This window comes from Miscanthus floridulus, chromosome 11 (genome assembly GCF_019320115.1).
Source record: "Miscanthus floridulus cultivar M001 chromosome 11, ASM1932011v1, whole genome shotgun sequence".
NCBI lineage: Eukaryota > Viridiplantae > Streptophyta > Magnoliopsida > Poales > Poaceae > Miscanthus > Miscanthus floridulus.
This window is the reverse complement of record NC_089590.1, coordinates 10,721,173-10,782,120: the sequence shown is the minus strand read 5'-3', so window position 1 is coordinate 10,782,120 and position 60,948 is coordinate 10,721,173. Positions and strand designations below refer to the sequence as shown.

Below are 60,948 nucleotides of genomic sequence, written 5' to 3'. Positions count from 1 at the left end.
CTGGGACAAGACGAGGCAGAGACATGGGAATTCGTGAGTTGAACTTTGCTCGCTGGCTACGGAGACAGCAGAGGCAAGGAGACGTCCCGTCGATCAGTTCGTTTGAACTAAACCACTACAGCCAGCAGCTTGGCACAACATCGACGGTGCCGGTGCACGTAAGGCCAGGAGTGGACATGGCGTGGCAGTGGTTCGGCAGTTGCGCGCCAACACACACAGAGCATGAGAGGACAAGGCGAGGACAGGGGGAAAGAACCACGTGCTCCAAATAAAAATTTCGGACCAGACCACCAGCTTCGCAAGCAAGAGATGAGCAGTCGGTCAACTTGTACACTCTTGTGCAGAGACGACAGACAGGGACGGCTGAGGACGATCAGAGATAGAGCAAGCAAACAGCGTGAGGGTTCAGCCAACTTCATCGATGCAGGGACAACGAGGCGCGACGCGAGTAACTCGGGTGATCGATTCAGAGCAGGGAGAACGACACCGTCTGGGACGAGTGGCCAGCGGCACTCTCGTTTTCATTTCTATTTCATTTTAAGTTTTAACCCGATTAACTTGTTTAGGAAATTTTTCTTAGGCCTAAATCGCGGTGCTAAACAAGATCGTAACACTAAGGGTGTTACACAAATCCACTTGTATGAAATGATCTTGACATTTTGATCACAATGTTATGTGACTATTTAAGAACACTCTGGGCTTCAAGGAACTCTATAAGGAGCTTTAAGATACTATTTCAAACATCCAAGATATTTACAAAGCTCACAAACATAATAAAAGTTACACATGTATGATGTACAATACATGAAGAACAAACTGTGTATGAGAGTGCAGAAGGCACATATATGATTATTCAAATACGAGATGATGACGTTTTCTAACCCGAAGAATACTCTTGGTTGTTTTCTACTCAGTCGGGTAGGAAGGCTTCACGGCAAGGCCACACATTCCCCGTTTGTCAGAAATGTCCTTCTCCATCCTTAGGAATCCCTTCTCTCCCCATGTGGTGCCCCATGAATTCTTCAAAATCCAATACTTTGTGCCGTCACTCTCCACGCCATACCCGATAGCAGCGATCCCATGATCCAGCTTAGTGCCGCAGGAGCCAGTCATCACACCACCGGAATAAAGCATAAAAGTCCTGTCACTCGCATCAACGGCGACAGACACGGGTTGATTGGCCACGGCCTTCATGAGTGCAGCCTCGTTGTTTACTGGCACGTCCTCATGACCCTTGATGGTCGCGGCGCTCTTTGATCCGCCCTTGCACTTGCCATCTACTGCCTTGTATGGATAGCTGGACTATGGTGGCGAGGCCACCATTCTTGATGACGAACTCAAAGGCACTGTCCATCCAGCCACCCTCGCAACCCTCGTCCATGCTGTGGGTGTCACAGTCCACCGGTTCTTGCTCCGATAGTGAGATGAGGTTGCCGGTGCTCAGCTTCACAATGCCCTTCATGGCAGCTACGGCCGAGAACGCCCAGCAGCAACCTGCAATAATAATTGTTCGTGTCAGTCATTGTAGATGTCATCACAGGAGCTTAATCCCCATATATATATATATATATATATATATATATATATATATATATATATATATATAGGCTATTCAATAGCCGGCTATAAAATAAGTTATTCTGTAGCCACCTCCGTTTACTATAATTTTATATACTAATTTACCATAATGTCAATACATATTTACGATAGTTGGGTTACTATAACACATGGGAATATTTACCATAACGTTATAGTAAACCACTTAGTAAGGAGTTACTGTAAATCTCGTAAATTAACATAGTAATTATCATAACTCAAAGTGGCTACAGAATAAGTTATTCTGTAGCCAGCTACAGGATAGTAGTTCTATATATATAGAACTACTATCCTGTAGCTGGCTGCAGAATAACTTATTCTGTAGCCACTTTGAGTTACGATAATTACTATGTTAATTTATGAGATTATAGTAACTCCTTACTAAGTTGTTTAATATAATGTTATGGTAAATATCCCCATGTGTTATAGTAACCCAACTATCGTAAATATGTATTGACATTATAGTAAATTAGTATATAAAATTATGGTAAATAGAGGTGGCTACAGAATAACTTATTTTGTAGCCGGCTGCTGAATAGCCTCTCCCTATATATATATATATATATATATATATATATCATCTCGGAAACAATCAAGTCTTTCAAGTATGACCAGAAATGCACATTACCACATTGGCCTGGGTTCTTGATAGGTGTGACAGCCAGGGAAAAATTTATTGGCCAAAATTTTCCGATATTTCCGATATATCCTTTTTATCCATAGGTGCCGATAAGAAAATATCTATCTTTTTTGTATAAATTTTGTTTAAATTTATTTAAATTTACTTAAATTCAAATTAAGTTTTATTTGAATTTGGTCTAATATTTCCGATATATCTTATTTATCCTCTTTATCTGTGACCCCCGATAAATTTTAATTTCCGAAAATGAAAACCTTGGTGACAGCCACGGTTCTGGGAATTGACCGAATTGGGCCGAAATTCGGTGGGATTCATCCATTTCGGACAGGCCCGAGAAAAAATGGTACCGGACAAAATATTTCGGCCCAATTTGAATTTTCGGCCCAGCCCATGGTATCTAGCAGCCTGCATAAGCCCTCCATAGATATAAAAGCACAAACACAGAAGTGAAAACCCTGGAGTTTCGTTTTTCCTCCCTCCCATTCGTCTGGCTGGCGGCGGCTCGCCTAGCGCGTTGCGCGCGCGCGTGCCCGCAACCAGAAAGCGCGGCGACGGATCTCCCGTTCAGTACACTCCTTTCCCATCGTCTTCCCTTCCACTCCTCTCCTCTCCTCTCCTATCCTGAATACTCCCCAATCCCTAATCCCCAATCCTCCATTGTTGCTGTAGTGGTTCATTCGGTGGCGCCATGGAAAACAAATCACCAATCTACTGGTAGCAGCGGCATCAGCCAGATGAGGGCCAGGGGCAGTGCAAGCATTAGCCGTGGCCCGTGGTGATGCTGCAGATGGGCATGCAAGGGCTACAGCACCATGGTCGGCACTACTTGTGAAATTAAATTTGTGCTTGCTGCAGTCTCTGTTTGAAAACTATTGGAGTATTTATTGTTCTTAAGCCTTGATCGAAGTATATGTATTGTTTGATCGTTTTTAATTGATTTCTCTGCTGTTCTATTTTTTATCAAAAATTCGGACCAAATTTGTCAAAATTCGGGCAAATACGAAATGTTTGACTGGTCAACTTAACTGAAAACCGGTCCGAAATTTCTGAAATTTCCGAATTTCGTCAATTTCGGTGACCACCGAAATTTTTAGCGTTTTGAATCCCAAAACCTTGGTGACAGCTGCCTTGGTCCTCCAGTCCACAGTCGTTGGAAGCGCGCAGCGCGCTGACACTCAAGTTCTCGTACTTGAATCCAGTTGTTATTGGAACCTTTTCTGCTGAAATTGGTTTCAAACCATTGTTTGCTTTGAAGTCTTCAGTGCTCAGGTCGGCGAACTGGTTGACACCAAGCCAGAACTTGTTGTTCTTATTGGCGTTGAACGACTCAACGAATGCGACATTATCCTTGAACACCTCAAAGCGCCGCGCCTTCTCAGCTGCATCCTTATAAACACGGCCATACTCAGCCATCCACCTCTCATGCCTCTCGACCATGGCCGCATCGCTCAGCTCACGAGCTGCTAGGACAGAACTACATAAGCAGGCACAACCAAGGATGGCAAGGAGGAAAGCCTTGGAGCCGACCATGATCTACTCTGCTGCTGTTTCCAACTGGTTGCTGTTGCTTTTGTGTACTCTCTTTGCTATGGATGTGTGGAAATGAGGAGGGTGGTATGTCTTTATATAGCCCTCCTATTGCCGTAATGTGTATAACAGTGAAGGTGTGGATTTTTTTTAATGCTGCGAGTACATACATATGGACCGCAGCGTGCAGGTCAAGTTTGTTACTCATTATATATTCTTGTTCTTGCTGAATAAACGTATGGTATCTGCTGAGAGTGACCCACAATCAGCTAGAAATACAAATTGAAGTAATCCTAGAATGCTGTGTGGAATTGACAACACAGCGCCTAGTAACCTCCACATTAGTTAACTGAAGAATTAATATTCACGTCACAGAACGTACACCCGAATTACACACCGAACCAGCTCCTCCAACTTAGCAAATTTCTACGTCCAGGGGCGTACTCCGCCCAATGCCCTCCATTGCTGATCCAGCGGCAAGAAGCAAACGGCCAAAGATTTAAAAAGTGCCGGCGGACTGCACAGATTCGTTGGGTTAAGGCATGACGGAGGGAGAACTGCACAGACGGAGGGTGAAGGAGTGATCGCCGGGTTATTCCATCGATGGAGGGGACGATTCGTTGGGTTATTCAAGCGCACGAGTGACAAGCTGTCCTGCTCTTGTATTCTGTACCATGGAGACTGAAGAAGAGGCTAACCAAGTGAATCGCGATCTTAACAAGTGAGTAATATAACCCCTCTGTATTACTTGTTACTTGACATCAAATGGATTTTGTTGTTTCAATTCCATGCACAGCACTACAGCTACTCTTTGCTTATATATTCTGTTTGCCATGAGATCTAGAATTAGTATAAGAATTTTCACTGCAATTGCACGAGCTCATGTTATGTTTTCTGTTCTTGAGAAATGCTACCTGGTTTGGTACCTCACGTTGGCATGGAATTTGGAAATTTGAATGAAGCTTGGGCATTTTGGCTTTGCTACGGTGGACAACAAGGCTTTGAGGGTATACAAACAAAAGAACATCCAATGGCAAGATTACATCATGCAAATTTGTTTGTGCAAATGAGGGTCGTCGATTGCCAGACAAAAGACATCATCTAACAAAATGCCCTCAAGCCGAAACTAGAACAGATTGTCAAGTCAACATGAATCTGAAAATGGATCGAAAGAAGGGAATTCTACAAGTGTCTGCGCTGGTTTTGGAATACAATCATGCACTACACTTAAAGGTGTCACAAAGGAAAATTTTAGATTTACAAGCTTTTGAAATTGAAACAGCAGATGATGTAGGAATTGGGCCAAAAGCTGCCCATGAGTTGGCTACATCCTTCTTGAAGAAGGGGGTGATACTGACAAAAGACAATCGTGCTAAAAGGAATTGGAATGGTAGTAAGGCTTGTTGTTTTTGTAGCACACCTAGAACTTTCCAACACTATTTTTTGATTGCCATTATGCTAAATTTCTTTGGCGTGCTATGTTTGTTTTGTTTGGCATTAATCCTCCAAGGAACACGAACCATCTTTTCAATAGTTGGTCAAAGCTAGGAGGTTCCAATCATAATCATCTAATATTGACTGGGGCTGCGGCGTTTTGCCGGGCAATATGGATCACAAGAAACGATATGGTTTTTGATAAAGTTCACCCAAAAACTTTTTTGCAGGTTCTTTTTAGGGGGACACACTGGTTACGATTTTGGGCTCTGTTGCAGCGCTCGGATGATGACAAGGAACGGATTCTTGATGCTTGCAAGCTACTAGAATCGAGAGCCATGGAGTTCTTCGCATCACATGGATGGTCCTTCATTTATCGTCTTGAACTTTAGTTCTGAATCTGTAATAAGTTTTAATTATGGGTGTGGTACTGTAATAAGTTTGATGCTTCTTCTTCTTAGAAGAAGGCTGAGGCCAGAAAATTTCCATTATCTAAAAAAAGCTATACCCTCCGTGATCGCCAGAATTATTTGCGGACCAAGCGCCAACGAGAGATGGCATATGGACAAGCAGGAAGTATGCTTAAGTATTTTCAAGACAAAATTGCTGAGAATCCATCGTTCCGGTATGCATTGCAAATGGATTGTGAAGAACAAATAACAAACATATTCTGGGCTGATGCTAAAATGATAATGGATAATGCACATTTTGGTAATGTTGTTAGTTTTGACACTACTTTTGGAACAAACAAGGAGAGCTGACCTTTTGGTGTGTTTGTTGGATTCAATCACTTTAGATAACTGTAGTTTTTGGTGCTGCTCTCATGTATGATGAGACATTTGAATCCTTCAAGTGGTTGTTTGAGACCAAAGCTCATAATGGACAGCAGCCTAAAACTTTCTACACATATCAGGATGTAGCAATGGGAAAGGCAGTTGCAGAAGCATGGCATGGATTATGCACCTTCCACATCATGCAAAATGCTAAACATCTACATGAAGAGAAGGATAAAGAGAAGGAAAAGGTGAAGAAGAAAATAGAAAAAAAATGGAGAAGAATGGTGAGAAGAATGAAAGCTTAAGTATTCTATCAGATTTTAGCGACTGCATGTTCGAGTATGAAGACATGGTACAATTTGAACAAAAATTTAACCTCATGAGGCAAAAGGTAAGCAAGCAAATTTGGTTGGATAGTATATACAAATTGAAAGAAAATGAGAAGTACACAATTGAGCGTGAGTTTGAACAATGACTTGAAAATCCATTTCAAATCTGTCATCCAGTTCTTTAAGCATTTGATTAAAAGAAAAGTTACCTAAATTCTAAATTTGATTAAAGGAAAAGGTTACCTAAAATGGGTATGAGGAGACCACCACCTATGTCGTTGCAGGCTAGCAAGTTGTATGCTCCTATTATATTTGAAGCTTTTCAAGGTGAATATGAAAGATCCTTTGCAGCTTGGACCAAGGCGTTAAATGAAAATAATGCATATCTAGTAGGAGATTGTACATATGAGGAGTATAAATTTGTTGACGATCCTTTGAAGCAAATAGTTCTATGCAGCTGCAAGCAATTTGATAGAATTGGGATATTGTGTGGTCATTCTCTTAAGGTTCTTGATTTGATGAATATCAAGTCACTACCACCACAATATGTGTTAAAGCATTGGAGACAAGGAAAGCGTGGACTAGAACTGTACAAGACAATAAGGGAAGAAACATAATTGAAAATCCAAAGATAGATGTTACGCTTCGCTTAAGATATATGTTCCATAAATTTCTCAATTTGGCATATCAAGTAGCCAACTTTCCTCAATGTGTTGTGCCAGTGGACAGCACACTTGACATCCTTGGCAAGCAAAATTTCCATCTGTTCCGGATTTTAGAGAGGGGGGAAATTAAGGGGCAGCGGCGGTCATGCCTCCTAGCTCACATGCCCTCCTACCTAGCTTCAAATTCAGGTGTTAAGCTTCACCTTATCTGGTGGTCTTTTGACTCTAAAGCTAAAACTTTCTTGAGTTTAGCCTTAGTTCTCTTAAGTAATGCTTCTAGATCATCAACATAGTTTGTCATAAGGTCAAAACCGATCATACATTACCCTACATAAGATACAAAAGTAGACAAAACAAGGGTAAGCCTATTTGAGCATAGGTCAATGGTTATTTCGATCACATCAATAAGTATAAGTTTATCAATACTTCCTTTGCCTAGCTATCTTCGCCGGCCACGGCGCCAGAAATGCTTGTTAATATTTATTAACATGTCACTTATTTTAAGTAGCCACCTATGATATGCCTACATCTCCTAGCATTACTTGTACTAAGTTGTCATCCCTAATGATGGTGCCAGAGATGCTTATTGGTTTTACCTAGTATTACTACTAGAATAATACTAAGTAGTTCTTTATTATTTCATGTGACTAGAAAGAATATATAGAAATAAAAAGGAAATCCGCAAGCGCACCGATAATATACCATTGTAGCACTTCACCCGAGAGTATTCCAGGTATCGTTATTTATATTTTTACCACAGGGAAGGTCTAGCAAGGACATGTATTAATAACTTATACTATTAATGTAGAAGTAAACCACAACTAATATTCTACTCATAATATGGGTAAGTCATAGGATAAGATATATATATGATAAGTATTGATCAATGATAATGATAAATCACTCAGTGTACTTCTTTCTATGGCATTAGCATGGTCAGGTAGAATATTAGAGGAATAATTCCTAAGTCATTCTTAATTACAAGCCAAAGCATACATTGATTAGTGTAATTATACCTAGTAGTCATTGCTAAGTTCATCTTCGTATCTACACATAAGGGATATTACTAAGGAAGATTAAGAAAAGAGCTTGTCTTCCTTCGTAACCGCATCCTACGTGCACCTACATTCAGGGAGTGGACTACAAAGGACTCAACAGGAGTGTCACATCCGTGATCTACCACATGACCTAGAATATAGGGTGAATCCGCAGGTAAACAACGTATAAGCACTACGCTTACACAATGTCAACCACCCACCCATGGATCCTTAGACTGAGCGCTATACGAACTTACATGAACATAATGATAATCAAACTATACTAACCATATAATCAAAGTAGATGATGAACATTATAATGAAGAACATAAATGAGATGAATATTAATATTGTCAAAACAATTGTAGCAAGCATATAAAAGTAATGGAGTTACAAAAGAGAGGGGGTACAAAGATTATACCAAACCACACTCTTGACAAGATCGGGAATCCAAGCAAAGCCTGCTTGCCTCCCTCTAGACCTAGCCTAACTAGCTATGCCCTAGAATTGATGGAGCTTCGAGGATGATTAGGGTTTCTGTCTTCTCAAATGACTTCTCTATCTCTTGATGGGAGGGGGGTAGGGGTTGGTATATATAGGCCGGAGCATCTATCGTGAACCCTTGGATCAAACCGACTTAAAGGACGGCATCGATACAACCTAGGAGGCAATGGAGAACTGACATTCGAAGGAGGGGCTGCCATGTGGGCCTAGGGGGCCAGGCGCCCTACAGGTGGGGGCGACCGGCCCCACCTAGCAGCCTGATGAGGACTTGACACCATCGGATACGACCATTGTTTATAAGGTGAGCTCGTTCCTACATTTGCATAGTGATTTTTGGTACAATTCACTTGGTTCCACATGTACATGTTGTTATTTGAATGTAGGTACAAATATGTCTCAACGTGCAAGTTCATCAAAGTTGAATTTTTGGTTCATCGGCAGCTCGACAGTGCATCATTGGGAAGGCCATAACTCAGCCATCTGGAGTTTGATCGAGGTCAATGAGCACTTGATGGAAAGATTGTTTGATAAGATTTCAAATGGATCTAGTCTCATCTCAATATTACATCAGCAAGGCCTCCAAACCATCAAGATATTCTATCGCTGTTTCTGCTAGGAGCTACACTGTCGTTATGAGCTTGTTATTCATCCTTAGGACCCTGGCCCAAGTGGGAGCACACCCCAAGGACTTGGAGAACCCACCAAGAAAGTCCTTGGACGTCCTCCTCCTTGGCCACCACCTTAGGAGGCCAGCAAGGATGTCCAAGCCAAGCCGGAGGCCCAGTCCAACTTGAGTTCGAGTCCATCTCGGGCTCCAGGACCAGCGTGTGGTAAAACAGACGTCCAGGTCGCATACAAACTCCGTTTTTGATGATCCACATATAGATGGAAAGATAATTTTATAAGGAAACCAACGGAAGTGGTCCCACATCAAAATTCCATTAGAATCAATGAGAATCGTCAAAACAAGTTGATGTCCAGAATCTATTACGGCGCTGCGTCGTCATCTTTTGGGCCGTTGGGCCTTGTAACGTGTTGGGACACCTTTAGGACATGAAGAGGGATCCTTGGACGTCCCTTAGTCTATATAATCAGTAGCCACCACCTAAATTAGGTTTTGGGTTTTATTTTAGGTCAATCTGTCATTGAACTGTCGTCGTTATCGGTTTGCAAGACCCCAACTTCGAGTGCTTAATCATTCATCTGCAATTGTCACTTTAATTGAGTTGCTTTTTATCTTGTTCTTGCTTGTGTTCTTCGATTCGCAGCAGGGATTAGCCTTCTTGGCGAGGTCAACCGGATTGTGACACGGTTGATAACCAGAGGAGGCATGGTGCTAAGGTTGCAGGGTTCGGATCTTTGTGATCTGAAACCGGATCGGTGTGTCACTCTCCAAACAAATCATTGTTTATCTTGAACCTGACGGAAGATCGGGATCCACAGTCTCCATTAAGTGGTAATCAGAGCTTCAGGTATACCGTCAAGTTCGCATCTTACCCTTAGTTCGAGTGTTTTTGCTTTTATCCCATAGTCCAATGCCATATTTATTTCCTATCCTATAACTATCTACGCCATAGCCTTTGCATGATTCAGTTTCAGAGTCCGCTTTGTTGAGTTTGTGTCCTAGGTCAAAGTCTTGTTGTTGGTTTAGATTATGTTCTTTTCTAGTTTGTGTTGATACCTCCACCCGTTGCTATTCCGTATCACCATCGGTTTGCATCTTGTGTCCACTAAATCGCTGATTCGAGCAGCTTCCTTAAAACAGTCATAACTTTTGCATCCGAACTCGAAACGGGAAAAAATTTATATCTACGGAGAACGCCAGAAAATTTTAGATCTATTTCATCCAAGCTAAGCTGGGTTCGTAAAAATTAGATTTGCAAAATTTGATTAGGAAAATTGAGTTTCTAGGCCCACAAGTTTTGGTATGCTTTTTAGAGCACAGTTCTAATTTTCTATAGGCCACATCTTTTATTCAATTGAGCTCAAATTTTTTGTGGTTTATTCTTGTGTGCTCCTTGCTGAGAAAAAAAATATCAAAAGAGCAAAAGCAAGAAAAAAAATTGGACAAAAAAATAAAAGAAAAAAAATAGTAAAAGAGAATAGAAGATATCGAAAAGGAGCACATAAGGAACACTCAATAGCTCTATTGTTTCTGGTATCTGTTGCCTTGTTCATATCCGTTGCTACCTTTAATACTTGTTTCATTTCATCCTTATTTCCTCTCTTGTTTATCACAACTGGTGATAGAAACACGTATAGGCCAGCAACTAGGACAAGTGCTCTGGATATTTATTCAATATTGTTGTCTGTCACTGACTTGTGTGCCACATATATATATTTGTTCTTTTTCGTGCCTCCCAAGCTCCACATATACTTCAGATCGGTACAGAAAAAGGCCCTTGCAATCTTAGTGTCACACCCTCACAGGTATCACAAACCAGCCACCGGTTGTACCGTCCACTGCTTTGCGTTGGTAAGAACCTTATAAGAACTTGGTAAGACGTGTGAGAGTGTGATTCCACTTACCCATAAATAGTTGATAGGGGATTTATATTAATTTCTAACAATATCAAACAACGAGTTTCTGTTTAAGAGTGAATTGCAGGAAATCATGGACCAGAAGTTTGCAAGGATGGACCGAATAAAGAACAATGAGCCCACACATATAGACTATAATCATCAAGGTATAAAAGGTAAATTGACCATACCATCCTTTTCGGGTCATTATGATGCTGAAGGATACCTTAATTGGGAGATAATGGTAGAACAAAAGTTTAGTGCCCACCTTGTACCTGAGCAATATAGAGTTCGACAAGCTACTAGTGAGTTTAAGGACTTTGCCATTATTTGGTGGTATGGGCTAGTTGCAGAGGATGTTTTACCTGGTACATGGGAAGAACTTAAGATAGCTATGCATGATCGTTTTATTCCTCCTTCTTATAAACATGAATGGCATAACAAATTGCAGTGCTTAGAGCAGGGCAATATGTCTGTCCAAGAATATTATACAGAGTTTCAAAAGTGTGCAATACGTTGTGGGATAGTAGAGGACATGAAAGATACCATTGTTCATTTTTTTGGTGGTTTGAGGCATGAAATACAAGATATTGTTTTCCATATAGAATTTTATACTCTCAAACGTTTGTTCTAGCTTGCTATGCTTGCAGAAAAAAAATTGCAGGAATGTCAGCAAAAGAACCATACCAACATTGACGACAACCTCAACCAGATTTTAGCAAGGGTGGAGCAACCATTTGCAAAGGTTGAGACTGCGATAAAAAGGCGAGTGGTTACTTTTGCCACTACAACAACATCTTCACCACCACCACCTCCTACACATACTTTAGAGTCTGGTAAAACTTTAAACCATGCTAAAAATGCATAAACTAATAGAGATAGAGCTGCTAATGAAAGAAAAGAATTGGATGTTAAATCTGAATTGCCTTTGTCAAAAAATAATTATTCTAATAATGCTAGTGATAAAGAAGAGTTGTGTGAAAATACTTTTATTATACGTATGCCACAACTAGTGAATGAGTATGATGCTTTGGCTTTGGAACCAATTACTTATGCTGAACATAAAAATTTGCTTCCCATTGCTACCAAAAAAGATGAAAAGAAATTATTGTATTCTTCAAATACTTTGGGTTATATTGAGTTTAATACTTTATATGCTCTTAGTAGTTTAGAAGAGGAACTTAAATGTGTTGAATTGTCATGGTTGTCTACTTGTACATATCATTTTATTGGAAAATATAATTGTAAAGGAGAGTATATGGTGCATCGTGTCTATATTTGTTCAAATCTGAAATCTCCTTATATTGTGCAAAAGTATGATCAACCAAAGGATTGCAATTGCTATAATCTTGTCATGTTGAGTTCCCCTAGTTTTGTTATAAAGAAACATGTTAAATTTCAAGAAGGGGAGCAATGTTGGCTACTACCAACAACGTTTTCTTCAGCTAATCTCAAACCAAGGACGGTTTGTTGTCAAGAAGGGGAGGATGATGAGGACATGACACCATCGGATACGACCATTGTTTATAAGGTGAGCTCGTTCCTACATTTGCATAGTGATTTTTGGTACAATTCACTTGGTTTCACATGTACATGTCGTTATTTGAATGTAGGTACAAATATGTCTCAACGTGCAAGTTCATCAAAGTTGAATTTTTAGTTCATCGGCAGCTCGACAGTGCATCATTGGGAAGGCCATAACTCAGCCATCTGGAGTGTGATCGAGGTCAATGAGCACTTGATGGAAAGCTTGTTTGATAAGATTTCAAATGGATCTAGTCTCATCTCAATATTACATCAGCAAGGCCTCCAAACTATCAAGATATTCTGTCGCTGTTTCTGCTGGAAGCTACACTGTCGTTATGAGCTTGTTATTCATCCTTGGGACCCTGGCCTAAGTGGGAGCACACCCCAAGGACTTGGAGAACCCACCAAGAAAGTCCTTGGACGTCCTCCTCCTTGGCCACCACCTTAGGAGGCCAGCAAGGACGTCCAAGCCAAGCCGGAGGCCCAGTCCAACTTGAGTTCGAGTCCATCTCGGGCTCCAGGACCAGCGTGTGGTAAAACAGACGTCCAGGTCGCATACGAACTCCATTTTTGATGATCCACATATAGATGGAAAGATAATTTCATAAGGAAACCAATGGAAGTGGTACCACAGCAAAATTTCATCATAATCAATGAGAATCGTCGAAACAATTTGATGTCCAGAATCTGTCACGGCGCTACGTCGTCGTCTTTTGGGCCGTTGGGCCTTGTAACGTGTTGGGACACTTTTAGGACGTGATTAGGGATACTTGGACGTCCCTTAGGCTATATAATCAGTAGCCACCACCTAAATTAGGTTTTGGGTTTTGTTTTAGATCAATCTGTCATTGAATAGTCGCCGTTATCGGTTTGCAAGACCCCAACTTCGAGTGCTTAATCATTCATCTGCAATTGTCACTTTAATTAAGTTGCTTTTTATCTTGTTCTTGCTTGTGTTCTTCGATTCGCAGCAGGGATTAGCCTTCTTGACAAGGTCAACTGGATTGTGACATGGTTGATAACCAGATGAGACATGGTGCTAAGGTTGTAGGGTTCGGGTCTTTGTGATCTGAAACCGGATCGGTGTGTCGCTCTCCGAACAAATCGTTGTTTATCTTGAACCTGACGGAAGATCGGGATCCACAGTCTCCATTACAGCCACTCGGGCTCTGCCTCGGTGTGGAGTCCTCTCGAGTCTTCTAGAGTCTTCTGGTGTCCGTTTCATTGCGGATAAGTGCGATTAATTCTGACATGTAGGTCCACCTTAATGGTTTTCTAGATAAACCCTGTAGAAAATACAGATTCACCAAAACTCATGGAATTTGTTAGTTTAAACCCCTAGACTTTTGTTGGTGATTATATTTATACCCTTATGCATGTTATATTGACGGTTTATAATGGTTGTTAACTACCATCGACACTCATCCCGTGCCGTGTCGAGAACCACCCCTACGCATACCAGCCAACACTCTTGCGTCGTTACGGCTTGAAGACGCCTCGGTGGATTTACTATTTATAGGCACCAAGCACCCCAACCTAAGGAAAGAAGCAGGCGCACATCCTGAAAAATCATGAACCACTCCCCGAGAAAAACGCACGCGTCCCATCTAACTCCACACTAGGCCCATATACTCAAATCAATCAAAAGCCTAGCTCCGGTCGAGCACGATAGGGGCGTCGCTGGACCGGGGCCGCAAGCTAGGTACCCACGCGTGCCTCCCTCCCCAAGTTTTAACGTTTCTCCGACCCATCACACTGGGCCCGACCCTCGAGGGGCTGCTATTGGGGGGAGGTACCCCGACACCGCTCTTCCCCTAACCCATGACCTGGCGCTGGCTCAGCTAACCCGCCCTCGTCTTGGGTACCACCCCCGTGATGAGGGTGTCCTTCTTCGGTTTATTTCATCTGTGTGTTTAGGTGGCGCGCTCGAAGGTCAGCTTCACTGGAGGAGCATGGCGAGAAGGTCGTAGGACGATGACGATGGGCAGACCCTCGCCTAGAGCACACGAACGTTCAGCGCCCACCATGGAGGGGACCATCCTGACAACAGTAGTGGCCCCGTCAAGGCGATTGGGCCCAGGAGTGGTTGGCTGGAGAAAGGAGTTTACCGCCGTACCCTTGGTCATTGTATAGTGCTCACCCCCAGAGTCCTAGCCCTAATGTAATTCCACCACGTCCCTGGGTATGGTCTATAAATACCCGGGGCACTGGTGCAAGGAGGGGGTTTTTCTCAGCTACTTTCCCAGACAAATTAATAAGCATATAATCCGCATTTTCACACCGTCCCTCTCACCCTTGCTGCCTATCTCGTCCATCTCCCTGTGGGAAACCCTCGGCCCCTCCCCACGCATCTCAGCGAAGGCGAGTGGCTAGGAGTGACCATAGAAGTACTTCTCCCAAATCAAATTCACCCAAGGAATATCCAGCCTGTTATAGAATTTGTGAAAATGCTTTAAGAGCAAACTTTCATTTTGTATGCTTAAATTCAGAACCCCAAGCCACCACTGTCTTTTGGAAACCAGACTAACTTCTTCCAAGCAGCCTTTGGTGGAGCCTTATTATTAATATCAGAGCCCCTCCATAAACAATGTTTTCCTTGTAGCTCGGGAACTGATCGACGATGACACGACCATGATGGCGAGGCACGAGCAGTGGATGGTCCAGTAGGATGACACTAAGAAGGCATACCGGTTCCATGTGTTCAAGGCCAACGTCAAGTTCATCGAGTAGTTCAACGCCGCCGGGAGCCGCAAGTTCTGGCTTGCTGTGAACCAGTTTGCCGACCTTAGTAACGAAGAATTCAGAGCAACCTAGACCAACAAAGGATTCAACCAACATGTGGTGAAGGTGCCCACAGGATTCCACTACAAGAATGTTAGCACCCTTGCGCTTCTGGCAACTGTGGACTGGAGGATCAAGGGTGCAGTCACGCCCATCAAGAACCAAGGGTGAAAGTGTAATAGGAATTGGGGAATACGTGATGTATTAGTCAATAACCAATGTTGTGTACATATAGGCACAATGGGAAGCCGGGTACGGCAGGCCCGTGGGCCGAGGCACGTTTACAATCTAACAAAGGGCAGTGTGGTAAGTAAAATTAGCTAGGTGACCACACATGCACAATTCTCCTATGTGTGCATATATAATATGTTTTATTATTTATTACAGCACTGGATGATATCCATCTGATCAAAATGAATGAATGCAGGTTGCTGTTGGGCGTTCTCAGCTGTAGCTGCCACAGAGGGCATTGTAAAGATAAGCAGCGGGAAGCTCATCTCACTTTTGGAGCAGGAACTGGTGGATTGTGACGTTCATGGTGAGGACCAGGGCTGCAATGGTGGTGAGATGGACGACGCCTTCAAGTTCATCATCAAGAACGGTGGCCTTACCACCGAGTCTGACTACCCTAACACCGCGCAAGATGGCCAGTGCCAGTCAGGATCCAACAAGGGCCGCAACCATCAAGGGCTTTGAGGATTTACGTCAAAAAAGGGCTTTGAGGATGTGCCTGCCAACGATGAGGCTGCCCTCACGAAGGTGGTAGCCAGCCAGACAGTCTCGGTGGCTGTGGATGGCGGCGACATGACATTTCAGTTCTACTCCGGTGGTGTGATGACCGGATCTTGTGGCACTGACCTAGACCATGGCATTGCAGCTATTGGTTTTGCAAAGGAGAGTGATGGCACCAAGTATTGGCTGATGAAGAACTCGTGGGGCGCAACGTGGGGTGAGAATGGATTCCTGAGGATGGAGAAGGACATTTCTGACAAGAGGGGGATGTGTGGCCTTGCATTAATACATGTGGGTTCAATAAACGGATGGTGTCTGTATACTGTGTCATATGGATATGTTCTGTAAATGAATACCTTGTAATTGGTCCAGATGTGGAAAAATTGAGTAATAATTTGAAAGTACTTTTATGGCTTCAGAGTTCTAATATTATACCATGTTTCCCTTTCCATTTATGGGTGCAACATATATAACTGGTTATTTAGTTCGTGTAAACTGTCAGTAGATTGTTGCCATCTCTTGAACTACTGACTGGTGCTGGATTGTCAAGTATATTTTGAAGATGTTCTAGTTTGTCTATTGCATAGCTATTAGCTATAGGCTGATAGGTCCATTTTTTATATCGTTGGGTACGGTTCATACTATCATAAACTGTTTAATTTTGACCCAAGTGGCATATGAAAACCACTTAAAACCAACTCGGTGGTCAAAATAAATGGTTTTGAAAGTTGATGTGCCAACGTTAGACAAAAGTAAGAGCGAGGGGCCAAAAATGGATTTAATCAATTAATTTAGTTTTCTTTAGATATTCATGAAAATTTTTGTATATTTAATTTACTTAAAATATATCAGAATTTTATATATTAAAATATTTATCTACACATTATTGGATTTTTATATATTAGAATTTTTGTTTTGAATCCGAATATAAATTTATTTAAAATATAACCTAAATGTTTGAAATCCTCATGTTTTGAAATCTAAATTTTTTAATTATTCGAATGAATTTGGATGGAGAAATAAACAAAACCGAAGTCGTAGACCTCAATGAGATATACAACTTTGTAGCTGATGACCTTTCTATTTGAAATCATTCATGATTCAAAAATTCTGTTTGATGTTCTTATATTTTGAAATTCAAAAAATTCAAATTATTTAAACAACTCGGAAGAAGAAATTACACTACACCACAACACCAATATAGCGTCAAACATCTGATGCTAAAAGTGTATATTTACCAATGGGCAGTTAGACGATAAAAGTACGTGGTGTAGTATTACCACCACCGGGATCTGCAACTTAATAGTTGATGACTGTTTGAAGTTGTGTTATTTATAATATTTTAGTATAGATAAATATTTATCAATAAGTAAATCTAAATATATATATATATATAATTTTTTCATAAATATCTAAAAATCTAAAGTATTTTTTTTTCATAAATTAGACAATGATGAGAGTTGAGGGACCAAAAATGGGCTTAATCCTTGATTTTATTTCCTAGTTGCTGGAATTTTCTGGTCATCTGAGGGTAACAAAAGAAATAAACATACAAGATTTACATAAACAAAGGAGTCCAATAAAATACCGTATGCTCCTGACATTTCAAAGGTTACATGCACCAGTAGTAATCTATGTAAGCTAAGATCTATGATCTCCTGCTTGTCCTCAGTAGAGCACTTACTATCCAAAAAAAGAAAACATAATAATTAAATGACACACATCATGTGAGTTTACTTTTACAATGATTCCTGAGTGTTGAAACATTAAAATACCAACATCTTTGGCCTCCTTCGAAGTTACAGAAGTCGCAATGCAAAGACTAGTTATGCTCAGCAATATATAAATTCCATATCACTAGATGCTTATTGTTTGACGACATGATGGATATTTTGCAGCAAATTCAGCAATATTCTTGCCTTTTTTTTGTCACTAGCAATATCTTGCCTGAGTTTCCTCCTTTCTGCATTGTGCCTTGTCCATATTCTGCATCCACATAGCAAGCATTCATCCCAAATTCACCCTTGCTATCGCCGTCCATCACCTCAATCGGCTAGGCATGGCCGGCGTCATTGAAGCCGTCTGAAATGGCGGCGACGCGGAGGGGGCTGGGTGGGGGCGGCGCGGTGAGGAGGGCAACGTAGCGGGTGGTGACGAGCGTGGGGCGGAGGACATGGCACGCGAGGCGGCGGGCCAACTGGAGCAGCATCGGGCTGGTATGGCCCTGCATGGCCGTTCGGAACGGCAGGAGCAGCATGTGCTCGCAGTGGCTCTCGTTGGAGCTGGAGGCGGCGGAGGAGGAGGATGAGGAGGTGGTGCCGGCCCTCGGCGCGTGGTGGCTCCCCGTGGCCACTCATTGGCTCCATCTGTTCTCTTGAGTCTTCTTGTAGGCTTGCAGGAGGCGGCCGCTCATTCAAATGTTGAGGTAAACATCGTGATTTAAAAGGATTTAAGCTTCAAATTTCGTTTTCTGAATAATGATCTTGAGGGCACTACTGCAGACAAAGATTTCCCTATCAGTGCGAAACCGATAGGGAAATGCAAAATACCATACACCGGCAGCAAAACACCGGACAGAAGCAAAGCGACAGAATATAGATTTTACTATCGGTTTAGGTATTTTCTGTCGGGACACCAATTTCCTTGTCGGTACGGCGTCGACAGGGAAATTCCCGTGCGTCGACAGGAAAATTCACATTCACTAAGTCTATTGTCTATCCTTGACACAGTTTACCAACAGGTAAATATAAACCACCATAAAAAAAAACTTCAATATTCTAGGTTCATGTACCGCAAAAACGACAAAAAAAATTAGAAGCCATAGAACAATATCAAATTTAATTTGATCCATTTTTATAGCAAGAAAATTCACTTAACATGTCCCGGGACAGGCTATGTTAGACATATTGTCTCACATCACAGTGATGACATTCATTCTTTTCAAATGCAACTCAAAATTTTGATGATTTTGAAATGAATTCTGGAACTCTATATAAATATCACTACTGGAAAATACATTTTCACAGTCAGTCACTTGGGGTTAACAGTGGCGGTGTATCCCCTACAGCCCTGCCATGAAAATAAAAGATTTTCAGTGATGGGGCCGTGTGATCTGTACAAATAGAACACTAGAGGAGGGGCTGCTTATTATACCGGTTTGTACAAATGGAACTCTAGAGAGGAAGAGGGTGAACAATGCCCGTCTTTGAAAATTGATTAAAAAAAATCAAACCGGCAGGTGTCGAGGCCTGCCCTCAAATCCACTGACCCCGATGCCAAGTCTCGACTTGGACCACCACGGACCGAGACTTCAATCACAAATCAAAGACACCCACCCACACTGCTTTTGCCGCAAATCGTAGCCATTAGTCTGCCTATGTTGTCATCACCGTAGATCGAAAACCTTGGACCAGAGAGCGAGAAGACCGAGTGTGAGTCGAGAGAGAGAGAGGGGGGGGGGGAGCGAGAGAGAGAGAGAGCGAGAGAGAGAGAGAGAGAGAGAGAGAGAGAGAGAGAGAGAGAGAGAGAGAGAGAGAGGCCAGAGCTCACCCTGGAGACGTAGCTTCGACTTTGTCGAGGACCTTGGATCTGCAAGGAGAGTCAAAGACAACTTTGTATCAGTGAGGAGACTGAGAGAGAGTGAGGGAGAGACGGAGGAGATGGACATGGACATGGACAGAGGAGTGGGGGCAGTGCTCACTCAGATAGGGTGATGAGACACGAGCATAGCTGATGGTGAGGAACTCTAGGCAGGCCTGGCCATGCGTGGAGATCGAGGATGGGAGCCGTGGTGGAGAAGATTAGCGGCCTCTCACTACGTAAAAACGATTTTTAGCAACGGTTCAAATTTTTTTGTAGGGGCGGCAGGTGATGGAGTCGTCCCTACAGTGGCGTGCTCGGGTGCTCAGACACTAGCTGCCCCTACAAATGGAACAGCAGGGGCGGCTGGTGATACGAGCCGTCCCTACAAATGGGGTCTGATTTGTAGGGGCGGCTCAATCACCAGCCGCCCCTAGAGTTGCTATTTGTAGGGGCGGCTGGTGATTCAGCCGCCCCTAGAGTTGCTATTTGTAGGGACGGCTGGTGATTCGGCCGCCCCTACAAATACCCCGTATATATAGCTCCGATTTGTAGGGGCGGCTCAATCGCCAGCCGCCCCTACAAATGACCCACATATAAAACAGCTGCATCACCTTTGTCCTACTCGGGTCACTCACTCCAACCCATAAAACAAAGGTGGGGAGGCCTTGGATACCTCCCAAAAATTGCTCTACTAAGGGGGGAAGTTTTGGTCTCAAATCCTTTGGTGGAGAGGTTGTAGAAGGTAAGAAAATCCTATTCCACACTTTTTTTGAAGTTTTTATGGTTCAAGTATCGTGTCTATTTCACTTCTTTCCAAATCGGATATAATTCCTATTGATAACTAAGTAGTTGTAGTGTTTTTCATAAGATTTCCAAATTGTTAAAGAACAATATTTTTGGTTAGCTAGAACTCCAGATATGAATTTCTAAACTTCTTGTCAGGTTGTGCTCCTTTTGTGCAGTATACTTGCCAAGTTTCTGTAGGCTGACTTGTTCTTGAGGTTGCCATACATCTGTTGAGCATTTTCTCTATTTTGTGCCAGTTGTTAACTCTTTATGCTGTACATCATGATTTAACATGCACTCTTTCTGTTCTGGTAAAAGGGTTAAGGTTCCAAGGGGTTATTGTTGTGCTAGAAATTTTTGCTACTGTGTAGGCTAGATATGTTCATAGGTAGCTTAACCTTGTGGGCTTAGCCTTATTTCTTGTCATCTTGTGTTCTTCTTGTTAATGCTGTACACTCGGATTTAACTTATGAGATACAATTTTGTAGTTAAGATGTACCTTGCCATGGCAGCAAATCTGCTCTATTCTTTTTATTTTTTTATCCTTTTCTTTACTTTCCATGGTTGAGTGTCCAAGTTGTAGCCACATTCCTTTATCAAAAAATAACCAGTTTATGTACATGATTTTAATCATATTGATAGTCAAATTGTTTGTAGTTTGATGAAATGGATCTTAGGACGTCAAAGAAACAAGCAAGTGATCAATGTTTTGAGGCAATTTAGTTTATCCAGCAAGAAGTATAGCATATATAAATATTTTGTTAATATAAACTTAGGTTAAAACATATAAGTTCCATTTTACGTGTTAACTACTCTCTAACCCTGTTATTTTCGTTACTTACTCCACTTCATTTTTCCCAAATACCTATGTTTTCCAAGGATGACACTGTTTTTATCTTGTAATTCTTAATAAACTGGTGCTTATAGCTGATTATTTTGGATACAACTGTTTGTATATACTACTACTACTATACAGAACTACTACTACTACTCTACTCTACTGAACTACTACTACTCTACTTGCTACTGCTAGCTACTCCTACTCCTACTAGCTGCCTGCTACTCTACTCTCTTCCCTAGCTGCTGGCTGCTACTCTTAACTACTGGCTACTACACTTCTCTACCCCTCCTCTACTCTACTCCTCTACTATTACTCTATCTACTATTACTCCTCCTCTACTCTAATCCATTATTTACCACATCTAAGTTACCAGATTTTGATCTGTAGGGGTCTTCCAACCATGTGGTAGCAGTCAACTATTTTTTGGCTATTTTTCCTATCCTCTATATTTGGGAAGCAGCAACTGCTTTTTTTACACCTTTTTCTCTCTATGTTTGCTAAGCAGCTGTTGCTTTTTTTTTGCCAAATCTCCCCTCTCCTCTCCTCTGCTTTGTTTTGCTGATGATGAAATTGTCTAAGTCCATACATTATATGGAATATGAGCTGATGATCAAGAACTTGTGAGGAACTTGGCATCATTAGCAGCTGCCCCTACATTACCTTCTCTCTTCTCTGTTATGATGCCTTGATGATCCAAGTTCAAGATCCGATGATGATTGACATGTTTCTGACGCCTCTACTACTGCTACTTCTCGTTTTTTTATATATTGTTGTTTTATAGGACTACTTTGGTTTATAGACCTTTTTTATTTCTTATACCTTCTCGCGTACCTAAAGCACACTTTCTTGCATCTATTAGAACAAAGTGCGAAATAATATCGCGGACACCAGATAGTGCAGCCCGATGCCCTGAGCATGATGAGCAGCCAACCTATGAGGAGCAAGCACTAGAGGACCAGCTACTCAGGAGCAGTTCGATAACGAGGTAGAAAAGGATCTAGAAGTGATGCTTACTCAGGAGCTATGTGACGAGGAGGAAGGGGGAGCAGAAGGAATAGCAGGAGAGGCTGCTGAAGATGAAGAAGAAGAGGATGATGATGATGACTCAGAAGAGAGATATGTAAGTCCTGAGGATCCTTCCACATGTGAAGCCAAAAGGAGGCCAACAGAGGAAGATTTGGACATGGATTTTGACCCAAACGAGGAGGTAGGGAAAAAGCCTTAGCTTATAAATTTTGCTAAAGCTTTGGTTGTGTTACCTCTGCTAACACTTTGACCTGTCGTATATACAGGTCCCTCCTGAAACTCAGAAAAGATGATGTCGATGTCCACGACATCTCGCTAGACAAGACAGAGTAGAGGAAAGGAGAGCAGAGGCAATAGCCACAGAGACGGATCACGATGCCTCTGCTCCACAAACTCAAGACACAACCATGACTACCAAGCCTAAGAGGAAACAAGGGGATAGAAAAGGAAATATATATCCAAAAAGGTATGCTATGTGATAACGGAGGTCGGACCAGCAGGGGAGATCCTTAAGCTGAAGGAATGAAGAGGACGATTCTGTAATGCGATCTGGGCCCTAGTAAGAGATAAATTGAACCTAGAAATCCCTAACTAGAAAGAGGTACCAGAGAACAAAAAGAATAAACTATGGGATAGGCAGCTGAAGCTTAATTTTAGATTTCTAGAGGGTAAGCATGAACTGGTAAAAAAATGCTTTCAGGATGATGGGAGAGTCATTCTGACGTTGGAGGTCGGAGCTCAACATGAAGTATATCCAAAAGGAGTTAACTCCCTTCAACGAGTTCGGCAAAATAACTCCTAGTCAATGGGAGGAGCTCGTGGCTCAGAAGACTTCACCGAAGGCATTGGAGCTCAGTGCTCGTAAAACCAAGCTAACGAAGAGGAACAAACACCACCATCATCTAGGCCCCGGTGGCTACTATGCCAAGGAAGAGCAGTTTAAGAAGATGGACGAAGAGGCCGCAGCTGCTGGGAATATTGATGTGACGAATTTGAAGGTACGCTCAAGGAATTGGATATATGCGAGGAGTACAGAATCATCCGGTAGTAATCTTAAGTTTGATAAGCCGAAGATGTGCTTGCTCATTCAATCCTTCTAGAGAGAGGGACGAGCTTAGCCTTAGCTTGGGAAACAAGGAGCACACAGACCGCACCAGGGGCTAGGGAAATGGATGACCTAGAAGCAAGGATTAAAAAAGGACAGGCACATGTACAAGAAACATGGTAGAGACCTAGAGACTAGTCTTGAGCTCCAAGTGAAGGCTCTAGTTGCAAAGGCGCTGGAGAAGCAAGGACTGTCTACAGAGCCACGGATATTAGTGACACCGCCGGGAGAACTGGCATTAGTTGGCAGCCCTCCGAAAGTTCCTAGCAGCCAAGGTTCCACTATAGCCACAACCCCCGTCGATCACATATGGAAACCAACTAGTTGCACCTTGGTGTTTCTCAGTGGCCGGCAGAACACTATGATGGAGGTGGCAATAGGTGTGGCACATCCTCCCGGTGGCTTACACCACAATAATAAGATACCACGGACTACACTAGGGTCAAGGTGCATACAGTGAAGCCCAAGTTCATGTAGTGGAGGATAGACTACGCAACTCCCTAGGGGCTTGTGTTACTCGGAGACATTATGGGGCAGTTCATCCTCTGGCACAAACAGGACATTATATTGACTGCTTCTTTTCTGCCTCCCCCTCTCTCAAATTTGGAGCGAGTTGTTGAGGTCGGGGAGATATTTTCACCATCTCATGACCACCACATTCCTGAGATGCCACATTCTTCCCCGCCTCCTAGCGAGCATGTGCCTAATGAGATGCCACAACCTTCTCCAGCTCGTACCGAGCAAGTGCATGATGAGATGCCACAGTCTTCTCAACAAGCACAGCCGATACATGAACAAGTGCCTCCTGAAGAAGGTGATGCACAAGAAGATGAGGACGTGCCTGAATGGGAACTTTGAAAGAAGATTCCAATCAACATAAGGCCAGTTTATGTTCTGATCAAAGACGTCTCGTCGGTGTCCAAGTGGTATTCCCATGACCAGTTCAAGCCTGAGAACCAAGTTAAAAAAGTCCCATCATGGGGTTTTGAGGAGGCCGTCACTAGCAAACTCCACCAAATTGCAAAGCAGTATCCAAATGTTGATGCCATCGAATGGTCAAAGGATTGCCCAAAAATATATGAAAGAGGCAAGCCCTTCCTACCAAACTGGGACATCCAGCGCCTACCACTTGGAATGAGAAGGTTCCATGATTGGTACTTGCGTGTTCTCCCAACGAGCATAGATCTCATACAAGCATGCTTCCCCACCGGCACATTTGGAAGCCTAGCCGGGAAAATTGTCTTTGACTTTGATGACATGCACACATGCTTTCACCTGGGAGAAATGGAGATGAATCTAATTCGCACGTGGTGCCTGTAAGTCCTTCTCCTCCCGATATGATATGAATGTAATCTTTGAATTTTGTTGTAACTAACCCACGCCGTGATTTGTAGAATGCAAGTGCATATTGTCAAACAAATGCCAAGTGTGAAAGTCGGGTATCTAGACCCTCAAGCTATAGCCCAAACAAATTTTAATTACCCTAAATGGTGGACACTGGATGCCAAAGAGCTAGCTGCTGCAAAGACTCTTCAGGAGAAAGAGCGCATCCGTACGGCGAAACTAAGGGAAGAGTCCCTTAAGGTTGCGGCATACATTGCCCTAGCTTTCAAAAATCTCCAACAACACTCTACTATATGGCTACCATACAACTTCGAGTCGATATATTTTATTCGATGCAAAAGAGCTTATCTAGTTCTATGATTAAATCCATGCAGCAACCACTGGATTTGTATAGCCGTCGATGTCGGGAGGAGCATGGCATGGGTCTTTGATTCATTAGATAGGGACACGATGACATACAAAGACTTCATATCGATTCTCAAGACGTATACATATCGACAATCCTCATTAGCTTATATGTTTGTATACATACTTGTAACGTTCACTTTTGGATACTAACAAGTTGTATTTGCTAAAATAATTTGAAAAGGGCATTTAGGTTCTATGTCACTAATCATCATGGAAGACATGATCCAGCAAGGAAGGAAAAGCTGGCTATAAAAACCCTTTGTGCGGTAAGTGTAACTTACTTCTTCAGTACTCCGTTACATGGCTGTCAAAAGCATTACTTAACATTTTCATATACAAAACACACAGTGCCCCAAGCAGAAGCCTAGGAGTGTACATTATGGATACTATATATGTTCTATGATGAGTAACACCGGTGCCTACAGGAGACACCCCTTAAGGGTAAGTTTGAACCTTCACCCGTAGTATAAAAACTTCATACATGGTATGAAATACTAAACCGAAACTTGTTCTCTTGTAGTAGAGAGAAGAGAAAGGAATGAAAAGAGACCCATACAAGGATGACCAACTCTTAGAGCTCATCGGCGACCTTTGTAACTTCATATTGGACCAGATTGTACACATCGGAGGCGCCTACCATGACCGAGAGTCTAAGTTAGGTACAAATCCTCAGTACCAACACCTTCGTGAGACTGAAAGGCTAGCTCTAGGACGTTGATAACTATGTGTATGGAATTTATATATTTAATGATTGATTGTATATATTCTTGTGAATTGGACTTGTAATTGTAGTTTATATAATACTTTTGTGCTTGTAGTCGCGGTCGCGGGGCGTTCAGCAGTGCGAACGTGGTTTGGAACGTTGGTCACGGGGCGTTCGGCAATGCGAACGTGGGTCGCGGGGTGTTCGGCAACGCGAACGCAGTTCGGAACATTGGTCGCGGGGCGTTCGGCAATGCGAATGCAGTTCGGAACGTTGGTCGCGGGACGTTCGGCAACGCGATTTTGAATTGTAAATTTGAATTTTTTTTTTGGCGGGAAAACGTACTGTAGGGACGGTTCTAGATCGAACCGCCCCTACAAACAGGTATTTGTAGGGGCGGCTGGTACTACAGCCGCCCCTACAAATCGATTTGTAGGGGTGGCAGGAAACACCAGCCGCCCCTATAAATCGATTTGTAGGGGTGGCCTGGGAACCGCCCCTACAAAATGCATGATTTGTAGAGACGGTTCGGTAGGGGCGGCTGGCCAAACCGCCCCTACGAAGGCTTACCAGGCGCCCCTATAAATGCTTTTCGTAGTAGTGCCTGCTGAAGAAGACGATACTAGAAGTGGCAACTTTGGGAAAGTGTTTTGTGCGGAAGTCTAGGTTACAAGTAACATTTTTATGGATCTTGGGCCACTCTTTCATCACGTTTCTCATCTCTGAAAATTGGTTTTCCTAGATGGGCTTATTTATAGAGACGACCCCCTTAAGAAGCTTGCCTCTGAAAATCAAATTTTGGAGGCAGTTCTAAAACCATTCTCAAAGATTGCTGAACTAAAGTGCCTCCTCTGAAAATAAAAAAATACTATCTCCTAAAATTGTTTCTGTAGTAGCAATGCAAATGGATTTCTAACTATGGCTGAAAATCAATGCCTAACAGCCTATAGTGACATTCATCTATTTAATGAGCCTGCATATAAATATGAAATCACTAGTGTCAGTAACCATAACTGAAAATCGATTTCGATCCATCTGTAGAGATACTTTAAATTCTTGAGGCAGTCCATAACACTAGACACCCCCTAGAAATGGAAGACATTTCAAAAGGCCATCCAGAAACATTTTTAGGGGTGGTTTTTTGTCAACCATGGCTACAAAAAAGAAGATGCCTTTGAAAGTCTTTATGTATTAGTGAATTTTATGTCAAAAAGAATATATGTATGTGTTACTTGAATGTTTTATTTAAATGTTACAAATATTGAGAGCTACCAGGTTCAGATTGTATTGTACCCTCAGATTTTTTAGATTTTTAATGTAAATATGAAGTTTTAAGGATTTGCGTTTTCAAATTCAATAATGATCCTATTGATTCTCTTTTTGGTTAAAAGAAAAATAAAAAGAAAAGCACATCTCTAATATATACACTACAGCTGCTTGAAATCGAGATCAATTTTAGTAGCCGCTCTTCTTGCCCTATCAAAGCATTTGTGTTCGGATTAGTTGTGCTCTGCGACTTAGAATGACGCTTCAGAGAGGCAAGTTGGCCAGGTCGAGGAGACAAGCGTAGGAGTGGCCTCCTCCAGCCGCGAGCGGAGGAGGAAAGTGTTGGGCAGGAGGAGCAGAGGATGATAGCCACACAGGGACAGTCTGGCGAAATCGGGTTAGCACGGCAAGTGGAGTGGGGTCAAACACCGCAACCATGAGGTGCAAGGACAGAGGTCCACCGATGGTAAGCGATATCTCAGGTGAACTGTGTAAGACATATGTTAAAGAACAACATAAGAGCATCAATAGTTGTTTTGCTGATGCCCTTAACTCACACTTTTTGCTACCAATATTTATATAAAAGGGCTTTGAGGATGTGCCTGCCAACGATGAGGCTGCCCTCATGAAGGCGGTAGCCAGCCAGCCAGTCTCGGTGGCTGTGGCCGGCGGCCACATGACATTTCAGTTCTACTCCGGTGGTGTGATGACCGGATCTTGTGGCACTGACCTAGACCATGGCATTGCAGCTATTGGTTTTGGAAAGGAGAGTGATGGCACCAAGTATTGGCTGATGAAGAACTCGTGGGGCACAACGTGGGGTGAGAATGGATTCCTGAGGATGGAGAAGGACATTTCTGACAAGAGGGGGATGTGTGGCCTTGCCATGCAACCATCCTACCCTACTGCATAAGCCGAGCTTCAATTGCGTAATCACATCCCTACATTAATACATGTGGGTTCAATAAACGGATGGTGTCTGTATATTGTGTCATATGGATATGTTCTGTAAATGAATACCTTGTAATTGTTCCAGATGTGGAAAAATTGAGTAATAATTTGAAAGTACTTTATGGCTTCAGAGTTCTAATATTATACCATGTTTCCCTTTCCATTTATGGGTGAAACATATATAACTGGTTATTTAGTTCGTGTAAACTGTTAGTAGATTGTTGCCATCTCTTGAACTACTGACTGGTGCTGGATTGTTGCCATCTCTTGAAACTTTTTGTATATTTAATTTACTTAAAATATATCAGAATTTTATATATTAAAATATTTATCTACACATTATTGGATTTTTATATATTAGAATTTTTGTTTTGAATCCGAATCTAAATTTATTTAAAATATAACCTAAGTGTTTGAAATTCTCATATTTTGAAATCTAGATTTTTTAATTATTCGAATGAATTTGGATGGAGAAATAACTAAAACCGAAGTCGTAGACCTCAATGAGATATACAACTTTGTAGCTGATGACCTTTCTATTTGAAATCATTTATGATTCCAAAATTTTATTTTATGTTCTTATATTTTGAAATTCAAAAATTTCAAATTATTTAAACAACTCGGATGAAGAAATTACACTACACCACAACACCAATATAGCGTCAGACATCTGATGCTAAAAGTGTATATTTACCAATGGGCAGTCAGACGGTAAAAGTACATAGTGTAGTATTACCACCACTGGGATGTACAACTTAATAGTTGATGACTGTTTGAAGTTCTGTTATTTAAAATATTTTAATACATATAAATATTTATCAATAAGTAAATCTAAATATATATATATATTTATTTTTCATAAATATCTAAAAATCTAAAGTATTTTTTCATAAATTAGACAATGATGAGAGTTGAGGGACCAAAAATGGGCTTAATCCTTGATTTTATTTCCTAGTTGCTGGAACTTTCTGGTCATATGAGGATGACAAAAGAAATAAACATACATGATTTACATAAACAAAGGAGCCAAATAAAATACCGTATGCTCCTAACATTTCAAAGGTTACATGCACCAGTAGTAATCTATGTAAGCTAAGATCTATGATCTCCTGCTTGTCCTCAGTAGAGCACTTACTATCCAAAAAACAACATAACAATTAAATGACACACATCATGTGAGTTTACTGTTACAATGATTCCTGAGTGTTGAAACATTAAAATACCAACATCTTTGGCCTCCTTCGAAGTTACAGAAGTCGCAATGCAAAGACTTGTTATGCTCAGCAATATATAAATTCCATATCACTAGATGCTTATTGTTTGACGACATGATGGATATTTTGCAGCAAATTCAGCAATATTCTTGCCTTTTTTTTGTGACTAGCAATATCTTGCCTGAGTTTCCTCCTTTCTGCATTGTGCTTTGTCCATATTCTGCATCCACATAGCAAGCATTCATCCCAAATTCACCCTTGCTATCGCCGTCCATCACCTCAATCGGCTAGGCATGGCCGGCGTCATTGAAGCCGTCTGAAATGGCGGCGACGCGGAAGGGGCTGGGCGGGGGCGGCGCGGTGAGGAGGGCAACGTAGCGGGTGGTGACGAGCGTGGGGTAGAGGCCGTGGCACGCGAGGCGGTGGGCCAACTGGAGCAGCATGGGGCTGGTATGGCCCTGCATGGCCATTCGGAACGGCAGGAGCAGCATGTGCTCGCAGTGGCTCTCGTTGGAGATGGAGGCGGCGGAGGAGGATGAGGAGGAAGGCGAGGTGGTGGTGCCGGACCTCGGCGCGTGGTGGCTCTCCGTGGCCGCTCATTGGCTCCATCTGTTCTCTTGAGTCTTCTTGTAGGCTTGCAGCGAGTGTTTTTCTGTTGGTAGCATGAGGCGGCCGTTAAATAGGTCGGGCAGTGGAGTGGCGCGCAAGGTTCTTCGTCGTCCTGAATAAAGGTCAGAAATTGCGTGGTCTGAAAGCAAAGCTGCGTTGACTTGTGAACTGGGTGCACGTGCATCATGCCGGGCAACTGGGCCGTCGCTTCCTAGTTGCTTCCTATCCAGTCACTTATTTGGAACGAGCTTTCTAGCTGTGAGGTAATGTTTCCGACCATCTCTAGCTTTGAGGTAATATTTGAAACTGAAAGTCACAACTCACAAGGCCGAAGGTAGTCTGAATACTACGGTTTTCAAATTCAAATGTTGAGGTAAACATCGTGATTTAAAAGGATTCAAGCTTCAAATTTCGTTTTCTGAATAATGATCTTGAGGGCACTACTGCAGACAAAGATTTCCCTGTCGGTGCGAAACCGATAGGGAAATGTAAAATACCATACACCGACAGGAAAACATCGGACAGAAACAAAGCGACAGAATATAGATTTTACTATCGGTCGAGGTATTTTCTGCTGGGACACCAATTTCCTTGTCGGTACGGCATCGACAGGGAAATTCCCGTGCGTCGACAGGAAAATTCACATTCACCTGGTGTCGGGTTCATAAACCCGGGGTCCCTCGGGGACCGGCTTCAGCGCCAAGGCTCGGCCCAAGAGTCTAAAAACAACAGGGCAAAGGGGCGGTCTAGCAACCGACCGGAAGGCCAAGCCCAGAAAGAGCAACGCCCGCTCGTCAGCTACTTCGGCCCACCTATCCGACCGGAGCGCTCGATTCGGGCTTCAGCCGCCTCCAGACGGCCTCTCTGATTGGAAGGCCTGCCCCGAGCCCAACTTCTGACTCCGACCCCGCGTTCCTCCGACCGGGGGCTCGTAGGAACCCTGCTCGCCGCTCTTCTCCGACCGGCGCACTCAGAGCCGACTGGAGCCATCCGACCGGGGATGTCCGTTCGGTAGGAACCAGAAGACGTGCGGAGAAAGGCAAGGCAAGGCTCACAAGTCAAAACCACTGTACCAGGGACCATACCCTGCACGGAACAGTACTCTGCAGTCACCCTGACACAAATAGTATTGTAGGCGCCGACATCTCCCTCTACAGTATTGTAGGGGCCGCTAAAACTCCCATACGGTAAGGCCTCCGCGTGTCTCTGGACATCAATAGCGGTATGGGCACCAGGATTTACCATACCGGGTAAACATAGCGAGACTCCTCACATGACTCTAGGTACCGATGTCCACCATCCCTGAAAAAGGCAGCATGACCTCCCGTGTGCATCTGACATTCTACAGCGACAGAAACAATGTTGTAGGCGCCTACCACTATCTTGTACCCGCCGGTGTGGGCAACAAGGCTCGGTAGGCGTGGGCAACAAGGCTAGGTAGCATACGTAACCTCACCCTCTCACTTGTAAAGCCATCCCCTTCATCTATAAAAGGGAGTGTGCTTCCTCCAACAAAGAAGACCGATAGAAGGATCCAAGCCCAGTTCCTTTAGATTCATTTGTCCAATAGCTCACAACCATAGAACCGCCAGGTTTAGACCATAAGCACACGCTTGAACACTTAGCTCATAGCGGAGTCCCCGTTGCTCTCGGCCCTTCCGACCGGAGCCAACCGGGCCTCTTGTACACCCCATCTTTCTCCTTCTCGTTTGTAACCCCATAGCAAACTTCAAGCACCAGGGCTTGGGAATAAAGTCACCGACTGGACGTAGGGCACATTGCCTGAACCAGTATAAATCCTGTGTCATTGAGTGCTAGGCCACCTCCGATCACAACGTACAGCAAAACTACAAATATTCACTAGTTGGTCACTTTCTGTACTAACACCAGGTCTATTGTCTATCATTGACACATTTTACCAATAGGGAAATATAAACCATCCGTCCCTTGTTTATGGGTTTGTCGTCCATCCCTGTGGCCGGATACTCTAGTAGAGGGCTCCTGATAAAGACGGATCACCCTATACAGCGCTAGAGTAGTAGTCGATAGCGTAGACGTGGTATCTAGGCTAGAGGCTACCTTTGTTTGTCTCGTACTCCATGGTTGAGGGGTTGGCGGCAGGTGGTGATAGCGTTGTCCATCCCTTGTAATCCCCCATGTCCGGGTATGGTGTAGAGCTATAGGCCGGTATCGCTTTGCAGACTAGGCGTAAGCCGGTGCCCAAAGTGAGCAAGTAGAAGTAGAGGTTATCTATCCTTAGACTCTAAAACCATAGGAATCCTCTCTACCCTCTACCAACTCTACCCTTGTGTTGTCCTTGGATGAACTAGATAGAAGATTTACCTTCATTCCCTGTGAAAATATGATACCTTGAATACTTCCGGGTGAAGTGCTACAATGGTACTTCCGTGCGCTTGCGGATTATTTCTGTTTACGTTAAGAAATACCAACAAGCATTTCAAACGCCATTGCAAGGGAACGGTTGCTATTTTCTTTGAACCTAGTTCATCCTCATATCTGTATCTTTTCTTTTTATAAAAACAAAAAAAAATCTTTTACCTTCTTCACCATGAAGCCAACTTCAATTTCATACCCATCCGCTTCAAAGGGCAAGTTCCCTGAGCGACCACCAAAACCAAAGTTTTCATCTGGCTATGAACTCCACCCTAGTTTAATAGCCATGGTTTGGGCACAACCCTTCTCAGGGCATGATAATGAAAACCCCTGCCAGCACCTGCATGAGTTTGAGGAGATGTTGAAAGGATCTAACAATGCCTAGAGGGGGGGTGAATAGGCATATCTAAAAATTTACTGCAAATGCTAATTTCAAATCTGTCAGCCACTATCGGAAGTCCCGACGTTTGGGTCAGAACTCCCAACGTTGTCAGAAGTTCCAACGCAAACGTCAACAGTTCCGACGCCTACGTGAACTACAAAAGCAGTGCCAAATTTAACTTTGCGGATAAATAATCTTACAACCTCACTTCCTAGTGGTTTGGTGAAGATGTTGGGTCACTCCCTTGACGCCGTAATGCCTCCAAACCGTAGATCAAGTCCAAACCCTAAAATGGAGATTTTGGAGACATAGAGACAAACACATACAAGTAATCTCAAGTAATCTCAAGCAATCACAACAACAACAAGCACGCAGGACACAAGGATTTATCCTAAGGTTCGGCAACCCCACAAAGGAGCTCTTACGTCCTCGTTGTTGAGGTGACCACTAAGGTCGGAGTCTTTTCCACCTCCTTGCCTCTCTCAAAGCGACCACAAAGATCACTTGAGCTTTCCACTAAGAAATCAAAGGGTGATACAAACTTCCCAAGGCTCTTCCACAAGATGGAAGCTCTTGGGCAACGCCTAGCCGGCTAGGGGCAAAGCCCCAAGAGTAATAGACGCAAAATCAACCGGCTTGACGAAGAAATCAAGTGCTCAAGCTTTCCAAAGTGATGCTCTCACTTAATCCACTCTCCTTTCACTCAAACCCTAAGGGAATCGAAGATTAGATCAAAGGAAGAAGGAGAGGGGTGCTTTAGTTGCTTGGGAGTTGTTCAGCACAAAGTGAGTCAACTGTGAAATGGGTCCATAACGGTTAGAAGTGAAGGGAGCTGTATTTATACTCCAAGTGAAAATTCAACCGTTCAGATCTATGTCGGGAGTCCCAACGCCGATCCTGGGACTTCCGACGTTAGCAAAAAACACTGTTCACAATTGGTCAGAAGTCCACGGGTGAAAGTCAATGTCGGAACTCCTGGCAAACGTCAGGACTTCCGACGCACATAGTTCAACAAACAGTCCGCACCACTGATGCCGGGAGTCCCGGCTTGGGTCAAGTCAGTGTCGGAACTCCCAACAAACGTCGGGACTTCCGACGAGCACAGACAGCCAGCCAGTCAGAAGCATAGGTGCCGGGACTCCCGGCATAGGTTGGGACTTCTGACCGTTGGGAGTTCCAACTTACGTCGGGACTTCCGACACCGCCAGTCATAGAAAAAATATTCTATGTGCTCGTGAAGTGCTAGAGTGTCCCAATTTTTATTTAATTATTATGCTTGAGCACTCTATCTTCCTCAGACCAAATCACTTTGCATCTCTCTTTATAGTGTGGCGGATCCTAAACTTAAACTTAAAATCAAAATTAAAACCTTTGGAGAGCGTTTGAGTTCGTCCGCCTTTATAACTTCAAGAATTGAGGGATACTATTTCATCTTTATCAACTCTTTGATTCTTTCACGGGACTAATAGCTGCGACATATCTCATTTAGATCACATTAGTCCCTAATTTGGATGTCATCAATACACCAAAACCCACATAGGGGGCAAATGCACTTTCAATCTCCCCCTTTTTTGTAATTGATGACAACCAACTTAGGCTTTTATAAGAATAAAAGAATTTAAAGCTTTTGAACCCCAAAATTTATGGAGAGCTCCCCCTTGATGTATGCATGAATTTGAATTTCAATTGGAATCATGTATACATGCTTTGCATACACCAAGACAAAAGCTCCCCCTAAATTTTGCAATCCATGGGGTGCAATAAGTGTGTGTGAACAAATAAGTATCGGTGAAAAGAGATGCAATATGACATGTTATTTCACACAACAAGTAAAAAAATATGATGGCCAAGATTTCAAAGTAGAAACTTGAAGGAACACATGGCCATACAAAAAGCATCCATCATGACAAGTAGAGATAAGCACAAGCAAATAAGATAGATTAGAACATTACTTATCCTTCACACACATATAAATAGATAGTTGTCCATCACACGGTTGCCACCACACGACATAGTTCATACATGCTAAAGGTTTTAAAGTTCCGAAACCATAAGACCAACTAACTTGTTACAAGGGAAATCAAAGCCTAACACTCCCCATTTGTCAACAAGTGCCAAAAGGGGTAGGCCGCGTGAAAAAGCAGCTACTCATCATCGGAGTCATCATCCTCATTGTGGTCATCGTCGTCACCATCGCCATCGTCTTCATCATCATCCTCTCCTATGTATTCCTCGTCTTCCTCAGTCGCCTTCCCTTTGCCATGCGGGCGAGAAGTCGCATCATCTTCGTACGCCGCACAAGCCTCATCATACAAAGCCAACGGATCACGGGGAGGCACAAATAGTAGTGGAGGAGAAGATACAATGCCTGCTTGCTGTTCCAACCGATATAGCCTCTCTTGCATATCGTGCTCATGTTGAGCACTAGCACAACACTGTCCAAACATGTATGTCATTAGGAACTTGAACTTGTTGGGCTTCTTTCTAGAGGAGGATGAGGAGAGGGGCTCGGCACTAGAAGAGCGAGCAGCAGCAGTGGAAGCACCACGGCGAGAGCGAGAACCCGAGATACCTTTCCCTCTCGCTGTGGCTGCCTCAGCTTTTTCCTTTAATTCTCTTGCAGCAAGGATGGAGGTTTTGTTCGATATCTTGAGGAGCTTTTGCTGAGTGTCATAGGGAAAACAAATGCCAGATACTTGCTCAATGACATGCATAATGTATGGTGCATAGGCAAGATGCTTTACCGGATCCTCAGTAGCATCATGTATCTTGTTCCAAATATAGCGGCTGATGGAAAACTTCAGAAATTCATCGCCAAAGCGCTGAAGCACCTTCTGTGAATCATCACAAAGGTAGGTGGAGTCACCGACCTTTGGATACAAGACCTATCGCAAGATGTTGTTTAGAACATAATAGTAGGGCTTTAGAAACACTATCTGTCCATCAGCCCTGTGTCCATCAAGATACCTGTGTTGGTACTCCTCCATATCGAGATCCTCATACTCAGTCAACTCAGTAGCAATGCGGTCACTGTGACTCAAACCAAGAAGGCGAGAGAAAGTGATGAAGTCCACTTTATAATGCTTGCCTTCAGTTGTCCAATGAATAATGTCAACAACATCGGTGGGGTCTCTCTCATGATGATAAGAAGCATAAAATTGACAGATTAGCTCATTGTTCCAATGCTTCCTAAACTCTAATAGGTAAGACAGCCCCATTGAGTTGATATCCTAAACCATCTGCTCCAACTTGGGTTCCTTGTACTTGCCAAGAGAGTATGCATCAATGCACTTCATCTGCAGGACCGGTGGCTCCTTCTTCTTCAAGAACTTCCGATAAAGAATGAAATCATAAAAGTCATAATGAAAGGGATGCCAGAAACGATACTCAAGTCATAGGTCCTTCTCGTCCTCAGCATAAAGGTTCCTGTTCCAATTCTACCTAATGTCCTTAACCCAGTGACGATAATCCACTGGAAGAGGAGGAGTCCAACCACCAGTAGGATTGGGAGCCATGGTGGGCTCCCGCATGATCGGCAACACACCAGTGAATGGAACAAGCTGAGACACACCTGCTGGACTACGAGTCGGTGTGCGAATCGGTGGAGTAGCAATGGTGCATCCGGCATGATCAAGAGCATCCGGCATATCCCCAACAAAGGCCGGAGCAGGAGGCAGAACAGCAGCCGATGACCCTTGAACGCCACAGCCACGGGTAGCACGGGAACCACCAGCACCACCATGCGAATATGACGCCTTGGTGTGGCCAGGCGGCTTAGGAATAGCGGCATGATCTTGAGTCTTCTTGGAATGCTTTTCCCTATGATGCGAGGGACTGCCACCACCTTCCATGACTGCGAAGAACACCAAGTGGAACTGAGAAACAATACAAGGAAACACGAACGAGCATCAAGAAGTGAAGAAACAGGAATGGAGTGGTCACTCTAGGGTCGGGGGTCCCGACCAAGGTTGGGACTTCCGACAGCCGGAAGTCCCAACCCGATGTCGGGAGTTACGACGATCATAACCTCCGACGGCCTCCAGGACCTCCGACGCCCAAATTAACCATCCCATTCATGGGGCTTCAAATCATGACACACATCCCAACAAGGGAGATAGAGGAGTAGAGAGGAAGAAAGAATAGAGGCAAAACATAAGGTACATTGGATTTAGGGTTAGAACACCATGGTAGTACCTTGAAATGAGAACCGAAGAGATGAAGAGAAACAAATCGCAGTCGATGACAAACAAATCCACGGGCACAATCTCCACCACCAATTGGTTCTCCACCACACCAATCACAAGGTCACCACAATCCGAAGAAGAATGAGGGCACGGGCGGCACGAGGAGAGGCAGCCGATGGCACGAGGAGGAGGGAGGGCAGCGAGGAGAGGCAATGGTGGCGGCGTGAGGAGGAGGAGGTAGGGCGGCGGTGCAAGGAGAAGCGGATGGGGCAGCAAATAAGGGCGACGGGCCACAGAGAAGGGACCAGGCCTATTAAAAGGAAAACGGGCAACCGACCTAGCGCAAACAAAAACCGTAGATTTACGTCGGAACTCCCGGCGAACATCGGGACTTCCGGCGCAGGCCGAGACTTCCGGCTGTCGAGACTTCCGATGAACGTTGGGACTTCCGACGCAGGGAAATAGAAAAACACCTTAACCTGCACTCACTCTACCATGTGGGGCAAAAATATGATGGACACTAATATTTTCACAGGTGACTAGATTTCATTCATCCAATACAAAACAATAGTCACTCATGAAAATTACAAAATAGATTTTGAAAGTGGCACACAATGTTTTCATAATTCTTTTCTCCTAACTAGATCAAACAAAATGTGTGTGCAAGGGATCAAGCCATGTTATGAGAATCAATGATATTTAGTTCACTCCTCAAAGCACAAAATCTTGACTCATCTAGGGGCTTTGTGAAGATATCGGCTAATTGTTTTTCGGTGCTCACATGGTGAATGGCGATATCTCCTTTGGCTTCGTGGTCTCTCAAAAAATGATGCCAGATGTCTATGTGCTTTGTTTGAGAGTGGTTTACAGGGTTGTTTGCCAACTTAATGGCACTCTCGTTGTCACACAAAAGTGGAATCTTGGTTAACTCACATCCAAAGTCCTTTAGTGTTTGCTTCATCCAAAGTAGTTGGGCGCAACAAGTGCCGGCCGCCACATACTCGACTTCGGCGGTGGACAAAGCAACGGAATTTTGCTTTTTAGAGCTCCAAGATACCAAGGACCGACCAATAAATTGGCAAGTCCCGGTAGTACTCTTTCGGGTTACTTTGCAACTGGCATAATCCAAATCGGAATAGCCAAGTAACTCAAAAGTGGAGCCCCTAGGATACCACAAGCCAAGATTAGGAGTGCGCACTAAATACCTAAAAATTCTCTTAATGGCCATCAATTGACATTCTTTCGGATTAGCTTGAAATCTTGCACACATGCACACGCTAAGCATAATATCGGGCCTATATGCACAAAGGTAAAGGAGTGATCCAATCATGGAGCGATATACCTTTTGATCGACATCCTTTCCTCCTTGATCAAGATCAAGATGTCCATTGGTTGGCATGGGTGTCTTGATGGGTTCGGCCTTGTCCAAGTTAAACTTGTTCAACATGTCATTGGTGTACTTGGTTTGACTTATGAACGTGCCATCCTTGAGTTGCTTGATTTGAAATCCAAGAAAGAACTTCAACTCTCCCATCATGGACATCTCGAACCTATTTGTCACAATCCTACTAAATTCCTCACAAAAAGCCACATTAGTACTACCAAATATTATGTCATCGACATATATTTGGCAAACAAAGATATCATTATTGACTTTGCGAGTAAATAAAGTAGCATCGGCCTTCTCTATCTCAAAACCTTATTTGAGTAGGAAATCCTTTAAACAATCATACCAAGCTCTAGGGGCTTGTTTGAGCCCATAGAGCGCCTTGTCGAGCTTGTAGACGTGGTTTGGATACTTGGGGTCTTCAAAGCCCGGTGGTTGCTCTACATACACCAACTCGGATAGGGGGCCATTGAGAAATGCACTCTTCACGTCCATTTGATATAACTTGAAATCATAATGGGCGGCATAGGCAAGTAGAATGCGAATTGATTCTAGCCTAGCCACTGGTGCATAGGTCTCCCCAAAATCCAAGCCTTCAATTTGAGTGAATCCTTGAGCCACCAACCTTGCCTTGTTCCTTGTTACCATGCCATGCTCATCTTGCTTGTTGCAGAAAACCCACTTGGTTCTAATCACATTTTGCTTGGGTCTTTCCACCAAGGACCAGACTTCATTCCGAGTGAAGTTATTCAACTCCTCTTGCATGGCTATCATCTAATCTGGATCATCAAGTGCCTCTTCCACCCTATGAGGTTCCAAAGGAGAAACAAACGAGTAATATTCACAAAAACTTGCTAAACAGGAACGTGTAGTTACCCCTCATCGAATGCTCCCCAATATGTTATCAATGGGATGATCCCGTTGAATGGATTGATGCACTCTAGGATGCGGCACTTGAGTCGATCTTTGGATAGGGCCATCATCATCATCATCATGGTCATGATCGATTGGAAGATCACAATCATGAGCTTGTGGAGGGTTGACCTCACTACTTTCTTCATTGTTGAGTTGTGGTTGAGCTCACTCATTGTTGACACCATCTTCATGAGAATGACCTTGTGCTTCTTTTGATCTCCCATCTTGACTATCTCTTGTTGTGGAAGCTTCACCATGTTCATTTGATGAAACATGATGAATGGTTGGATCAAGATCATCATGCACAACATGGTCTTCATCTTCGTCTTCAATGGGCTTTGCTTCACCAATAGCAAGCTTCTTGATTGCTTCATGTGGGGCTTTCTCATTACCTACATTCTCAACATTGACTTGCTCTTTTTGAGAGCCGTCGGTTTCATCAAAAGTCACGTCTACCGTGATTTCAATCAAACCGGTGGTTTTATTGAAAACATGATATCCATGTTCGTTAGTACCATAACCAAGCATGAAACCTTCATCAACCTTTGGTGCAAACTTAGAACTTTTGGATTTCTTGTTAAGTATGAAACACTTGGATCCAAAAACTCTAAAGTAGTGCACCTTAGGCTTTTTACCGGTTAGAAGTTCGTAGGCGGTCTTTTCTCTTTTCTTGTGAAGATATAAGCGGTTGATGGCATGACATGCCATGTTGACCGCTTCCGCCCAATAGTTGGTTGGAGTCTTATACTCATCCAACATTGCTCTTGCGGCTTCTATGAGCGTTCGGTTCTTCCTCTCCACAATACCATTTTCTTATGGAGTGTATGGAACCGAAAACTCATGCTTGATTCCTTCTTCATCAAGAAACTCTTCAATGTTGGTGTTCTTGAACTCCGTCCCATTGTCACTTCTAACTCTCTTGATTTTGACATCAAACTCATTTTGGGCTCTTTTAGCAAACTTCTTGAAGATTCCTTGGACTTCACTCTTTTTACGCAAAAAGAATACCCAAGTGAAATGAGAATAATCATCAACAATTACAAAACCATATTTGTTACCACCAATGCTTATATAAGCGATGGGTCCAAATATGTCCATGTGAAGCAACTCCAATGGCCTTTCGGTTGTCACAACATTCTTGATGGGATGTTTAGCTCCAACTTGTTTTCTCGCTTGGCATGCGCTACAAATCCTATCTTTCTCAAAAGAAACATTTGTTAGCCAAGGATGTGTTCGCCTTTTTGAAGTTTGGCCAAGTTCCTCATCCCAACATGGGTAAGTCGGCGATGCCATAACCAACCCATGCTACATTTTGCTATTAAACAAGTCTCGGGATTTACTCTATTTGATGTGAAATCAACTAGATAGAGTTTCCCCTTTAAATGACCCATAAATGCAATAGAGGAATCCTCCCTTCTATAGACTTCCACACCCTTATCTGTAAAGAGACAATTGTAACCCATCTCACAAAGTTGTGAAATGGACAACAAATTGTATCTCAACGAATTCACAAGTAAGACATTGGAAATGGAATTATCATTGGATATTGCAATTTTACCCAAACCAAGTACTTCACCTTTTCCATTGTCACCAAACACAATATTTCCACTTTGATCATGACTTGGTTGGAATGATTTGAACATGTCCTTCTCTCCGGTCATATGATTGGTGCATCCACTATCCAACACCCAACTTGTTCCACCGGAGGAATATTCCTACAAAAACAAATTAAGCTTTTGTTTTAGATACCTAAAAAGATTTGGGTCCTAGGGGGTTAGTCACATAAAACTTGGGCACCCAAACACTCCTCATAATTTTCCTTCTCTTTTGGGCACCAACATACTTAACCACAATCTTGCCATCCTTGCCCCAACAACACATATAGTCACTAGCATAGCACCGTGGAAGTGGTGCTTGTGGCTTGAGGACATCGGATTGCTTTGTCTTGATAGTCTTGGTATTTGTAGGTTGGATCTTTGGAATGTAGACCTTGTTGTTGGCCTTGCATATTAGCTCATCAAGAGCAACGCCCTTGTTGAACTTCACACAAGGCACACCATTTATCATGTTCCTTCCATTTGCTTTTCCATCATACCTATTGTAGCCAATGCCTTTCCTTGATTGATGGGTGCCTTGATGACTTGTATATAGTCTTGTTGGATTGCTCTTGACACTTGCACCCATTCTTCACAATCATCTCCAACCTATGAATCTCCTTGTTTTTCTTCTCTAACTCAACAAGGTTAGTTGCATATGCATTTACATCAATTTTATAGCATCTTTTACAACCATCACTAGTGGAGACATTAGAGACTTCGGTTGCCTTAGGAGAAGTTGAAGTGCTAGCCCAAAGAGTACTATAGTTTAGCTCAAGATTTTGATATTTTTCTTCCAAGCTTGTGAGGCTTTCTTGAGCTATACTCTTTTCATTCTTAAGGCTAGCTATTTGATCATTAACCTAGGAATGTTCCTTAGTCAATTTCCCAATTGAGTCATTGGCTAAAGACAATTCAACGGTTAACTTCTCAACCTTCATCTTTTCCTCGGCGATAGATGCTTCAAGTGCAAGGTTTTTCTCTCTCTCTCTTGAGTAATTATATCTCCTTGCAACTCTAAGCATCTATCCCTCTTCTCTAATTTCTTCATTAGCATTTTTATTTTAGTGAATGCCTTTTTACCAAATTTCTTTATCATGGTTGCTTCAATTTCTTCTATGTTATCATCACAACTATCATACTCATCACTAGAGGAAACGGGTGTAGTATGTACCTTCTCCCCTTTTGCCATGAGACAAGTTGGGGTGTAGTAGTCATTGTCGATGAGGTTGGAGAAGAGCCTCGGTGGTGAAGATAGGTTGGAGAAGAGCTTTGGTGGTGAAGTTGAGTCGGGGAAGATCATGGTCGGTGAAGAAGAGTGGTGGATGGCGATGTTTGCGGCTCCCTTCTTCTTCTTCTCATCATCACTTGAGTTACTATCACTTGACTCCCATTCTTCCCCAAGATGAGCTTCACCTCTCTTCTTGCCTTTGTTCTTCTTATCTTCATCCTTGTCATGCTTGTGCTTCCTTTTTCTCATTAGGACAATCGGCTATGAAGTGACCGACTTGACCACATCCATAGCAAAATCTCTTTTTGAACCTTCTCTTACCATCACCATAGGTCTTGCGGTTGCTTTTCTTCTTCATAAACTTTCTAAGATTTCTAATCACAAATGCAACCTCCGCATCGGAATCTTCTTCTCCACTTGAGGAATCATCCTTCACTTTCTTCTTCTTTTCTTGACTTGAACCTTGACCTTCATGTTGTTGAGTTGCTTTAAGGGCGGCACTCTTGTTGAATCCCATTGCATTAGGATTTTGATTGTGAGCATTGATTGCATCTTCATCTAGACACTCATGATGCTTGAGCTTTGAAAGAACTTCTTGAGGTGTCATCTCATCATAACCGGGCCTTTCCATGATCACGGACGCTAGCATGTTGTTCTTGGCTCTATAGGTTCTCAACATCTTTCTAGCAACTTTGTTGTCATCCCATTCGTTGCTACCAAGAGCTCTTATGCGGTTGACCAATGCCATGAGCCTATCAAACATGGATTGTGTTGTTTCATTTTGCAAGAATACAAATCTTTCCAATTCACCATGAAGTAACTCTATGTTGCATTTTCTCACACTTTTATCTCCTTCAAATGATACTTTCAAAGTATCCCAAATTTGCTTTGCACTTTCCATTCCATTTACTTTTCTAAACTCATCCGGAGCTAAGCTTGACACAAGCAATGCTACGGCTTGTGCATTTTGATGGAGGTTGTGCACTTCTTCTGGAGTTATCTCTCTATCTTCATCAGGTAGGAATCATCACACCAACATCCACAACTTCCCAAAGTCTTGCGGCTATTAGATGCATCTTCATCTTGTAAGACCAATCGGTGTATCTTGTTCCATCAAAGTGAGGTGGCTTGCCAATATTGACGACTGGAGTATGTAGTGTTGAACCTTTCATGATTTGTCCATAGTCAAAACTCATGTGTGAATATATTCCTTTTCCATGAGCATGCTCACCGGCTCCAATATCACTAGCGGCATCTTTGTTTGCTTCATTCTTGTCACTAATATCATTCTTGCCACTTATTGCATCATCAACCTTCTTGCTCAATTCTTCCTTCAACTTGCTCATCTCATCTTGCATCTTTTTCATTTCATCTTGAAAGAGCTTGACTTGAGCACTCATCAACTCTTCAGCTATTTTCTTGGCCATTTCGACGGCAACAGGCTTGCATCTTGTCGGTCTCCGACATTGTTTCTTCTCACGTGGTGAAACGCAAAGAGAAGACCTTGCTCTGATACCAATTGAAAGGATCTAACAATGCCTAGAGGGGGGGGTGAATAGGCGTATCTAAAAATTTACTGCAAATGCTAAGTTCAAATCTGTCAGCCACTGTCGGAAGTCCCGACATTTGGGTCGAAACTCCCGACGTTGTCAGAAGTTCCAACGCAAACGTCAGCAGTCCGACGCCTAAGTGAACTACAAAAGCAGTGCCAAATTTAACTTTGCGGATAAATAATCTTACAACCTCACTTCCTAGTGGTTTGGTGAAGATGTTGGGTCACTCCCTTGACGCCGTAATGCCTCCAAACCAGTAGATCGAGTCCAAACCCTAAAATGGAGATTTTGGAGACAAAGAGACAAACACATACAAGTAATCTCAAGTAATCTCAAGCAATCACAACAACAACAAGCACATGGGACACAAGGATTTATCCCGAGGTTCGGCAACCCCACAAAGGAGCTCCTACGTCCTTGTTGTTGAGGTGACCACTAAGGTCGGAGTCTTTTCCACCTCCTTGCCTCTCTCAAAGCGACCACAAAGGTCACTTGAGCTTTCCACTAAGAAATCGAAGGGTGATACAAACTTCCCAAGGCTCTTCCACAAGATGGAAGCTCTTGGGCAATGCCTAGCCGGCTAGGGGCAAAGCCCCAAGAGTAATAGACGCAAAATCAACCGGCTTGACGAAGAAATCAAGTGCTCAAGCTTTCCAAAGTGATGCTCTCACTTAATCCACTCTCCTTTCACTCAAAACCCTAAGGGAATCGAAGATTGGAGCAAAGGAGGAAGGAGAGGGGTGCTTTAGTTGCTAGGGAGCTGTTCAGCACGAAGTGAGTCAACTGTGAAATGAGTCCGTAACGGTTAGAAGTGAAGAGAGGAGTATTTATACTCCAAGTGAAAACTCAACCGTTCAGATCTACGTCGGGAGTCCCGACGCAGATTCCGGGACTTCCGACGTTAGCAGAAAACATTGTTCACAATGGGTCAGAAGTCCACGGGGAAAGTCAGTGTCGGAACTCCCGGCAAACGTCGGGACTTCCGACGATCGGAACTCCCGATGTTCGTCGGGACTTCCGACGCGCACAGTTGAACAAGCAGTCAGCAGCACTGATGCCAGGACTCCCGGCATGGGTCAAGTCAGTGTCGGAACTCCCGACAAACGTCGGGACTTCCGACGATCGTCGGGACTCCCGACGAGCACAAACAGTCAGCTAGTCAGAAGCAAGGGTGCTGGGACTCCCGGCTTAGGTCGGGGCTTCCGACCGTCGGGAGTTCCGACATACGTCGGGACTTCCGACGTCCACAAACAGAGAAAAATATTCTATGTGTTCGTGAAGTGCTAGAGTGTCTCTCTTTTGATTTTATTTAAATGCTTGAGCACTCTATCTTCCTCATACTAACTAAATTTGCATCCCTCTTTATAGTGCAGCGGATCCTAAACTCAAAAACAAAATTAAAACCTTTGGAGATCGTTTGAGTTCGTCCGCCCTTTACAACTTCAAGAATTGAGGGATACCATTTCATCTTTATCAACTCTTTGATTCTTTCACATGGACTAATAGCTGCAACATATCTCATTTAGATCACATTAGTCCCTAATTTGGATGTCATCAATACACCAAAACCCACATAGGGGGCAAATGCACTTTCAATCTCTCCCTTTTTTGTAATTGATGACAACCAACTTAGGCTTTTATAAGAATGAAAGAATTTAAAGCTTTTGAACCCCAAAATTTATGGAGAGCTCCCCCTTGATGTATGCATGAATTTGAATTTCAATTGGAATCATGTATACATGCTTTGCATACTACAAGACAAAAGCTCCCCCTAAATTTTGCAATCCGTGGGGTGCAATAAGTGTGTGTGAACAAATAAGTATCGGTGAAAAGAGATGCAATATGACATGTTATTTCACACAACAAGTAAAAAAATATGATGGCCAAGATTTCAAAGTAGAAACTTGAAGGAACACATGGCCATACAAAGAGCATCCATCATGACAAGTAGAGATAAGCACAAGCAAATAAGATAGATTAAAACATTACTTATCCTACAATCATCCATCACACACATATAAATAGATAGTTGTCCATCACACGGTTGCCACCACACGACATAGTTCATACACGCTAAAGGTTTTAAAGTTCCGAAACCATAAGACCAACTAACTTGTTACAAGGGAAATCAAAGCCTAACACTCCCCCTTTGTCAACAAGTGCCAAAAGGGGTAGGCCGCATGAAAAAGCAGCTACTCATCGTCGGAGTCATCATCCTCATCGTGGTCATCATCGTCACCATCGCCGTCGTCTTCATCATCATCCTCTCCTATGTATTCCTCATCTTCCTTAGTCGCCTTCCCTTTGCCATGCGGGCAAGAAGTCACATCATCTTCGTACGCCACACAAGCCTCATCATACAAAGCCAACGGATCACGGGGAGGCACAAATGGCAGCGGAGGAGAAGATACAATGCCTGCTTGCTGTTCTAACCGATATAGCCTCTCTTGCATATCATGCTCATGTTGAGGACTAGCACAACACTGTCTAAACATGTATGTCATTAGGAACTTGAACTTGTTGGGCTTCTTTCCAGAGGAGGATGAGGAGAGGGGCTTGGCACTAGAAGAGCGAGCAGCAGCAGTGGAAGCACCACGGTGAGAGCGAGAACCTGAGATACCTTTCCCTCTCGCTGTGGCTGCCTCAGCTTTTTCCTTTAATTCTCTTGCAGCAAGGATGGAGGTTTTGTTGGATATCTTGAGGAGCTTTTGCTGAGTGTCATAGGGAAAACGGATGCCAGATACTTACTCAATGACATGCATAATGTACGGTGCATAGGGAAGATGCTTTACCGGATCCTCAGTAGCATCATGTATCTTGTTCCAAATATAGCGGCTGATGGAAAACTTCTGAAATGCATCACCAAAGCGCTGAAGCACCTTCTGTGAATCATCACAAAGGTAGGTGGAGTCACCATGAAGCCAACTTCAATTTCATACCCATCCGCTTCAAAGGGCAAGTTCCCTAAGCGACCACTAAAACCAAAGTTTTCATCTGGCTATGAACTCCACCCTGGTTTAATAGCCATGGTTTGGGCACAACCCTTCTCAGGGCATGATAATGAAAACCCCTGCCAGCACCTGCATGAGTTTGAGGAGATGTTGAAAGGATCTAACAATGCCTAGAGGGGGGTGAATAGGCGTATCTAAAAATTTACTGCAAATGCTAAGTTCAAATCTGTCAGCCACTATCGGAAGTCCCGACGTTTGGGTTAGAACTCCCGACGTTGTCAGAAGTTCCAACGCAAACGTCAGCAGTTCCGACGCCTACGTGAACTACAAAAGTAGTGCCAAATTTAACTTTGCGGATAAATAATCTTACAACCTCACTTCCTAGTGGTTTGGTGAAGATGTTGGGTCACTCCCTTGACGCCGTAATGCCTCCAAACCGTAGATCAAGTCCAAACCCTAAAATGGAGATTTTGGAGACAAAGAGACAAACACATACAAGTAATCTCAAGCAATCACAACAACAACAAGAACGAAGGACACAAGGATTTATCCTAAGGTTCGGCAACCCCACAAAGGAGCTCCTACGTCCTTGTTGTTGAGGTGACCACTAAGGTCGGAGTCTTTTCCACCTCCTTGCCTCTCTCAAAGCGACCACAAAGATCACTTGAGCTTTCCACTAAGAAATCAAAGGGTGATACAAACTCCCGACAATCATCGGGACTTTCGACGAGCACAGACAGCCAGCCAATCAGAATCATAGGTGCCGGGACTCTCGGCTTAGGTTGGGACTTCCGACCGTCGGGAGTTCGGACTTACGTCGGGACTTCCGACATCGCCAGTCATAGAAAAAATATTCTATGTGCTCATGAAGTGCTAGAGTGTCCCAATTTTTATTTAATTATTATGCTTGAGCACTCTATCTTCCTCAGACCAAATCACTTTGCATCCCTCTTTATAGTGTGGTGGATCCTAAACTTAAAATCAAAATTAAAACCTTTGGAGAGCATTTGAGTTCATCCGCCTTTATTACTTTAAGAATTGAGGGATACCATTTCATCTTTATCAACTCTTTGATTCTTTCATGGGACTAATAGCTGCGACATATCTCATTTAGATCACATTAGTCCCTAATTTGGATGTCATCAATGCACCAAAACCCACATAGGGGGGCAAATGCACTTTCAGATGTGTTCGTGTCTGAGCATCTCAGGCATGACATAGGAAACACTAAGATGGAAATTGTTTTCCTGCTCTCTCATGGAGAAGGGGAAGCAATGGTACACACACGCCATAGAAAGTACGAATGGGGACTAGGATGAACTTAAGGACAAGTTTTATCTTGCATTCTTCCCCATGTCCTGTATCATCTCTCTACCAAGGGCGATCCTTGACTTTGAGCAGTGCAAGGAGTCTTTAGGTGCAGCCTATGCTAGGTTTTCAGTGTTGATACACGCCGGCCTAGACTTGTCTTTACCCGATAGCATTTTGTTGTGACTCTTTTGTTTGGGTATTGACATAGATGCTGACGTAAGCCTAGACATGACTGTCGAAGGTCGTTTCACACACAAATCTATGACAGAACAAGTAAAATTCCTTGAAAACTTCATAGACAGTCACACTTCTTTCATCATAAGAACCTAACCCCTCTATGCCAAAGTCATGTTAAGTGTTGAGGAGTCCTCATTAGTCGAATCCAAACCCATACCATCCTTAGATTTGATTTATGAGCCCTCACCCGAACCATAAACACCAAAGGAAAGAGTACTTCATCCTTCGGAGTTCCCTATCAAATTCAATGATTATGCCAATACGTCGAAGTTATCACGTCACAAAAAGCACACAAAGGAAGTTTCCCCTAGAGTGGAACCGTCAAAGGAATGGTTAATGGAAGTGAAACGTTCATCTGAAGCAATTCAGATTGTTTCACCTTCCACGACCATACCTTGCTTGTTAAGGGAAACAAACATAGAAGCCCTACACAATCCCATAGTCGAGACTAGTATCATGTCAGAATTCCTAGCAAAAAACCTTTTGGGTAACATGCTGCTAGTTCCGACCAATAAACTCTTCAAAAGTCCTTTGGGACTATTTTTCGAGTGTTGTGGGATCACCAGGGCCGTGCCAGTCATAATTGACAAAATCGAGGTTTTCGTAGACTTCCATATCTATGCCATCTTTGAGTTTGATATTCTCATAGGCTACCCTTTGGAAAATCTTATCCAAGAAAAACCTTCCCATGGGGGCCTTGATGAAAAGTTGGGAACAACTGCTTCCGCCACTCCTATCCCTTGTCCCGAAAGCCCAAAGGTGAAGCAGCAACCCAACCATGACACGTTCGAGGAGGTGAAGTTTATATCCCCATTCATTTCACCTAAGCTTGATTATGAAACTAAACAATCATTGTCACCCTCACTCGAACCCAAGCCATGTCCCTCTGGCCATCCAAACGTCGTTCTCAATGGCTGAGATTCAACGTTGATCGTACATGATGTATCCTTCAAGAAAAAAACTTTTGTGCCATGGACATCATGCTTAGTACCGCGTGCAACTATGAGGATCTCAATCCTCATTTCCAAACTTTTCAAGAGGACGGTTGTGGATACTTTCGTTTATCACAAGTATTGCAAATCCCGAAGTTGCATTGTGGTACTAACCTTGCAGCTTGAACATTATTGCTAAATGTTTGGTGGTAAAGTTGGGAACTATACCACCATTGATAGCTGCAAGATGAAGTTTCCATGGTCAAGCTTAAAGACCATAAATCCAGCACTGTCGGGAGATACCCTGGATTATCATAAAAAAATTTAATGATTATCGTAAAAAAACAATTTCCTTTCTAATAAAAGCTAGAACATGTTGTCAAGTTAGTATGCACCTTCGGGTATTCTTGGTTGCTAACCATTTCAGGTTGAGATCAAGAAGAACAAGGTGCATATGATGCTAAAAAATATGCGAGCTGCATCAACCATACACATCAATGTTCTTTTGTGATGGAACACACTCAAAGGGGAACCCCTGACATTGCATACTTAACTTTTACACAAAAGTCTAAGTGTGGGGGACGGTGCTGAAATCTCACTACAAAGTTCCATCCACACAAAAGGCCATCTTGGGTTCAAAACAAAAAAATGATGTTAGCTCTACCTTGCTATAAAAAATAGAAATATAAAAAAGAGAAAAACAATATATGATATAAAAAAGAAAAAAAGAAAAGAGAGAAGGAGCCGCAAGACGGTTACTCGTCTAGACCTTTGTTGCTACCACCAAGGACTGTGGTCTATACACACTATTTGTGTGTGTGGCATAACCTTGTTGGTTGCCTGGGTAAAGGCCATACCTAATCAAGCCACTGCTGCAGCAGTTTCAAAAGCATCCATCCACATAAGCTGCTGGTAAGTATACCTAGGTGTGCAAAGGTCACTCATTGTTCACCAACTCCTTTACTCATATTTATCTCCATGTGAAAATAAAAATTGATCATACAAGTTCATGCTTCTTTTATTTATGACAAATGCTCCAGTTTGGGTATATTCGAATATTCGTATACCCATAGGCTTTTTAAATTAAGCATGATGCTTAGGTTAAAATAGCCTTCTTTAATCAAATTTTAACATGGTGTTGAATTTTGGTTAATGAACTTTGAGTTACTGTCATAAACAATGGAAGTAATTTTTGATGGATGAACCAAGGCTATGTATACACTATAAAACTTTACCGTAGCCTTGCTTGAGTTATGCTAAAAAGATAAAAAGTTGGGTGAACAAATAAAAATAAAAAATAAATAAATTAAAAAATATTAGTACTACTACTAATAATAAAAATAGAATTTAGGCTCCTTGGTAATTCTGCTGGAAGAGCCCTTGTTTGTTTCTATTTTTATATTTCTGTTAAATAAAAGCAGGTACAAGAATAAGTGTGGGGGAGACAATCCACACAAGCGTTCAAAACCTCCCCCAACAGATCGACAATTCCAACCTCGGTTTGTGCAGCCTCTCTCCCTATATTTGGATAAAGATTAAAACTGAATAAATTTAAAATACAAAACAATTGATGCTCAATCTCCATGCTATCCTTTGATTAAAATTGCATACTCTTTATTCCTCGCTGATATCCCTATAACTTGTGAACAAATTATGATAGGGACCCCATGTTATCTAAGTAATTGGAATATGTGATATAGTAGGATGAAAAAGAACCTTGCTCTCTCATGTGAAGAACTTGGGATTTATTTTACAAAATCAAAATTTGAATAGAATGCTCCTCAATGATATGCAAATTCCTACCAAAGCCATATCTAGTGTTTAGAACTTAAGACCTCCAAAAGTATGCTACTGATACCTGCATTGAGTCTTGTCAAATCTTGTTGACCCTTGTTGAGAAAGTTATCATGCTCCCAAGATCAAGATCATGCACACCCACATACATAAGCTATTCCTATACTAGGAATACACTAAAACATGCCTCCATTCACCCAAAATTCTGCTCCTATACTGGGAGTAGACAAAAAAATGTCTGTTAGGAAAATACTCCATGTTCTAAAAAGATAGTGATCTCTCTCAATATATGGTTCAAGAGACATGGGCTATGCAAAAGTATAAAAAAGAAGAAAAATGGGACACATGAAGGTCCCAAGTTATAAAAAAATTGGGACACATGAAGGTTCCAAGGTATTGAAAAAAAGGTGCGACACATGAATGTCTCAAAGTATTGAAAAAAATATATATGATGAGCACATGAAGGCTCATAGAAAAAAGAGAAAATGATGATAGCCGTCTCTAGAATAAAAGTTCATGAGAGAGATCACTCATATCAAGGAGTATAGTATAGCTTTAACATTGTTTTATCCACACACTGGCACTTCTTGATCTAACGGTATGACATCTTTCTCCTTGGATCCGAAATTTGACTTAACAAAATATGCAGAGTAAGTATACCTTCATATCTTTCTCTACCCAAAGATCCATATAAGCTTTTTAGAGGTAGGAAAGAAAGAAGGTAACACTATGATATGCCTTAGGTGAGGAACCAAACACAAACTTGAGTGATCTGAGAGAATCATTTGAGGAGCTAAGTTATGTTTACATTTTCAAATTCAAATGAAAACCCAAGTTTCTAAACTGATTGATGCAAGGGGAATTGAATCTATGCTGTTCCATTTTTCAATCACCCAAGATAATGTGGTAGACACTCCAAAGTTTACAAGTGCAGATGAAGCTTGGAATAACTTGTATGCAAATGTCATATCAAGGAGATGACCCATCTTAGTCCTTAACTTTACTCGAGGATGAGCAAAGGGATAAGTGTGGAAGAGTTTGTTGGCGGTCCTTAACTCACACGTTTTACTGCCAACATTTATATAAAATCCATCCAAGTGAACACCAAACTTATAAATAGGGCTCATAACTAACAAAGTTCCATGGGTTTTGATGATTCATCAATTGTAGAAGTACATGTCGGGATAACACAAGAAACATGTCAAAAGTACACAAAGAACAAGGCATAACATCACCCAACATGAGCCCAAGGGGAGAAGGCCCACTTACCAGGCAAATCAGGGCCTAGTCAGGTGGAGAAATAAAGGCCAAAACCAATATCTAATCAACTCAAAATAGCGCAAAACTCTGTCGGACCAATCTAAAGGACCAAGGAAGGCAACCCCCCAAAGATGGGGTCCTTGGGGCCTAGTTGGAGGCCACCCTGTGTGGCATGTCTTGGGCCCATCTTTGGTGGGCCGCCTGATACCGCCTCTCCAATGATGGTTGCATGGGTGAAGGCGGTTTGGTGCTTTCCATGAGGGGAGGAGGCATTTTTCAAAGACCTCCTCTTCTCCACCTATAAAAGGAGGACATCCCCTCCTCATTACAACACCACAAGGAAGAAGAGCTACCACACTTGAGCAAGAGCATCACTCCAAAGGGCTTAGGCCCTAGCTAGCTAGAGTTGAGTAGTTGGGAGAGATGTTCGGGAGAGTTCGGAAAGTACCAGACTTGTCGGTATCCCCCCTGCTTGTACTCGATGAACACCTGCACCTCAACGGATTCATCCGCTAAGTGAGTGTTCGTGGTTCTTATGTTATTAAGTCTTTTGATCAGTTAAGCTTTATTCTTACTTGTTTGTGGGTTCGCCGTCTGTCCCCGTGGCGGATACTCTAGTAGAGGGCTCTTGATAAAGACGGATCATCCTGTACAGCACTAGAATAGTTGTCGATAGCGTAGACGTGGTATCTAGGCTAGAGGCTACCTTCGTTTGCCTCGTACAGGCCGGTATTGCTTTGCAAACCAGGCATAAGCCGATGCCCGAAGTGAGCAAGTAGAAGTAGAGGTTATCTATTCTTAGAGTCTAAAACCATAGGAATCCTCTCTACCTTCTACCAACTCTACCCTTATGTTGTCCTTGGACGAACTAGATAGAAGATTTACCTCGGTTCCCTATGGAAATATGATACCTTGAATTTTTCCGGGTGAAGTGCTACAACGGTACTTCCGTGCGCTTACGGATTATTTCTGTTTGCGTTGAGAAATACCAACAAAGAGTTTTTAAAGTGGCTAAAAATTGAGAGCATATTTGTTGAGTTCCTCTATCAGTTTCCAAAAATATCGGTCCTATAATATAAAAAAAACAATTTTGCATCAAGAATCTCGGACTATTTTAAAGTCACCGTAACCACTTTTATACTTTCTTTGTCTCTTGTACATTCGCACGGAGAGCTCTGTCCTACTCCCTATTATTCCCCATGTTTTCCACCTCCAAATTAGCCGATCGATACGAGCGTACGTGGTGGAGTAGATTTTCCCGCAAAGATTGAGAGTTTTAGGAGAGCCGTTTTTTTTCAATCTTGCCAAAAAAATCAGGATTAGAAGTGGATTTTGGAAACTCCGGGAGATGCTCTAAGGTAGAAGACAATCAAAGGTAGAATATGACAAGAACCATCCGATCTAAATCTAATGGTCTCAACGCATCACCACCCACCACCCCAAAAAAATCCAACTAAAAGGTGTCCACACTATAGCAATTCTGGAAGAAAAGTGGCCGGCTTGAGGCTCCTTTATCCCTACCTATCTTTTGTTTTTTAAGATAATATAGAACAAAGTTCTAGACCTATCTTTTGTTTTTTGTGGAGATATCACAAGAGGATTGAAGATTAAGTGTTATGTTTTACTGTTTACGGTGGTGGCTCTCAGTGGATCAGTATCGCTTTTGTTTGTGTAACCGGATTTCATCTTTGGCCTCTTGCTTGGCCATACACATTCACATGTTGAATGTTGGAGGCCGGATATATTTGTTTTTCTTAATAATTAAAAAAAACTCTACCTGTCTTTTGTTGGCTTAGCCACAAAAAAGGGGGAAAAAAAGAGAAGGCAGACAACTCCATCAACAAAAAACCATGCGACGACACCGTCAACCATGTATTCCGAGTGAGTTTCCAACGAACGAAAAACCTTACTTATTTACTGCGAAGTGCGAACACAACACAAAGCTAGCGAAGACAGCAAACAATGGGGAGCACGAGCGCCACCAGCACCACCTCGTCTCCCTCCTCTGCTGCCCGCGGGGGCGGGGGCGGGGGCGGCGGCGCACACGTGCTGCTCCTGCCGTGCCCGGGCGCGCAGGGCCACACGAACCCGCTGCTCGAGTTCGGCCGCCGCCTCGCCTACCACGGCCTCCGCCCCACGCTCGTCACCTCGCGGTACGTGCTCTCCACCACCCCGCCTCCCGGGGAGCCCTTCAGGGTGGCAGCCATCTCCGACGGCTTCGACAACGGCGGCGTGGCCGCGTGCCCCGACCTCGACGAGTACTGCCGCCAGCTCGAGGCCGTCGGCTCGGAGACGCTGGCGGAGCTGATCCGCTCCGAGGCCGCCGATGGGCGGCCCGTGCGCGTGCTGGTCTACGATTCGCACCTGCCGTGGGCGCGGCGCGTGGCGAAGGCGGCCGGGGTGCCGGCCGCGGCGTTCCTGTCGCAGCCTTGCGCGGTCGACGTCGTCTACGGGGAGGTGTGGGCGGGGCGGCTGCCACTGCCGGTGGTGGACGGGAAAGAGCTGTTTGCGCGCGGGCTGCTGGGTGTCGAGCTCGGGGCCAACGATGTGCCGCCGTTCGCGGCGAAGCCGGACTGGTGCCCTGTGTTCCTTGAGGCGTCGGTGCGGCAATTTGAGGGGCTGGAGGACGCCGACGACGTGCTCGTTAACTCATTCCACGAGATCGAACCCAAGGTGAGCTCACCCTGACCACGGCCGGCACCTGTTTGTTGTTTTGCTCAAGTGATTTTTCGGTGCTACTTGCACATACTCTGTTTTTCTTTTACTGAATAATCGATTATTGTTCTTTACAAACGTCAAGATTTGTCCATATTCACGTTTCTTTACTGAATAATCGATGATTGGTCTGTTTGTTGTGATTCTTTGATTCTACTTCACCATCATATGATTGATTTTCTTTTCGACACATTTGCATTGTTAACTGAGCAGGAGGCAGATTATATGGCACTAACATGGCGTGCAAAGACAATAGGTCCAACCTTGCCATCGTTTTATCTTGATGATGACCGTTTGCCGTTGAACAAGACTTACGGTTTCAACCTCTTCAACAGCAGCGAGTCATGTCTGGCTTGGCTTCACAAGCAGCTTCCGTGTTCTGTAGTTCTTGTATCCTATGGTACTGTCTCTGATTACGATGAAGCACAATTAGAAGAGCTTGGTAATGGATTGTACAATTCTGGCAAACTATTCATTTGGGTTGTGAGGTCAAACGAAGAGCACAAGTTGTCCAATGAACTTCGTGACAAGTGCAAGGAACGTGGCCTTATTGTTTCTTGGTGCCCCCAGCTCGAGGTTCTAGCACATAAAGCCACAGGTATGGGAAATGGATATTCTTCTACATATAAGGGAAAATGAGACTAACTAATAAGAAATATAAAATTTAGTTGCGTACTTTTAATATGCAGGTTGTTTCTTCACACATTGCGGATGGAACTCGACACTGGAAGCAATAGTTAATGGTGTGCCAATGGTGGCAATACCACACTGGGCAGACCAGCCGACCATATCAAAATATATGGAGAGCATGTGGGGCTTGGGTGTCCGAGTGCGCAAGGACAAGAAAGGCTTGGTGACGAGAGACGAGGTGGAAAGGTGCATCAAGGATGTTATGGATGGGGATAGAAAGGATAATTATAGAATGAACGCCACTATGTGGATCCAAAGGGCCAAGGAAGCCATGCAGAATGGAGGGAGCTCGGACAAGAATATTGCTGAATTCGCGGCAAAGTATTCATCAAATTAGTTTTCAATGTCAGTGCATTAGTTACTTCCTATCTCTGTGGATTGTATGTGTTACTGTATGTTACATTATGTCTGGGGGTTGTTGGTGCTACTTTGTGATGCATACATAGGAAATGCTTCTGTGCTCTAGTACTCTAATGAAATAGGGATCTTCCAGATATAAAAATATATATACTCTTATGCAGCATTTGAAAGCTTCTAATAGACTTAGTGCTTAGTTTGGTGCATGGTTTATTTCTTTGTTTTGTTTGCTCTTTGAGAGCTTGCTTTTTTTCAGCCGGAGGTTGGACTTGTAATAAGGGATGGTTAAGTGCATTACTTATGCAGAGGCTAGAATAAAAATCCCTTTCTTTTTTTATGCAGCATTTGAAACGTTGTAAGCATACATTTTTTATTTTAAAAAAAGAGAGCATTATCCTGTGCCATGTACATGTTACATTATATTAATTTCAAAAGAACTCACGTGCAACAAAAAAAAAAACCAATGAACTGCATGTTCCTTGCACCGGAAATACCAAGGTTTCATTCATGTGTGTTTACAACACAAAGAAAAGAATAGTGAATTTAAGAGCCTAGCTACCAACTAATTTTTTTAGGGAAGCCATTACCAACTAAATTTGCTACTTAGAACAAAACATAATCTCTATAGAACAAAAAAAGGGGCTAAGGTCATCAGCAACCGGCCAAGAGGAATGGAGTATAGATGTCTAGATTGACCGGGCAAATGTGCTGGCACGAGGCCCATAATTTAGGCCCCACCTCAAGCATGAGCATTGCCTAAACTTTATTGTGTCGGGCTAGCACGGTCCATACTGTAGTGTCGTGCTTGGGCCTGAGGTAAGTCCTTTTGGGTGGCATGGGCATGTCCCGATATAACGATTAGCCCAACTAAACCCATTACCCCGCCTTGTATGTAACAGGCGACTCCTCCCTTGCTCTGGCTGCTCCCGCATCCCCCAAGCCCTAATCATTTCGCCCTCTCTATCCCCCTCATCTCCTACAGTGACAGCGGCTCTATCACCCTCGTGGATCGTGGTTGCAGCCTCGCCTCCGGTGTGGCAGCATCTCCTCACTCTCCCACCAGCCCATCTACATCCACCCGTCCCTCTCCTTTTTCTGCATACCCTCTCGGGCTCTTGGCTCTCACCGTTGACTTTTCTAGCTCTCCTAGCTTTTTCTTCTTGGTTGATCCTTGTCTATATCCGGTTTCCGTCATCTATCTCATTGAAAATAGGAAGATGTGGTCTCACAAATCCACTTGTATGAAATGATCTTGACATTTTGGTCACAATGTTATGTGACTATTTAAGAACACTCTGGGCTTCAAGGAACTCTATAAGGAGCTTTAAGATACTATTTCAAACATCCAAGATATTTACAAAGCTCACAAACATAATAAAAGTTACACGTGTACGATGTACAATACATAAAGAACAAACTGTGTATGAGAGTGCAGAAGGCACATATATGATTATTCAAATACGAGCTGATGACGTTTTCCCCGGAAGCATACTCTTGGTTGTTTTCTACTCAGTCGGGTAGGAAGGCTTCATGGCAAGGCCACACATTCCCCGTTTGTCAGAAATGTCCTTCTCCATCCTTAGGAATCCCTTCTCTCCCCATGTGGTGCCCCATGAATTCTTCAAAATCCAATACTTTGTGCCGTCACTCTCCACGCCATACCCGATAGCAGCGATCCCATGATCCAGCTCAGTGCCGCAGGAGCCAGTCATCACACCACCGGAATAAAGCATAAAAGTCCTGTCACTCGCATCAACGGCGACAGACACGGGTTGATTGGCCACGGCCTTCATGAGTGCAGCCTCGTTGTTTACTGGCACAGTCCTCATGACCCTTGATGGTCGCGGCGCTCTTTGATCCGCCCTTGCACTTGCCATCTACTGCCTTGTATGGATAGCTGGACTCGGTGGCGAGGCCACCATTCTTGATAACGAACTCAAAGGCACTGTCCATCCAGCCACCCTCGCAACCCTCGTCCATGCTGTGGGTGTCACAGTCCACCAGTTCTTGCTCCGATAGTGAGATGAGGTTGCCGGTGCTCAGCTTCACAATGCCCTCCATGGCAGCTACGGCCGAGAACGCCCAGCAGCAACCTGCAATAATAATTGTTCGTGTCAGTCATTGTAGATGTCATCACAGGAGCTTAATCCCCATATACATATATATATATATATATATATATATATATATATATATATATATATATATATATATATATATATATATATATCATCTCGGAAACAATCAAGTCTTTCAAGTATGACCAGAAATGCACATTACCACATTGGCCTTGGTTCTTGATAGGTGTGACAGCTCCCTTGGTCCTCCAGTCCACAGTCGTTGGAAGTGCGCTGACACTCAAGTTCTCATACTTGAATCCAGTTGTTATTGGAACCTTTTCTCCTGAAATTGGTTTGAAACCTTTGTTTGCTTTGAAGTCTTCAGTGCTCAGGTCGGCGAACTGGTTGACACCAAGCCAGAACTTGTTGTTCTTATTGGCGTTGAACGACTCAATGAATGCGACATTATCCTTGAACACCTCAAAGCGCCACGCCTTCTCAGCTGCATCCTTATAAACACGGCCATACTCAGCCATCCACCTCTCATGCCTCTCGACCATGGCCGCATCGCTCAGCTCACGAGCCGCTAGGACAGAACTACATAAGCAGGCACAACCAAGGATGGCAAGGAGGAAAGCCTTGGAGCTGGCCATGATCTACTCTGCTGCTGTTTCAAACTGGTTGCTGTTGCTTTTGTGTACTCTCTTTGCTATGGATGTGTGGAAATGAGGAGGGTGGTATGTCTTTATATAGCCCTCCTATTGCCGTAATGTGTAAATCAGTGAAGGTGTGGATTTTTTTAATGCTGCGAGTACATACATATGGACCGCAGCGTGCAGGTCAAGTGTGTTACTCATTATATATTCTTGTTCTTGCTGAATAAACGTATGGTATCTGCTGAGAGTGACCCACAATCAGCTAGAAATACAAATTAAAGTAATCCTAGAATGCTGTGTGGAATTGACAACACAGCGCGTAGTAACCTCCACATTAGTTAACTGAAGAATTAATATTTACGTCACAGAACGTACACCCGAATTACACACCGAACCAGCTCCTCCAACTTAGCAAATTTCTACGTCCAGGGGCGTACTCCGCCCAATGCCCTCCATTGCTGATCCAGCGGCAAGAAGCAAACAGCCATAGAACCCAGCACTGACGAGTGAGAAGGAAACAGGAGCAAAAAGGGAAAAGGCACGAGAAGATTTAAAAAGTGAGAGAACTGCACAGACGGAGGGTGAAGGAGTGATCGCCGGGTTATTCCATCGATGGAGGGGACGATTCGTTGGGTTATTCAAGCGCTCGAGTGACAAGCTGCCCTAATCTTGTATTCTGTACCATGGAGACTGAAGAAGAGGCTAACCAAGTGAATCGCGATCTTAACAAGTGAGTAATATAACCCCTATGTATTATTTGTTACTTGATATCAAATGGATTTTGTTGTTTCAATTCCATGTACAGCACTACAGCTACTCTTTGCTTATATATTCTTTTTGCCATGAGATCTAGAATTAGTAAAAGAATTTTCTCTGCAATTGCATTAGTCCCCAACATATGTTAATGGATTGTATTGTTTCAATCCCATTTACAATGACTCTTTGCTTATATATTCTGTTTGCCATGAGATCTAGAATTAGTAAAAGATTTTTCTCTGCAATTGCACAAGTCCCCTGCCCATGTTATGTTTTCTGTTCTTGAGAAATGCTACCTGGTTTGGTACCTCACGTTGGCATGGAATTTGGAAATTTGAATGAAGCTTGGGCATTTTGGCTTTTGCTATGGTGGACAACAAGGCTTTGAGGGTATACAAACTAAAGAACATCCAATGGCAAGATTACATCATGCAAATTTGTTTGTGCAAATGAGGGTCATCGAATTGCCAGACAAAAGACATCATCTAACAAAATGCCGTCAAGCCAAAACTAGAACAGATTGTCAAGTCAACATGAATCTGAAAATGGATCGAGAGAAGGGAACTTCTACAAGTGTCTGCGCTGGTTTTGGAACACAATCATGCACTACACTTAAATGTGTCACAAAGGAAAATTTCAGATTTACAAGCTTTTGAAATTGAAACAGCAGATGATGCAAGAATTGGGCCAAAAGCTGCCCATGAGTTGGCTACTCGCCAAGTTGGTGGTCCACTTAATCTTAGCTACACCCTTCTTGAAGAAGGGGGTGATACTGACAAAAGACAATCTTGCTAAAAGGAATTGGAATGGTAGTAAGGCTTGTTGTTTTTGTAGCACACCTTGAAACTTTCCAACACTATTTTTTGATTGCCATTATGCCAAATTTCTTTGGTGTGCTGTGTTTGTTTTGTTTGGCATTAATCCTCCATGGAACACGAACCATCTTTTCAATAGTTGGTCAAAGCTAGGAGGTTCCAATCATAATCATCTATTATTGACTAGGGTTGCGGCGTTTTGCTGGGCAATATGGATCACAAGAAACGATATGGTTTTTGATAAAGTTCACCCAAAAACTTTTTTGCAGGTTCTTTTCAGGGGGACACACCGGTTACGATTTTGGGCTCTAGTTGCAGCGCTTGGATGACGACAAGGAACGGATTCTTGATGCTTGCAAGCTACTAGAATCGAGAGCCATAGAGTTCTTCGCATCGCATGGATGGTCCTTCATTTACCGTCTTGAACTTTAGTTCTGAATCTGTAATAAGTTTTAATTATGGGTGTGGTACTGTAATAAGTTTGATGCTTCTTCTTCTTAGAAGAAGGCTGAGGCCTGGAAATTTTCCATTATCTAAAAAAATCTACACCCTCCGTGATCGCCAGAATTATTTGCGGACTAAGCGCCAACGAGAGATGGCATATGGACAAGCAGGTAGTATGCTTAAGTATTTTCAAGACAAAATTGCTGAGAATCCATTGTTTTGGTATGCATTGCAAATGGATTGTGAAGAACAAATAACAAACATATTATGGGCTGATCATAAAATGATAATGGATAATGCACACTTTGGTAATGTTGTTGGTTTTGACACTACTTTTGGAACAAACAAGGAAAGCTGACCTTTTGGTGTGTTTGTTGGATTCAATCACTTTAGATAAACTATAGTTTTTGGTGCTGCTCTCATGTA

The 60,948-nt window shown here is 43.0% G+C and overlaps 1 protein-coding gene, 1 long non-coding RNA gene and 3 pseudogenes across 2 annotated transcripts; 3 read left to right on the top strand and 2 right to left on the bottom strand.

Moving 5' to 3' along the window:
* Window positions 1–906: 906 nt before the first annotated feature.
* LOC136494311 (senescence-specific cysteine protease SAG39-like) lies at window positions 907–3,766 on the bottom strand (annotated as a pseudogene).
* On the top strand, window positions 2,692–3,145 carry LOC136494312 (uncharacterized). Its single transcript, XR_010768558.1, has 2 exons — window positions 2,692–2,803; window positions 2,906–3,145. It is a non-coding gene; the product is annotated as an uncharacterized lncRNA (long non-coding RNA).
* A 1,985-nt stretch (window positions 3,767–5,751) lies between the features above and the next one.
* Window positions 5,752–28,042, top strand: LOC136491637 (senescence-specific cysteine protease SAG39-like; annotated as a pseudogene).
* A 25,879-nt stretch (window positions 28,043–53,921) lies between these two features.
* Window positions 53,922–56,132, top strand: LOC136494456 (UDP-glucosyltransferase UGT13248-like). The gene is made up of 3 exons (XM_066490618.1): window positions 53,922–54,702; window positions 54,958–55,342; window positions 55,434–56,132. The coding sequence occupies exons 1-3, from the start codon at window positions 53,992–53,994 to the stop codon at window positions 55,769–55,771; spliced, it is 1,434 nt and encodes a 477-aa protein (XP_066346715.1). The 5' UTR covers window positions 53,922–53,991; the 3' UTR covers window positions 55,772–56,132.
* A 1,121-nt stretch (window positions 56,133–57,253) lies between these two features.
* On the bottom strand, window positions 57,254–58,504 carry LOC136494455 (senescence-specific cysteine protease SAG39-like; annotated as a pseudogene).
* Between the last annotated feature and the right edge of the window lie 2,444 nt (window positions 58,505–60,948).

Excerpts from the sequence above, each read along its gene's own strand:
- LOC136494456 (XM_066490618.1), top strand. The coding sequence starts at position 53,992 with ATGGGGAGCACGAGCGCCACCAGCACCACCTCGTCTCCCTCCTCTGCT. Across the intron at positions 54,703-54,957 it reads TCCACGAGATCGAACCCAAG|GAGGCAGATTATATGGCACT; the intron begins GTGAGCTCACCC and ends TTAACTGAGCAG. Across the intron at positions 55,343-55,433 it reads TCTAGCACATAAAGCCACAG|GTTGTTTCTTCACACATTGC; the intron begins GTATGGGAAATG and ends TTTAATATGCAG.